The 67537-nt window shown below is 43.0% G+C and overlaps 1 protein-coding gene across 1 annotated transcript; it reads left to right on the top strand.

Annotated features, from left to right (window-relative positions):
- The first annotated feature begins 6847 nt into the window (after window positions 1-6847).
- LOC106567506 (gamma-aminobutyric acid receptor subunit alpha-6) lies at window positions 6848-50645 on the top strand. The gene is made up of 10 exons (XM_014136817.2): window positions 6848-7147; window positions 7288-7418; window positions 7904-7971; window positions 9305-9525; window positions 9831-9913; window positions 10011-10154; window positions 10528-10680; window positions 15519-15772; window positions 17326-17579; window positions 46685-50645. The coding sequence occupies exons 1-10, from the start codon at window positions 7113-7115 to the stop codon at window positions 46695-46697; spliced, it is 1356 nt and encodes a 451-aa protein (XP_013992292.1). The 5' UTR covers window positions 6848-7112; the 3' UTR covers window positions 46698-50645.
- Window positions 50646-67537: the final 16892 nt, after the last annotated feature.

Genomic DNA, 67537 nt, shown 5'->3' with positions numbered 1-67537 from the left:
ATAGAGGTGTGTTTGTTATGGGTATTGTGGGAGGTTGTTTGTGCACTGCTATGTTTAGCCTGCATTACTGTTTAGCTGTTGTTCGTTTTTTCGTTTTGTTGTTTTTGTATAGTGTGCGACATAAAATAAAGATGAGCATTCACGTACACGCTGCATTTTCCTTCCTACGACGGCCGTTACACATATTTTTCTGAATTTCCGAATTAATATATATATACTGCTCAAAAAAATAAAGGGAACACTTAAACAACACAATGTAACTCCAAGTCAATCACACTTCTGTGAAATCAAACTGTCCACTTAGGAAGCAACACTGATTGACAATACATTTCACATGCTGTTGTGCAAATGGAATAGACAACAGGTGGAAATTATAGGCAATTAGCAAGACACCCCCAATAAAGGAGTGGTTCTGCAGGTGGGGACCACAGACCACTTCTCAGTTCCTATGCTTCCAGGCTGATGTTTTGCTCTCTTTTGAATGCTGGCGGTGCTTTCACTCTAGTGGTAGCATGAGACGGAGTCTACAGCCCACACAAGTGGCTCAGGTAGTGCAGCTCATCCAGGATGGCACATCAATGCGAGCTGTGGAAAGAAGGTTTGCTGTGTCTGTCAGCGTAGTGTCCAGAGCATGGAGGTGCTACCAGGAGACAGGCCAGTACATCAGGAGACGTGGAGGAGGCCAACAACCCAGCAGCAGGACCGCTACCTCCGCCTTTGTGCAAGGAGGAGCAGGAGGAGCACTGCCAGAGCCCTGCAAAATGACCTCCAGCAGGCCACAAATGTGCATGTGTCTGCTCAAACGGTCAGAAACAGACTCCATGAGGGTGGTATGAGGGCCCGACGTCCACAGGTGGGGGTTGTGCTTACAGCCCAACACCGTGCAGGACGTTTGGCATTTGCCAGAGAACACCAAGATTGGCATATTCGCCACTGGCGCCCTGTGCTCTTCACAGATGAAAGCAGGTTCACACTGAGCACATGTGACAGACGTGACAGAGTCTGGAGACGCCGTGGAGAACGTTCTGCTGCCTGCAACATCCTCCAGCATGACCGGTTTGGCGGTGGGTCAGTCATGGTGTGGGGTGGCATTTCTTTGGGGGCCGCACAGCCCTCCATGTGCTCGCCAGAGGTATCCTGACTGCCATTAGGTACCGAGATGAGATCCTCAGACCCCTTGTGAGACCATATGCTGGTCTGGTTGGCCCTGGGTTCCTCCTAATGCAAGACAATGCTAGACCTCATGTGGCTGGAGTGTGTCAGCAGTTCCTGCAAGAGGAAGGCATTGATGCTATGGACTGGCCCGCCCGTTCCCCAGACCTGAATCCAATTGAGCACATCTGGGACATCATGTCTCGCTCCATCCACCAACGCCACGTTGCACCACAGACTGTCCAGGAGTTGGCGGATGCTTTAGTCCAGGTCTGGGAGGAGATCCCTCAGGAGACCATCCGCCACCTCATCAGGAGCATGCCCAGGCGTTGTACTGAGGTCATACAGGCACTTGGAGGCCACACACACTACTGAGCCTCATTTTGACTTGTTTTAAGGACATTACATCAAAGTTGGATCAGCCTGTAGTGTGGTTTTCCACTTTAATTTTTAGTGTGACTCCAAATCCAGACCTCCATGGGTTGATAAATTGGATTTCCATTGATTATTTTTGTGTGATTTTGTTGTCAGCACATTCAACTATGTAAAGAAAAAAGTATTTAATAAGATTATTTAATTCATTCAGATCTATGATGTGTTATTTTAGTGTTCCCTTTATTTTTTTGAGCAGTGTATATATATTTTATTGATGACAATTGGGTGTTTCTATGTCAAACAGTTTTGTTATATTTCAGTCTTCTGTGGTGTGTATATAAAGTGTAATATTGTGATGCAAACTCAAAATGGAATACATTTCAACTCTATATCGGACATGGGACAGGTGTTTTCTTTTTTGTTGTTGTCCATAACCATGTGTGTGAGGTATATACTTTTGTTTCAAAGTATATTACTTTAAGACTACCAAGAATCACTCTGTTTGACCTTGATTTAGTCTTTTGCAGTAAAAGGTTACATAGAGGATCACAATTAAACGGCCCTAAAAGGTACATTTTAATGATGCCTCTCTTGACAAGATGTTTTGTCATAGTAGTCTTATAATGATGAAATAAAAGAGCTTTGCCAATTAAAACAGATAATCAAAGCATAAAAACTCAAAAGGACATCTGGTACTCGAAGGACCGATCATAGCTGACTCATTGAACAAAGTCTGATTTCCAAAGCAAGCTGTATTTCAACATGAACTTTGATGTTTCTCAGAACTGTTTCTCAAGCCAAAAGATACACTGCATAGAGTAGCATATACTGTATATACATTTACGTGCTGTTTCTAAAGTTGTTGTGAAACCATTTGAAGAACTTAAGTTATTGACATCAAAAGTTTTTGATATCTATAATGTACATACAATACGTCATAGCTGCTCCAAAATGGAAATTATAACGCCAATCTTTACATTTGTTTATGTTCTTCAGCAGCTATGTGGTTTCCCCCCACTGTGACACCAGGTTGCTTAGGCGATGACTATCAACAGTTTCCTTGCCAATGTCAGGAGTGAGCTACGTTTTGAAACTGTAGATAACCAGTAAAAACGGAGACCATCAGCCATCCTCTATGCCTCATTAACTGCCACCAACAGGAGGAGGCGCCACCTGCTGTTTCTCAAGGTCACAGCGCCCTTTACGCTACACGACAATGGACACCATCGCCAAATCTGGGGTGAGCGTCTTGGGGTGAGTGTCAGCTTTCAGCCACAGTTGGGAAGAATATCCGAGTGACCTTGCCAAACAGTGCCTTTTGGTGTCTTGGCTTCAAATATTGAGATTGCAACGGAGTAGCTGGAGCTCTTCCACCAGCAGACCTCCCACGTGAGACCCTCATGTCAACATCTGCTCCTCACTCCTCCTATGTCCCCTCTTTTGCCCCCTTCTTTTCCCCCTCACAGAAGAGCCCTGCTAGGCTTGCCTCAGAACAACCACTGCCCACCCACACCACCTCTGCAGGCTCTCTGACTTTGACTTGACTCACTGAGTTTCTTTTTTTGTAACAGCGAGCTGTTACCATAGATACTGTATAATAAAGCAGAATTGCCACATCCACTGTTGGCGGTATGTTAAATATAACACAGCACCACAGAATTGCTTCAGATTTTGATAAGTATTAAACACATACACTTTATACATTTGGACTAAGATGTCATTGAATACAAACTTGGATTAAAAGTAGACATTGATCTAGTCGAATTAGAGAAAGGATGTAATCTGGTGTTTACCCGGAGTTGATGTTAATAATTAAAGAGGTTATGCATTAAACAGGGGATATAATTAGTATTGAAAGAGACTGACACTCAATGACAACAACATGTCCCCGATTAGCTGGCTGTAAAATATGACATTCACTGGGTCACAAGATGGTTTCTGTATTTTAATGGAGGGCCTGCTCCTCAGCCTGATCTTTTACTAGCTTTTTTTAAAATCATAAAACGCTTTGACTGCCTCTTAGTGCACCACAGCGTTAGCTAACCTTCTGCTACTGTCCATGGTGCTGAAGTTTTAAGACTGCCTTACCTAGGTCTGGTAGAATTATGCCACAGTCCATAGAGCTGAAGTTTCAATTGCAGTTGGTTGCCTTACAAGGATCTATTGGGAGTTGTGTTGCTGACCATGCTGTTGAAATGTACACTACTAAAGTTGGTGGGATGAATAAAGTTAACTTTCCTTCATTCCATGTCAATGCACAATTATGAACAATAACATTTCATTGCATAAATAATATGTGCTTTTTTTCTGCTGGAGATGCTGAGTATGCCCAGAAGTTGTTGTACTGACCAAAACAAAGTACCAAATGTTCTATTTTCCCAGGCAATTTGGCAAAGGTCTCTTTTACAAAGGTTAGGGAGTTAGAAAAAGGTTTCTGTGAAGCAAGTAACTGAAAGGCACTGAGAAAGCTGCTTGATTTGAATTAAAATACAATAAAAATCAAGAGTTGTGTGCGAACACTCGGACGTCAACAGAGGCTTAATCAAGTTCAGTTTGTCATCTCTGGAGTGACTCAGTTATGACACAAGTCATGTAAAATAGTTGTATCTTACAAAAAATGGAATGGAAAACCCTCACCTTTCTACCGTTGATGTGTGTGATATCCTGGCTCAAAATGTCTACAGTGCAGAAATAAACATTGGTGATGAGTGTAGTTAGCCCTCAAGTTACCCCTGTGCAATATGAAGTGCTTTGAGAGCTGTATAATGCACAATGTTAATATAATCCATTACTATCATTATTAACATGTACGCAGTTCAACTCTTAAGATTCAAGTGATCTGTTCAACGATCCAGAGATACCTTTAATTCAAACACTGCATATTGAATGTAATGAACCAGAATGAATGCTTTCCAGAGTAGGATATGTTGTATCTGGACAATTAGCAATTAGGCTCCACTTGTGGGCCAAAATGCCTTTCAGCGGCACTATCTCTGACCATTTGGCACTTTATGACATAGATGATGCTCCAAAGAACAGCAAAGCTTAAAAATCACCATATCTATCTCTGTGTCAGTGCACTCTGGGACACCATCATGGATTTGTGTGTGTGTGTGTGTGTGTCAGCCAGGGAGCACGCCTCGGCCGCTTCAACAGAGATATGATGGTCATGGTTCTACCTCTTCTTAATGATCTGTGGTTGAAGCCCCTGCTGTATTGCCTACTGAACGGACCCCTAGTCCCATAATGGATGGCACGGCTCATGTTATGAATAATGCTGTGCCCATTGCACGGTGCTTAAACCTCACTGCCATGGAGGTGGATTAGGGTAATGGCCCTGTGTCATTTCAATGGTGGCATTACATAGCATGCCAAGCAGACTCACACCAGTGAAATCTGAAATAAGCTCCCTTCCTAAAGGGCATCTTGGCTCAGAGCATGGCTTCCATTAATGCTAAATGAATCATATTACACAGTAATGTTTACTATAATGTTAATTCAACCACTGCCCTTGCTACCATCATTTTTGCAGACGTTGTCATCCAGAGCAATTTACAGTAGTGCATCAATTTTCATACTGCCAGCCCCCTATGGGATACGAACCCACAACCGTGGCATTGGAAGCGTCATGCTCTAACAACTGAGCTACACAGAACCGCCATCATTATCACTACCATCGCTATCAGTGCTTCTGCTGCTATCACCAGGGCCAGGAGTTTTTGCTGACCATGTGACCTTCCTAGGGTCAAACTCAGGTCTCCTGCAGGCCACAACACTGTGCTAGCCTGTGGTGTACAAAACATTAGGAACACCTGCTCTTTCCATGACATAGACTGAATCCAGGTGAAGCTATGTATGATCCATTATTGATGTCACCTGTTAAATCCACTTCAATCAGTGTAGATGAAGGGGAGGAGACAAGTTAAAGAAGGATTGTTTAGCCTTGAGACAATAGAGACATGGATTGTGCATGACTGCATTTCAGATTGTGAATGGCCAAGACAAATTAAGTGCCTTTGAACGGGGTATGGTGGTAGGTGCCAGGCGCACCAGTTTGAGTGTGTCAAGAATTGCAACACCGCTGGGTTTTTCACGCTTTACAGTTTCTCATGTCAAGTATCAAGAATGGTCCACCAGCCAACTGGAACAACTGTGGGAATCATTGGAGTCAACATGGGCCAGCATCCCTGTGTAATGCTATTGACACCTTGTAGTCCATGCCCCGACGAATTGAGGCTGTTCTGAGGGCAAAGGGGGGGTGCAACTCAATATTAGGAAGATGTTCCTAATGTTTTGTACACTCAGTGTATATTATCATGACTATTCCCTTGACCGCCTACATTTAACACATTTGCTAATACGTAGACACAGCATTACCCACTGCACCACATCTTGAAGGAGATGAGGTGGGTGTACACCATTCAAAGTGCATTTATAACATTATATAACTTACATATTGAGTACAATAATACTATGATTGTGGGATTTCATTGCATAAATCATTTAGAACACTTTTCATGCTTTTTTTTTAGAAAACATGTATCTCCGTCAGATGAATTATAAATATGGTGAAAATGTTATACCCTTACTTTAAAGGATATGTAAAAGTTACAGTTAAAAGTTGTCTACCATGTTTTGTACAGACTAACACAGTAGAAGATAAGCACAAAATATGAATCAAATATTAACCGAAAATCAAAGTAGAGATTGTGGCAGAGAACTTATTTGAACTAAATAGCATATAATATTTGACTGCACAAAGCACTTTGCTCTCATATTTGTCTTTGCGCTGTATTAAATATTCCCCTATATCCTATTTGAAATAGATCAGTTGTTACTGTACTTGTCCATACAACTATGATTCTATCGAAGTGGTATAACACAAGTAATACTTTTTTTGTAATAGTCAAATTTGAAATTTGGACAATGTCACTCCAGGTCAGTGAGAGTTGAGTGAGCCTGCAAACCTCCTACTCCTACTCCTGCCTTGCCACCACCACCACCACCACAATCACATACACCATCCTAGGTTTTTCTGCTTTATTTGTATTTGTTAACCCATGCAGAAGATTTGAACAAGCATAAACAGACTGTCACAGCTAATGGAAAAAAGATGTTTGACATGTCCAAGGTCAACAGGCAATGAGTATTGATGCTTTATCTCCTCAACTTTGTTATGAATTAACATCTGTAGAATGCTCTCCACCACAAACATTTAAACCATCTCTGGTGTAATCTCTGGCAGCAGGACATTTGAGCCTTTTCCAAATCTCCAAACCGGTCCTTGCTAATTCCCCGCCAAAACTATCAGTTGATTTCTTCCTTCTAATGTCCCATAATGCCTTATTCGATTATTTTCAATGCCCTCCGTCCCTGCTCTTCAGTCTCTTAAAACTCTTTAGTTTTTCAACTGAGCGAGTCAGATGAGGCGCAACCGCACTGGAGAAGAAGAGCAGGACTGGCGCAAATGCCCTCGCTTTTTACACCAAGCCGTGTGATCGGTGTTTTATAATGGTTTTAAATGATGGAATATGCAAATTATAACAGTTGACCAGGGCTTTTAGGCTGTGAAGTGTTTATGAGGCATGGCTTTCGTTTTCACTTTCTTTTTTCTGTCCTGGTGAGTACAAGTTAACTATTCTTCTCCGACTTTACGCATGTTAGGATGTTGATCGATGTAAATTATGCAACTTTGATGCAGTAACAAGTTGTACCGAGGAGAATAAGGCGACAGATAATGAAGATGTACTTTGTTTACAGTGTGAGCAATGTTTGGGGAAATAATCCGAAATCGACAGAGATTGATGGGAATATCTATTTGGATAACATTACGCGTATATTGGATAGATTACTAGATGGATATGACAACAGACTGCGACCTGGATTTGGAGGTACAGTAATGCATATTTTAGAATTCTAACAGGTTGTTTTTAAAGGTGTTAAATTCCAGTCTTCTCACTCTGTAGATAAAGTTGTACTTTTCACTGTGCTGAGGCACTTATGTTCGGATATACCCTAATTCTTGGTAACTGTCCGATCGTTGGAAGCTGCTTTTGGTGCACTTACTATAACTCAAATCTGTGCCCTCGAGTGTCCAGGCAATTTATTTACCCACTTAGGGTCTCTTTCTCACAAAGGCCAATCCTACTAAGGAATGTTATTGTGCTGACTTGTGAGAGGAATATCCCACACTTCTACAGGTCTAGTAACTGTAAACTGGCAATGGGATATCATTAACAATAACATCGTTTTTATCTTGTCGATATCTTACATGCTTCCATTTGTTTTTAGATGTACATGCTTCCGTTTGTTTTTAGATTGAAGAGTTATGTTTATTTAGCTATGTCTCATGCCAAACCAACACTTATCTTTGTAGGTCCCGTTACTGAGGTCAAAACAGACATCTTTGTAACCAGCTTTGGTCCAGTGTCAGATGTTGAGATGGTATGTGGCCGCATTACTACTTTATCCAGTCCACTTCTATAACACAAAACTCCAGAGTATTGGCATTTATGGATATTTTAATACACACTTGTGTTATTGCAGACAGATAATTGCTTGTTGCTCTCAGTCCTAGAATGTTCCTCCACAGTCTCAAGTCATGTTCCTACCAGCCATATTATTCTGGCATTTGGGCAGAATGTCATTAGTGCAGCTTAGGGATTTTAATCTGGTTGACAATCTCTGTCAGTGAGGGTCCCGAGCCTGCTGATCGTTTTATTTCCTTTACCCACTATACCATGTGATACATTAGTAGCCATCCAACAAGCAGTATAGATAAGACCCTTCAGAGCAGTAAAGCCATCCATTTTATCTAAAAGCATTCCCGGATTGAAAAAGCCATATCCATGGTTACCGTTTGGATCTTCAGTCATTTCCTTTCATGAAGAGGAGTTGAGAAATATGGATATGCACAGTAATTAAACAGATCACAAACAACACAGAGGGGATACTTTAAAATATGACGTTTTTTCCCAAAACACTATATATCCATTTTCTGAAATGTTGGTAAATTAACTTTTATTGTTTAAAGAACTTATGAAAGACATTGGTTTTGTTTTTCCACTATCTAATCATGGCATGGGGTTGTTCAATGACAGACATCTATTTGTTTAAAATCTATCACTTGATGGTTTCATTTCAGAGACAAATAATTTTGCAAATATATATATATATATATATATATATCTGCCTCACTCTCAGATAAATAAGTAGTACTGCTAGGTTTTACACAGTCAAATGTAACAAACAACTACATTTTTAATAAAGAACTGTACAAATCATAGATTTATATATATAAAATGAATCAATGCTGTAATATGAGATCTGTATGTAAAACAATTACATTTGGCATTTTAGTCATTTAGCAGATGCTCTTATAAAAGTGACTAGTCCATTCATCTTTAGATAGCTAGGTGAATACATATCACAGTCAAATATGCAGTATATGAACATTCCATTCCAGCTAAACAATGGATATATATCGTTTTCAAAAAATGCACATTTTAATGCACATCTAAAATCTATTAATTAAAAATCTGAAAACAGTAATATTTAAACACATGAAGGTATCCATAAGCAATAATTTCTGGAGAAAAAAATGCAAACGTGAAAAATATACTCCTCATTTGCATAAATGAAATAAATTGACTTATTACTGACAATTTGATAAAAAAATTAAATGAGGTCACTGATATGCTGTACGTACTGTACAGTACATGCCATCATTTGCGTACAAATTGATTGCTGATTTGATTTCTAAACCACCATGTTGTAGGAGTACACCATGGATGTATTTTTCCGTCAAACGTGGATTGACGAGAGGTTGAAATTCGAGGGCCCCATCGAGATTCTGCGGCTCAACAACCTCATGGTCAGCAAGATCTGGACGCCAGACACGTTCTTCCGGAATGGCAAGAGGTCCATCTCTCACAACATGACCACTCCCAACAAGCTGTTCCGCATCATGCAGAACGGAACTATCCTCTACACCATGAGGTACTAATGAGTCACACAGCCATCCAGGTCCAGGATAGACCTACGTAGTACTTACTCTGTGTTCTACTGGCCAGGATATTTAAAAAAAAGTTGTATCAAAAAAGTATATAAAAAAAAAATCATGGGTATGGTTGAGCTATTTGTGAAATACGCATACTTAACCAGGCGCATTTCTATGTGTATTGCTTTGTTTTCAAAATATGGTACTACCCACTGTATGCTGGTGTGATTTAGTTATATATGATCATAGGTGAGCATTACTACTGTACATACAGTGTGTCCAATACTCTGCCATTCCATTGCAGATTGACTATAAACGCGGAGTGTCCCATGCGACTGATGAACTTCCCCATGGACGGCCATGCCTGTCCTCTCAAGTTTGGTAGTTGTAAGTTGTCTTGATAAGCCTTAGTCAGACAGATGGTTCCACCAGAAGAGCTGGTTGATTACATACTGACTACAGAATCTTTATTTCTGCTGTCCAGATGCTTACCCCATGAGTGAAATTGTGTACACATGGAAAAAAGGACCACTGTTTTCCGTGGAAGTACCAGAGGAGTCCTCCAGCTTGCTACAGTACGATCTAATAGGGCAGACAGTGTCCAGTGAGAGGTTAAAATCCAACACAGGTAAGAATGTATTCATTCACTCTATGCTAAAGTAATGCTTACAGAAATAGGCCTAAAAAGATACCTATTCTAACTAACTGTATGCATCCTGTATGCATATGGCTTTGCAGGATTTCAATCTAAAGACATGAGTAAATTCTAAATGGAATTTTCATCTGAATCTTTGCTTGTTTGGTACACATTCAATGTGGGGTATTTGACATGTGCTACAGTACGCATGTACTGTATGCATGATGTCTCCCCCGTGATGCTCACTGTCTGATCTGTTATCTGTAACACAAATCAGTATTGTGCCATGTGAATTTCTGATTTAACAATGTTGCCTGTTAGAAACTCTGCGCCACAGACAGAAATTCCATTTGTTTTCTGACAGGTGAATATGTAATCATGACTGTTCACTTCCACCTGCAAAGGAAGATGGGCTTCTTCTTGATTCAGACATACATTCCCTGTATCATGACGGTGATCCTGGCTCAGGTCTCCTTTTGGATCAATAAGGAATCTGTTCCTGCTCGAACTGTATTTGGTAGGCCTCCTCCTGATCTCCACCATTACTCCCTCCATGTCTCCATTGGGTTGTATACCATGCTTACATGTTGCAAGGTTACCCCTGAAGGTCCCATTATAAGTTGGAGTTCCTTTGGAGTGATATAATAGAGCCACTTTAACATAGCAAAAGAACAAAGGTGGATTATACCAATTCTCCACTCATTACATGATCCATTCTGTATCCTTTTATGTAGATTAGGTGAGGATATAGTATTGTAATGTTCTTTCTTGGCAGAACTTGGTAATGGTTTGCATTCTATGGAGTGCTTCACTTAGTGGAGTGGTGCTAGAGATAAAAGGTAGCACAGTCACATGGTAGCTCTCAGACCTTCTACCTCATTATATTTATTTCCTCCAAAGTGGTGGAGCTGAATTAATAGTAAATAACTCCTACTTTGAAATTGGTCATACCGAGAGGGTTGGGGGGGTGATGCTGTTTACTTGGACTCGTTCCGAGGACTTGCAGATTCCGCTTGTTCACATTACATCATGCTACACTTGTTTCAGCCTCTAGCCTCAGGAGCATCGAGCTCCTAAGTTTAATTTGCCATACTTTGGATTTTCTATTTTAATTTCCTCAGTTACATTTTCATGAGCAGGAGTAGCGGCTACTGGCCTTTGTAGATTATGGCTCTTTTTGGAAGCTCGTCAGCATTTTGAAAAGCCCACACAGAAGTGAAAGATACCAATCATTAGTACGCGTTCAAGTTGGGCCCCACGTGAAACGCACATATTCGGAAAGTCATTAACCTCCCACATCCCACTGCTTTCATTTCACACAGTTGCGGGGGAGCGCTGTGAAGATATTGGAGTGTTTTTAGTGTGAACATGGTGTGTCCTTTAGGAGGCTGTTGCATAAAACATATTGGATTTTCCCCAAACCCAAGAATGACAGGCTTTATCTTCACGGTTTACACTGTTTGTTTTTGCGTTCCGAAATGCTACGATTAAGAGACTGTAAATTGCTTCTGTAAATCCAATGTATTTGAATGCTTTGGTGACACAACAACATGACAACCATAATATGTGGCACAGCAAGAAGCCACACAAAAGAAAATGCTGGGTTGTTTGGATGACCCAACTGCTGGGTTGCAGGTATTGCGTCACTTAGTTGGGTTGTTTTCTATAAAAAGAGCAAAGTTGGGTTGTTGATGCTGGGTTATTGATGCGTGGAATTGAGATATGACCCAGTGGGTCAGATCAGAAGACTGGAGGCGTGGCTTAGCAGGGGTGTGACTTTCAGGAAGTTATTTTGGGCTGCCCGTGAGTGTAAATGTCATTCCGGTTCATCTGTTCTGTTTTATTGTCATCAAATGTTAAGGTTGAACACTGACACTTTTGTAGCTTTAATGAGGCTTACACAAGTGTTCTTTAGGAGCCTATGGATTACATTAAAAAAGACTCAGCTGCTGGGTCAACCCAGCATGAAAGTGAATAAAAACCCAAATGATGCTTAAATTAACCCCTTTGTTTGGGTAATCCAAACAACCCAACATGTTAGGTTATCCACGCAACCCGAATGGCTGGGTCACAATAACCCAACGTGTGTTCTGTCCAATATTTACCCAGCGCTGGGTTACCAAATAACCAAAATTGGGTTGTTTTTAACCCAGAATTTTTTTAGCGTGCAGTAGCTAAATAGGTTGTGGTAATGTACTGACAGGTGCAGAAGGAGAAAGAGAGAGATAGAGAGCTACGCAGAAGCACTCCATCAGGGCTAAAGCACATTAGCCATTGTTGTTGTGACTCTCTAAGAGCTGAAAGTCCCCAGAGCTGAAGTCTCACAGACTTAATTGAGTGGGCCTAATTTGTACCTTGCTTTTAGCCTTTAAAAGCGCACGGATGCCTCAAGCTCCTCATTTCTTTCTCCTGTCTTTATCCTTCATTTTCTTCCTCCTCCTCTTCTTCCCTCTCTCTCTCTTTCTCTGTCCTCCTCTGCTTTTTTTACTGACACGATTTCTCCCATATCCCTCTTCCTCAGTGTGATCATTACCAAGTGCATGAGTTTGACAGGCAGTGTTGGCCATTGGTGGGGTTTTTATAGAGAGTTGGTACTGGAGCTAACTTAATCAAGAGTTCTATACTGGCTTTCAGCGCTAACGCAGTGCTTAAATGCAGTGAAACATGATTACATCCACTTAAATGCTCTCTACCTGTCCCCCCTGTGCAAATGAACTGTGTAAATATGTAATTGTTAAGAGCATAGCAGGGCAGTGGCCAATGGACCTTTTTTTGTTGTTGTTGACAGTTTTAGCTTAATCTCTGCTAAATTATAGCTGTACCCTGTTAATGGACCGGTATAGAGCATGTCCCTTATGTGAATGAATAATGACTTGTAAGGCCCTCGATAGTGTGAGGCCAGCGATTCAAAACTCCCTTTGAATAAATGTGATGAGATTTATTACCCTGAACACATATTGTATCCATGGATCTGTTTGCATTTTGTGAATCTCCGCGGTGTTATTCATTGCTCAGATATCTGTTGCCGCGTTAAATGCAACGGATTGAGGCACAACTGCTTTGCCTGTTGTTGCTGTTGTTGTTGTTATTGTCACCAAGATCCAATTTGTGAATAGAAATAAATGCAGCCAACCAATTTCCATAGTAGCCCTGCCTCAGATGAGGTGCCTGACCATAATATTATTTAACACTCTCAATCAATGGCAATTTATTTGTACTCCCTTGAAACGTAACTTGCAGTGAACCACTTCAAATAAGCAACTCCATTCTGACAAAGGTTGTACAGATTGAAATTCGCAATCAATTTATCTTGATATACAGGTTAAGTAGTTGATTCAAACTTTGGTAGTCTATGAATATGTTCAGTCTCTTCCCAATGTTATGAGGAGACAAGAGTGTGAATTCCTGCAAGTCTAGATAGTCCTGTCGGTGAAGTCACTTGGCAGTCCAATGAACCTTATCCAATACCAGTAGAAAGTATTTCAGAAGACATTTATGCGTACTGTATAACACAGTAAATTGCTTCATATAATCTGTGGACAGGACAGCCTTTCTACGCTCTCTTCATTATCCAGGATTGGGACTGCTATTGCTCTTTTTCCCTGTAAACTTGTTCCATGTAAGCCTTCATCAATTCATCTGTGTCCCATCCTTCTCATCATCATTACTCTCCTGCTCCTCCAGGCCTGCTTGCAGCTCAGTCATCCATTGTCTCCCTGAGATGAAACTACACTTCCCTGGCATCTCATTCCAACCCGCATCCGATTGATCACCATGTGTCTAACTCTAACCCAAGGAAGTTGTGCTGCTCTGGAACTATCATCATCATCACTAAAAACAGGCCATCCCATGAACAGTAAACACTGTGGCTGGTATGACAAACTTCACCTACCCCGACTCTCCTCTGCTTTTAGAACGACGTAAGAAATACCCTGCTGTGATTTCAAATGGATTTATGTCCAAGACATAACAGGAATACTAAAAGTTGCCCCAAATGAAAAGTTTATATAGATAAATAGAAAGTCATCTATTGATCCTGAGAGTCAGCAACCAAAGACATGGCTTAGTTTCCTCAGCTTAAGCTTAGTGTTAGCATAGTTGCGTGCACTAATCGAGTCCTGTGATACCATGTTTCCAAAGAGCATGCCTAAATGACCTGACTTAAAGTTGATTTAGGCATGCTGTTACCGTAGGAACATACTGTATTACCACAGGCCCTACCACTCCTGTGTTTGCACGCAATGATGTTAGGCTAAGCTGTGGGTGAGTAAACTAAGCCATGTTTTTGGTTGCTGCCTCTCAGAATCAATAGATCATGCTGAGAGTACACAGTGTTACTTTGAAAACCCTAACGTTGGTGAATTTGTTACCCCCGTATGACTCGCTATTGGTAAAGTGAATACGTTTGACATTATGGGTGAACTATTGATTTTCTTAAAGTAAGAAAGATTGGGCTTTTTATATTTCGCTGGCCACTTGTTTACTCAAGTCTCCAGCCTGAATATTTTATAGTGCTACAGGTATCATTACTTATCAACAATACCAGAGCACATTGGTATCTGACAGATAGACATTATAATCAACTTGGTGTAAAAAACTATTGTGACCCTCCATCCAAAGGACAGTAAAGACAAAGTGTACTGTTTAGCATTGAATTTGGACACAAATGCACTTCTGAATGTAGGAGCAAGGTTAGTGGTTGAGTAGTGTGAACTTGTGTGAAAATGAGGCTAGAGATTAAACATCATGCCCACAAATTCACCCTCTGGCGAAGTAGGGCATCAATTACCATCTAAATTATGAATGGCTCTGAGGATTTTATGCACTGTAATGCAATACTAATCTTCATTTTGTAGGTTGCTATTGATGAAGTTGCAGTATCTTCAGTTATTATTAACGAGACAGCCTAATCTGATGAACTCAAGACCTATTTTTGCTCAAAATGTTCAGAGATGTTAGATCAGTGTCGTGAGAATTACGGCGGAAATAATTTCATTCTCTGAAAATATATGATAAGATTTGATCTATTGGGTTCATAGAAAGAACCATTTTCAGGCCAAATGACATGCTTGAATAGACTCAACCATTTCCCCTTAAGCTATTTCATTGCATGTAAGCTCATGTGTGTTCACATTAAACTGCTTTAACGCAAACCACTGGATGGTTGCTTGTCAGACCCCCCCAACCCTCTTCACTCCATTCCATGCCCTGACAATCCCCACTCAACAAGATGATGGGCCTGGTACCCTGGAAGCCCAGCCAGTCAACCCTGGGGCTCTGGGAGATAGACAACAAAATGTATCCTCGATCCAGTATCTCTGTCTAAAATCTCTCTATTTGCCCCGTGTATCCCAGGCATTACCACTGTGCTAACCATGACCACACTCAGCATCAGCGCCCGCCACTCTTTGCCCAAAGTTTCCTACGCCACGGCCATGGACTGGTTTATTGCCGTATGTTTCGCCTTCGTTTTCTCAGCCCTCATCGAGTTTGCAGCAGTCAACTACTTCTCCACGCTGCAGGCCAACCGGGAGCTCCGCAAGGTGGCCGCCATCAAGGCAGCCCAGGAGGCTGCAGAGGCCGGGAGGAGTGACGGGGAGTCCTCTTCGGTAATCCACCCCCCTCCTCCCTCCTTCCCACCTCGTTTTACACTCCTCCCTCCCTTTCCCTTTCCTCCCATCTCTATGTCCCTCTCAACCCCTGCTCCTAGTCTCTGATAACAAGAGCATTTGACGAGAAGAGACAGCCAGTGGCTTCATGAACGCGGTTGTTGCAGATTATGTAAGAGGGATAGATGAAGGAAATATCCATGCAGATCATTACAGGCTCACAAGAAACCTTCATGCTGGAGGGGAAAGGCAAGCCCAATGCTTTGTGCTTCTGTGGGAGAGATACTATTATTAGGTGACTGCACCAAATACATGAAGGCCTACATGTAGGTTTTCACATAACAAAATGACTAAATAGTCAAACGGAGAGGAGCTCTATCGGACCATCTGTCACTATTTTAAATTGCTATCTCTTTAAATTATTCTAAAAGGCAGCCAAATCTAAATGACCTGGATAAGATGTTGACTGTTTATGACTGGTTGACTGGTTTTTGACTGGATAAGATGTTGTTGACTGAGTCTACCAGCTCTTCCTTAGCTGAACACTAAGGAATGTTTATATTATACACTGATTTAGATTAAAGAGAGGACACTTGGGATGACTTCCAAACAAGCCAAATTGATATAAGCTGTGTATTATGTTGCACTATTAATCCTGCATTTTTCATCTCATGAAAACAAGACAATGTCACGCAGTATTTACATTTCATGAGGTATTCCGTCAAGCTAGTAACCGAAAGGTTGCAAGTTCAAATCCCCGAGCTGACAAGGTACAAATCTGTCGTTCTGCCCCTGAACAAGGCAGTTAACCCATTGTTCCTAGGCCGTCATTGAAAATAAGAATTTGTTCTTAACTGACTTGCCTAGTTAAATAAAGGTAAAATAAAATGTCAAAAAAGCTCAAGCGATATTATTTCAGTATGCAAAACAATGTTATATAGTATATCTACTGTATAAGAATTTGCTCTGATCATTGTGGGATTTGAGCCTGAGAGCCAGCAGAGAATTCAAGCCTGTTGTCATTTCAGAAATAGCTGCAATATTAAAGCAGTGCGAACTGCATGCTCCCTGCCTGATTTCTCACCTCCGTCGGACTCGCACAGCATCCAGCAGCTGACATTTGCAGCTCCAACCTGCTCTGTGATGGAAGCCAGTTAAACCCGTGCCAGCGTCCCCGCTCTACCCCACACCACCCCTCACAACCCTGCCTCAGTTCCTGCTCCCCACTCCCCACCGCCCAACTGTGCCTCAGTCCCTGCTCCATTCATTCTGCAGCACCACAGTAGCCAAATACTATTAAATACCAAATGTTGTATTGATGAATGAATCAATGACAATATCGTTTATGACTTTGTGCATATGGCATACGCCTCCGTGTTGTTATAGGAAATGGATTCAATTAAAACTGCGTTATGCCAAAATAAAACCCAATTGATTTCCTATTTTAATCTTAATTGCCGATGACTTACTGATGTGCTGGTCATAGATTTACTGTGCAGACCTGTTCTTTCACTCACCCCTTCCACCCACCTTTGTGTTTGTGCGCCATACAGGACGCCAGCAGTATGCTGAAGAAGAGGATGAACTCTACGCCTCACTTTGAGAGGCCAGTTGAGGTGTTCCCTAACCCTCCAGTGAATGCCCAGGCCTTCCTCCAGCAAGGCTCAGCCGTGCCGTCCAACAACTTACTGACAGGCACCAGCATCATAGACAAGTACTCACGCATCCTCTTCCCTCTGTCGTTCGGGGCCTTCAACCTAGTCTACTGGATCGTCTATCTTACCAAGGACACCATGGAGATGACAAGGTAGAGGTGATACATTTTCTAGTGGCTACTGTAAATGTTTGGAAGCTTGCTACAAATGATGGGGAAAAAGAAGCAATTTCATGTAGACGGTATGTTCAGGTAGGCCAATTTGATGTAAGAAGTACAGTAGAATCTATTATAGCAGGATGATCTGTAGCTAGTCATATTAGCTGTTCTGGAGCCCTCTCATTGTGAAATGCATGCAGAGTCCATGTGCTAATAGTTTCAGTTTTATATCATATTATTGGAACTGGGGAAGGACCACTGTTAAAATGTCCTATTATATTATATAAAAATAGAGAAGCCAGGAAGACAGGGCCACATGATGAAGAGGGGCAATTTTATGATAAAGGAATTACGCTGAGACTTTTCACTTTAGCATGTATCCTAAACAAAAACTATTGATTACAAAGTTTAGCAAACCATTCAAATCTATGCATAAGAACTACTTTTAACAATTTACACAGAACATTTCACAAAACACATTTACTGGAAGAACTGTGCAGATGCTATGTTTGGTAAGAGAATTATGGTAAAATCTCTCTCAGTTTATGTGACCACGTTTTCCAAAAACTTAAATATCTGCTTCGAATTAAGATTCAAAGATGTCAAATTTGCATTCTTTAAGATAAAATATTCGGGGACCACCCGAGTGGTGCAGTGGTCTCGGGCACTGCATCGCAGTGCTAGCTGTGCCACTAGAGATTCTGGGTTCGAGTCCAGGCTCTGTCGCAGCCGGCCGCGACTGGGAGACCCATGGGGCGGTGCACAATTGGCCCAGCGTCGTCCGGGTTAGGGGAGGGTTTGGCCAGCAGGGATATCCTGTCCCATCGCGCACTAGTGACTCCTGTGGTGGGCCGGGCGCAGTGCACGCTGACATGGTCACCAGGTGTACGGACCGTCCGACACGTTGGTGCGGCTGGCTTCCGGGTTAAGTGGGCATTGTGTCAAGAAGCAGTGCGTCTTGGTTGGGTTGTGCTTCGGAGGATGCACAGCTCTCAACCTTCGCCTCTCCCGAGTCCATACGGGAGTTGCAGCGATGAGACAAGACTGTAACTACCAAAATGATACAACAAAATTGGGGAGAAAAAGGGAGAAAAAAATTAATTTAAAATAATGGTTAAAAGCTTGGGCAAAAGACTCACTGGCACGAAAATAGGAATGGATGATCAGTTTCCGAAGGAAAATTCCAGGAGGGCACAAAATTCTGTACCCACTCTTCAAGGTGAATAAACTTAAAGGGAAACGTGTAGCTCTCGTCAGGGGTGCAACTTTGGTTTTAGAATAAAAAAATATATATATTACACCACCGTTCACAAGTTTGGGGTCACTTAGAAATGTCCTTGTTTTTGAAAGAAAAGCACATTTTTGGTCCATTAAAATAACATCAAATTGATCAGAAATACAGTGTAGACATTGTTAATGTTGTAAATTACTATTGTAGCTGGAAACGGCAGATTTTTTATGGAATATCTACATAGGCATACAGAGGCCCATTATCAGCAACCATCACTCCTGTGTTCCAATGGCACGTTGTGTTAGCTAATCCAAGTTGATCATTTTATATGGCTAATTGATCATTAGAAAACCCTTTTGCAATTATGTTAGCACAGCTGAAAACTGTTCTGATTAAAGTAGCATTAAAACTGGCCTTCTTTAGACTAGTTGAGTATCTGGAGCATCAGCATTTGTGGGTTCGATTACAGGCTCAAAATGGCCAGAAACAAATAACTTTCTTCTGAAACTCGTCAGTCTATTCTTGTTCTGAGAAACAAAGGCTATTCCATGCGAGAAATTGTCAAGAAACTGAAGATATCGTACAACGTTGTGTACTACTCCCTTCACAGAACAGCGCAAACTGTCTCTAACCAGAATAAAATGAGGAGTGGGAGGCCCCAGTGCACATCTGAGCAAGAGAACAAGTACATTAGAGTGTCTAGTTTGAGAAACAGATGCCTCACAAGTCCTCAACTGGCAGATTCATTAAATAGTACCCGCAAAACACCAGTGTCAACTTCAACAGTAAGAGGCGACACCGGGATGCTGGCCTTCTAGGCAGAGTTCCTCTATCCAGTGTCTGTGCTCTTTTGCCAATCTTAATCGTTTCTTTTTATTGGCCAGTCTGAGATATGACTTTTTCTTTGCAACTTTTACCAAGACACACCTGTTAATTGAAATGCATTCCAGGTGACTACCTCATGAAGCTGGTTGAGAGAATGCCAAGAGTGTGCAAAGCTGTCATCAAGGCAAAGGGTGGCTACTTTGAAGAATCTCAAATCTAAAATATATTTTGATTTGTTTAACAATTTTTGGTTACTACATGATTCCATTTGTGTTATTTCATAGTTTTGATGTCTTCACTATTATTCTACAATGTAGAACATAGTAAAATAAATAAAAACCCTTGAATAAGTATGTGTGTCCAAACTTTTGGTTGGTACTGTGTACCAAATAATTTTTGATTCACAGCCTCAAAGATGATATATATACACTTTTTCTAACCTTTCTGGATTACAACCAAATAACAATAAGTGTACTATATTACGTATTGAATCACTAAATTATACAACTTTTACATTACTGTGTAGTTTACCAATAAAATGGTCTGACGGTGAAGTGGACAAACCCGGTGTTCATATCATAAAAGAAAGAAATTATCTCACTGCAGTGCATTTTAAAAGAAAGTTGGCAAAAATAGTTGAGATCTTGCTACCGTGGAAAGGAAAATACCTGTCTATTTGTGGAATAATCACTCTGATTATTTTATTTACATTTTGTTTAACCTTTATTTAACTAGGCAAGTCTGTTAAGAACAAATTCTTATTTACAATGATGGCATACCAAAAGGCAAAAGGCCTCCTGTGGGGACGGGGGCTGGGATTAAACATTTAAATATAGGACAAAACACACATCACGACAAGAGGGACACCACAACACTACATAAAGAGAAACCTAAGACAACAACACAGCATGGTAGCAACACCACATGACAACAACATGGTAGCACACAACATGGCATCAGCACAACATGGTAGCAGCACAAAACATGGTGCAAACATTGTTGGGCACAGACAACAGCACAAAGGCAAGAAGGTAGAAACAACAATACATCAAGCGAAGCAGCCACAACTGTCAGTAAGATCTAGCCGCTTGAGAGCACCCTTACCTGCTGATCTATAAATTACGTCTCCATCATCTAGCATGGGTAGGATGGTCATCTGAATCAGGGTTAGTTTGGCAGCTGGGGTGAAAGAGGAGTGATTAAGATAGAGGAAACCATGTCTATATTTAACTGTAGCCTGCAGCTTTGATATGTGCTGAGAGTAGGACAGTGTACCATCTAGCCATACTCTCAAGTACTTGTATGAGGTGACTACCTCAAGCTCTAAGCCCTCAGAGGTACAGTAGTAATCACACCTGTGGGGAGAGGGGCATTCTTCTTACGAAAACACATTACATTTGTTTTGGAGGTGTTCAGAACAAGGTTAAGGGCAGAGAAAGCTTGTTGGATACTAAGAAAGCTTTGTTGTAGAGCATTTAACACATAATCCCGGGAGGGGCCAGTTGAGTATAAGACTGTATAGAAATGGATGAGAGAGCTTTCTACTGCCTGAGCTATGTTGTTGATGTAAATTGAGAAGAGCGTGGGGCCTAGGATCGAGCCTTGGGGTACTCCCTTGGTGACAGGCCGTGGCTGAGACAGCAGATGTTCTGACTTTATATACTGCACTCTTTGAGAGTCCGTTGTCGGTCGGTGCTCAGTGGGTGTGGATGCTGGATACAATAAATGGAAAGAGAGGAGGCTCATGGGTCGGTGTCAGTGGGAGCCGGGAGAGGTAACATTAACTGGAGGGAGAGAAGGGAGAGGCAGAGAGCGAGAGAGAGAGAGAGAGAGAGAGGAGGCTTGTCCAGATTGTTTTCACACTCTTGCTTTGACCACCAGAAGACAGAAAGAGATAGAAAACAGTTATGATCTGAGCATAACAGTATGCCAGTGGAAGGGAGGACAGTAGGAGGTGGTTTGTGACTACTATGATTTCCCATTGTATCCAATTAATTTGCAGTAATTCTGATTTGGTGAAAGAAGGACGAGTTTTAATCACAACAAACACCTCCTACTGTAAAAACAATATAACTAATTGGTAGGTCTACATTTAGTTGTTACTTTTGTGAATGTTCATTATCCTCCCTTTTGAGGAAGAGAAATTAGAAAATACAGTATCTTAAAGATATGTGGGTTTTTGGTAACTGAATTACCAGGCACAAGGCAGTGTTTCTTAAACTTAGGGATGGATTGAAATGTACAGCCATTTACCTGGATGGAAATGGGGGATGGTCATGCTTTTTCAAATCTAGTCCAGGGGAGGGTCATGTAATTTGTATTTGATGAAATGTCAGTATTTCTCAGTTTTAGAAATAGTTGCTTATAAGGCTATGTATCGATGTGTGCCCAATGACGCCCCTCATCTCTGATTCTCCGCTGGGTGTGCAATATCAATTGTGCCTATAGGCTATTTAGTGTGATCTCAATCAAATTGTCCATAGCCTATAGACTATAGGCTACGAAGAGCATGCTCGGAGAAGCACAGATCAAAGTTATATTTCTAAGATAGCTGCTGGGATAGTGTAAATAAAACTAGGCTGCATTACACACTGCAATGGATATTCCATCCCTGAGCCCTGGCGTGCTTTGCTCTGCTCTTGCTGATCCAAAAAATGGTTTAAGGCTGCTTAACCAATGTCTATGCTGTGTAGGGCTAAGTGTAAGTTCAGGAGGAAAGTCTTCCAAAAATCATTTTTGATTAGGCCTAGTCCAAAAAATGCTTGCGCACAGATGAGCCTGTAACCTATGCTCTGTTCAGTTTGAGAAGGTGAGTGCGAAGATGAGAAGGTCAACTTTGATAGATTGCCATTACTATAATTGATTTTTATTAAAAACAATATGTTTCTTGCCCATTATGTATTTATCAGAGCTATTGACCTCACAACTTACATTGTGGTGCTAAAACTTGAAGCAGCAGCCGTGGCACAATCAATCGGAATTGGACAGCTCATGGTGCTGAAAGTAGGCACATTCGAGTAGGTATAATTCATTTCAACAGTCTTCATTTTAATTTGACTTTACTAACAACAAGAGTGCTTTGTGTTGGAGTCTATTTCTTCCTATTTAAGAAGTAAGAGGTAGGCCTACCTGTTTGATAGATGAAATTAAGCTATAGGCAGTTGCTATATCCATATATTTGTTGGTGAATTCCTTCATCCTACCTTGTTGTAGCCTACCTCTGTGTCAGTGAAGGGTTGTTAAGTTAAAAAACTCAATTTAAGGGGGTATGAGAGGGTATACCATAGGCCTACTTTTTAATTAAATAAAATCCCCAAATGACATTGTTAGATTGTTAATATGGCTTGGGGGCAGTATTTCAATGTCTGGATGAGAGGCATGCCCAACGTAAACTGCCTGTTACTCAGGCCGAGAAGCTAGGATATGCATATAATGTCTGTGAGTATAACAGAACTGATATGGCAGGTGAAAACCTGAGGAAAATCCATCCAGGAAGTGGGATTTTTTTGATGTGGGTAGTTTTCAACTGAATGCCTATAGAGTATCTAATGGGTTAGGACCCAGATTGCAGTTCCTATGGCTTCCACTAGATGTCAACAGTCTTTAGACAATGTTTCAGGCTTGTTTCTGAAACATTAAGAAGAATGAGACCTTTCCGTCAGTGGACTGTAGAATCATGCAGTGCTGGTTTGCGCGCGTGACCAAGAGCGTGCCCTACATTGTTTTTCCTTTCTATTGAATACGCTATTGTCCGGTTGAAATATTATCGATTATTTAGGCAAATGACAACCTGAGGATTAATTATAAACATTGTTTGACATGTTTCGACGAACTTTACCAGTACTATTAGGATGTATTCGTCTGCATGTTTTGACCGCCTTTGAGCCAGTGGATTACTGAACAAAACGCTCCAACAAAAGTTTTTGGGATATAAAGAGGGACTTTATCGAACAAAACAAACATTTATTGTGTAGCTGGGACTCTTGTGACTGCAACCAGATGAAGATTTTCAAAGTTAAGTGATTAATTTTATCGCTATTTCTGACTTTCGTGACTCCTCTACTTGGTTGGAAAATGTTTGTATGCTTTTGTAAGCGGGGCGCTGTCCTCAGATAATCGCATGGTATGCTTTCGCCGTAAAGCCTTTTTGAAATCTGACAAAGCAGCTGGATTAACCTCTTACATCTAGACGTTCCGCTAGCGGAACACCTGCTCCAATATCCAATGATAGGCGTGGCGCGAATTACAAATTCCTCAAAAATACAAAAACTTCAATTTTTCAAACATATGACTATTTTACAGCATTTTAAAGACAAGACTCTCCTTTATCTAACCACACTGTCCGATTTCAAAAAGGCTTTACAGCCGAAAGCAAAACATTAGATTATGTCAGCAGAGTACCCAGCCAGAAATAATCAGACACCCATTTTTCAAGCTAGCATATAATGTCACAAAAAACAAAACCACAGCTAAATGCAGCACTAACCTTTGATGATCTTCATCAGATGACAACCCTAGGACATTATGTTATACAATACATGCATGTTTTGTTCAATCAAGTTCATATTTATATCAAAAACCAGCTTTTTACATTAGCATGTGACGTTCAGAACTAGCATTCCCACCGAACACTTCCGGTGAATTTACTAAATTACTCACGATAAACGTTCACAAAAAACATAACAATTATTTTAAGAATTATAGATACAGAACTCCTTTGTGCAATCGAGGTGTCTGATTTTAAAATAGCTTTTCGGTGAAAGCACATTTTGCAATATTCTGAGTACATAGCCCGGCATCACAGGGCTAGCTATTTAGACACCCAGCAAGTTTAGCCTTCACCAAACTCCGATTTACTATTAGAAAAGTTTGATTACCTTTGGTGTTCTTCATCAGAATGCACTCCCAGGACTGCTACTTCAATAACAAATGTTGGTTTGGTTCAAAATAATCCATTGTTATATCCAAATAGCGGCATTTTGTTCGTGCGTTCAAGACACTATCCGAAGTGTAAATAAGGGTCACGCGCACGACGCATTTTGTGACTAAAAAATTCTAAATATTCCATTACCGTACTTCGAAGCATGTCAACCGCTGTTTAAAATCAATTTTTATGCCATTTTTCTCGTAAAAAAGCGATAATATTCCGACCGGGAGTGGTGGTTTTCGTTCAAAGAGAGAGAAAATAAACAATGGAGTCGACTCGTGCACGCGCCTCAGTTTCATAGTACTGTGACTGGCCACTATCCAAACGCGCTAATGTTTTTCAGCCAGAGCCTGCAAAGCCACGATTCAGGTTTTTGCCGCCTTCTGAGAGCCCATGGGAGCCGTAGGAAGTGTCACGTAAGAGCAGAGATCCCCTGTAATGCATAGAGATAATCAAGAAGGCCAAGAAATTGTCAGACAGGGCACTTCCTGCATGGAATCTTCTCAGGTTTTGGCCTGCCAAATGAGTTCTGTTATACTCACAGTCACCATTCAAACAGTTTTAGAAACTTTGGAGTGTTTTGGGCAGGAGTTTCTGGGCAGGAGTAATAATCAGATTAAATCGGGTACGTTTTTTATCCGGCTGTGAAAATACTGCCCCCTAGCCATAACAGGTTAACAAGAAGTTAATATTTAAACCGATGTATAACACTTGTATTTCTATGAATGTTTATTTTGACTATTTCTGTATTTTGATTTTGACGCTCTGCAATTTAACCGGATGTTGCCGAGGTGAGTCGCTAGCGGAACGCCTGCGCCAGAAAGGTTAAGAAAATAAAAGGGATATAAAGGGATCTATGACTGCACTTTGGTCCGCGATGCTTCATGCAAGCTGTAAAATACCTGGGAAAGATGTGACTCCGATGCATCTGGGAATATCATTGTTTTGTTTCTTCAGAGTCTGACTTTGCTTGGGAGGTAATCTTATTCTGTCACAGTCAATTGATTAAAGCACTTCACTTTCTGCACAATAGAAGATGTTTAAACTCAAGCAGCTTTTAGGGAAACACTTGTGACCTTCTCATTGGGTTAAGCCACGGAAGAAGAGTAGCTAGCAGTTAAACCTGACATTTTTCTGCGTCGGAAGGCCTACTCTATCTGGGGTGAAAAGGTAAGCCCAACTTCTGAAAGTACCATGCTCAGGTTCCTAATTATTTGCAAACAGGGATAGTTTTGATGCAAACAAGTCAGACTGATTTGGCATAGGAGAAATGATAAGATGAACACATAGCCCTATCTCTCTGTCCATTCTTAGCCGGTAATTTTGGTTATTTAAGTGGTATTAAAAACAGATTCCACCAATATGTAAGATGACGTAGAATTGCATGAAATGCTTATAAAAGGCAATTTTTCCTTGGACCTGCAAATATGATGTTTTTCATATAAAGGAGATCTTTCCAGCCCTACTCTTGTCCACGGTGGTCTGCGAACCCACAACCTTCTGGCCTGTGCTCTATAAAAATTCCCACGTAGCAATGTAATGCTTGCAGGACGAAGAAGTGCACTATCAAAATTTTCACATAGCCATGTAATGCTTACAGGATAAAGAAGTGCGCTCCATGTGACCCTTATTATAAATAACGTTCACTCCCTTACAGTAGGCAAATATAGTTGGTAGGGGTTTTTAAAATACAGTGAGGGAAAAAAGTATTTGATCCCCTGCTGATTTTGTATGTTTGCCCACTGACAAAGTAATTATCAGTCTATAATTTTAATGGTAGGTTTATTTGAACATTGAGAGACAGAATAACAACAAAAAAATCCAGAAAACGCATGTCAAAAATGTTATAAATTGATTTGCATTTTAATGAGGGAAATAAGTATTTGAACCCCTCTCCATCAGAAAGATTTCTGGCTCCCAGATGTATTTTATACAGGTAACAAGCTGAGATTAGGAGCACACTCTTAAAGGGAGTGCTCCTAATCTCAGCTTGTTACCTGTATAAAAGACACCTGTCCACAGAAGCAATCAATTAATCAGATTCCAAACTCTCCACCATGGCCAAGACCAAAGAGCTCTCCAAGGATGTCAGGGACAAGATTGTAGACCTACATAAGGCTGGAATGGGCTACAAGACCATCGCCAAGCAGCTTGGTGAGAAGGTGACAACAGTTGGTGCGATTATTCGCAAATGGAAGAAACACAAAAGAACTGTCAATCTCCCTCAGCCTGGGGCTCCATGCAAGGTCTGACCTCGTGGAGTTGCAATGATCATAAGAACGGTGAGGAATCAGCCCAGACCTACACGGGAGGATCTTGTCAATGATCTCAAGGCAGCTGGGACCATAGTCACCAAGAAAACAATTGGTAACACACTACACCGTGAAGGACTGAAATCCTGCAGCGCCCGCAAGGTCCCCCTGCTCAAGAAAGCACATATACATGCCCGTCTGAAGTTTGCCAATGAACATCTGAATGATTCAGAGGACAACTGGGTGAAAGTGTTGTGGTCAGATGAGACCAAAATGGAGCTCTTTGGTATCAACTCAACTTGCCGTGTTTGGAGGAGGAGGAATGCTGCCTATGATCCCAAGAACACCATCCCCACCGTCAAACATGGAGGGGGAAACTATGCTTTGGGGGTGTTTTTCTGCTAAGGGGACAGGACAACTTCACTGCATCAAAGGGACGATGGACAGGGCCATGTACCGTCAAATCTTTGGTGAGAACCTCCTTCCCTCAGCCAGGGCATTGAAAATGGGTCGTGGATGTGTATTCCAGCATGACAATGACCCAAAACACAAGGCCAAGGCAACAAAGGAGTGGCTCAAGAAGAAGTACATTAAGGTCCTGGAGTGGCCTAGCCAGTCTCCAGACCTTAATCCCATAGACAATCTGTGGAGGGAGCTGAAGGTTCGCGTTGCCAAACGTCAGCCTCGAAACCTTAATGACTTGGAGAAGATCTGCAAAGAGGAGTGGGACAAAATCCCTCCTGAGATGTGTGCAAACCTGTTGGCCAACTACAAGAAACGTCTGCCAACACAGGTTTTGCCACCAAGTACTAAGTCATGTTTTGCAGAGGGGTCAAATACTTATTTCCCTCATTAAAATGCTAATAATTTTATAACATTTCTGACATGCGTTTTTCTGGATGTTTTTATTGGTGTTCTGTCTCTCACTGTTCAAATAAACCTGCCATTAAAATTATAGACTGATCATTTCTTTGTCAGTGGGCAAATGTACAAAATCAGCAGGGGATCAAATACTTTTTTCCCCTCACTGTACATCTACATCATTGTGATTTGATACATTTCTTATACCTTTTAAGACTTTTTCTGGTAGATTTTTTCTAAGACGCCTTTTCCATCTGTTTGACTTGAATCAAAGCCATTACGTATGCCATTTTCTAAAATGGAAAATGGTTGAAAATTGCATCCATGCCTTAATTTCCCCAAAATATTTACTCTTAGTGTAATGGTCGTCGTAGGAAGTGGACCAAGGCGCAGCAGGTTGAGTGCTCATTATAACTTTATGAGAACACTTACTAAACAAAACAAGGGCAAACCGACCGGACGACAAACACTAATGCAGGCTACACACAGCTATGCAAAAACAACCTCCCACAATTCCCATAACAAACACACCCCTATACATAGGACCTTCAATCAGAGGCAACGAGGAACAGCTGCCTCCAATTGAAGGCCCAATCCCAATTAACTAAACATAGAAATAGATAGACTAGACTGAACATAGAAATACACTAACATAGAACATAGACCAAAACCCCGGAATACCCTAAACAAACACCCCTCTACATAAACAATTATATCAACAACCCCAAACCACATAAAGCAAACACCCCCCTGCCACGTCCTAACCAAACTACAATAACAAATAACCCCTTTACTGGTCAGAACGTGACACTTAGCTTTCATTTGACATGCTCCAATGAACTTCACGTGTTGGTGTTCATGGGACCTTTTTATATGGAAATGACAAGAGCATAATGAAAGAGGGCACAATTTGACACGTGAACCGCTGCAGTGATAATGTCCTCTCGGCTTGACACGTCTTTCAAATCAATCAAATGTTATTGCTTCGTGAACAACAGGTGTGGATTAACAGTGAAATGCTTACCTACGGGCCCTTCCCAACAATGCAGAGAGAAAGAAAATATAGAAATAATAGAAAAGTAAAACACGTAATAATGAAAGTAGTAATAAAAACACAATGAGTAACGATAACTTGGCTATATACACGGGGTACCAGTACCGAGTCGATGTGCAGAGGTATGAGGTAATTGAGGTAGATATGTACATATAACTAGGAATAAAGTGACAGATAGTAAACAGTAGCGTATGTGATAAGTCAAAAAAGTTAGTGCAAAAAGGGTCAATTCAGATAGTAGTTATTTGGTTACCTATTTAACTAACTATTTAGCAGTATTGTGGCCTCCCTATAGGCTGTCTCATCGCCGTCGGTGATCAGGCCTACCACCGCTGTGTTGTTAGCAAACTTATTGATGGTGTTGGAGTCATGCACAGCCACGCAGTCGTGGGTGAACAGGGAGTACAGGAGGGGACTAAGCACACACCCCTGAGGGGCCCCCATGTTGAAGGTCAGTGTGGCGGATGTGTTGTTGCCTACCCTCACCAATTGGGGGCGTCCCGTCAGGACGTCCAGGATCCAGTTGCAGAAGGAGGTGTTCAGTCCCAGGGTCCTTAACTTAGTGATGAGCTTGGAGATTACTATGGTGTTGAACACTGATCTGTAGTCAGTGAACAGCATTCTCACATAGGTGTTCCTTTTGTCCAAGTGGGAAATGGCGTGTAGAGTGCAATAGAGATCGCCTCATCTGTGGATCTGTTGGGGTGGTATGCAAATTGGAGTGGGTCCAGGGTGTCTGGGATGATGGTGTTGATGTGAGCCACGACCAGCCTCTCAAAGCATTTCATGGCTACAGATGTGTGCCCAGGGTGGGATAGTCATTTAGACAGGTTACCTTGGTGTTCTTGGGCACAGTGACTATGGTGGTCTGCTTGAAACATGTAGGCATTACAGACTGAGTCTGGGAGAGGTTGAAAATGTCAAAGAAGATACTTGCCAGCTGGTCAGCGCATGCTCTGAGAGCGCATCCTGGTAATCTGTCTTGCCCCGCAGCCTTGTGTATGTCAACCTGTTTAAAGGTCTTACGTCGGCTACGGAGAGCGTGATCACACAGTTGTCCAGAACAGCTGATGCTCTCATGCATGCCTCAGTGTTGCTTGCCTCGAAGCGAGCATAGAAGTGAATTTGCTCATCTGGTAGGCTCGTGTCACTGGGCAGCTCGTGGCTTTATTTCCCTTTGTAATTCGTTGATAGTTTGAAAGACCTGCCACATCTGATGAGCGTGAGAGCTAGTGTAGTAGGATTCGATCTCAGTACTGTAATGATGCTTTGCCTGTTTGTTGGTTCATCGGAGGGATCATCGGAGGGTAGCGGGATGTCTTATAAGCATCCGGATTAGTGTCCCGCTCTTTGAAAGTAGCAGCTCTAGCCTTTAGCTCTATGCGGATGTTGCCTGTAATCCATGGCTTCTGGTTGGGATTTGTACGTACGGTCACTGTGGGGATGACATCGTCGATACACTTATTAATGAACCCACCACATTCATCATAGCACACTATGAGCAAGCGCTTCAAATAACTATGTAGCGCTGTGTGTAACATAAGAAGAAAATAACACACCATGAATGGCATCACGTTTAACCAAGAGGAAGTTGGTCATTCTCACCCTCAATGGCCGATGGGAGATCATAAGTTATGGAAGTGTGACACAAACCTGGTGTAGGTTCTGGCGTAATTAATATCTGCGGTTCTCTCTGCACCATCAAAGTTGAAATATGACTGCAAGAGTGTGCATCGGGGTATATTGACATACAGCCATACAGCTGTCTTACATCCCCTCAAGGCTTCATTGGCTAGACCTTACCTGATTCATGGTCATGAGTAGTATAATTTTGCACTATACGCAGTCAATATGCTGCAGTAGTATTTTTCTTTACTTGTTGTATACACTCAAACAGATACATGCATACACAGATGGTACTCATGCATGGACAATACGTACAGACACTCTCACTTCTTATATGACACCTGAAGCTTTCAGCCACAACACTGTGAATTTCTGTATGGAGTGATATTAGAATCACATATAACCCAACCACCGCATGGCTTCTGAGAATGGTGTCAAACACATTCCCGTGTCAGAGATTGCTTTTCTACTAGAGTAGGAAGCTTTAAGACATTTTACCCTCTTCTCCCCTTTCACCTAACAGCATACAATTGATCCTTGAATGCTAAACTCGACACGCTGCCATGGTAAAGTGCTGCTTTAAAGACAACAGTTGCCTCATGTCAAGGGAAGTGGATCGAAATGAATATGCGCTTTTGCGTTCATGAATAATACTGTACATTCACATTGAAGAATGTCCAATGTCTGTGTTCTTTCCCTTTACAACTTTGCCTAGAAGGCCAGCATCCCGGAGTCGCCTCTTCACTGTTGATGTTGAGACTGGTGTTTTGCGGGTACTATTTAATGAAGCTGTCAGTTGAGGACTTGTGAGGCATCTGTTTCTCAAACTAGACACTATAATGTACTTGTCCTCTTGCTCAGTTGTGCACCGGGGCCTCCCACTCATCTTTCTATTCTAGTTAGAGACAGTTTGTGCTGTTCTGTGAAGGGAGTAGAACACAGCGTTGTACAAGATCTTCAGTTTCTTGACAATTTCTCGCATGGAATAGCCTTCATTTCTCAGAACAAGAATAGACTGACGAGTTTCAGAAGAAAGTTATTTGTTTCTGGCCATTTTGAGCCTGTAATCTAAGCCACAAATGTTGATGCTCCAGATACTCAACTAGTCTAAAGAAGGCCAGTTTTATTGCTTCTTTAATCAGGAAAATGGTTTTCAGCTGTGCTAACATAATTGCAAAAGGGTTTTCTAATGATCAATTAGCCTTTTAAAATGATACACTTGGAATAGCTAACACAACGTGCCATTGGAACATAGAAGTTATGGTTGCTGATAATGGGCCTTTGTACGCTTATGTAGATACAATAGTCATTTACAACATTAACAATGTCTACATTGTATTTCTGATCAATTTTATGTTATTTTAATGGACATAAAATGTGCTTTTCTTTCAAAAAACAAGGACATTGCTAAGTGACCCCAAACTTTTGAAATGTAGTGTATGTATGTTTTTCTACAGGGAGAAATAAGAAGCAATAATGATAGTATGGAGGGTGGCAGATAGCCTAGTGGTAAGAGCGTTGGGCCAGTAGTCAAAAGGTTGCTAGTTTGAATCCCAGAGGTGAAAAATCTGTCAATCTGCCCTTGAGCAAGGCACATAACCCTAATTGCTCCAGGGTTCCTTTGAATAATGACTGATCCCTGGCTGGGACCCCACTCTCAGGGGGAGTGGGATATGCAAAAAACACATTTCCATTTCACATCACAAACTTGTACATGTGTAAAACAGGACAAATATAAGCGACACTTGTTTTTTTGTTTTTTTTTACATGAATACATAATTAGGTTATCAAATGCTGTAATATTAATACTTTGCAATATGAATATACAGTTATTAAACATATCAATAGCAATATGCAATATACAAAATGCATACATGATTAAGCTATGCAAATATAGCAATATGATAACAATATTAATGGTCAAAAGTAGAACACAATAACATGTGGTGTGGTAGGCCAATGCTAGAGCAGGCTAAATTGGCAGTAGCATATAACATGTGGATCATACATAAAACAACAGATAAAGCTCATAAAGTTAGCAGGCAAACAAGCCAGTACTATTAACTAAAAAGCAAGCCTTAATTTAAAACAAGTGCATGAAAGGTGCTAACAATGCATGTGGCAATTAACAACTACATGTAGCATCATAAACTGTTTAAGGAATCAAAATGGCTGTTTGACTTGGACTATTAGCGTTAGCGGCCGAAATGGTACACACATTTTTTTTAATTATTGAGTGAATTCCTTTTCTGTTTCTTTCCTCAATGTCATAACGTTTTGTACCCACTTTTTCATTGACAAATAATTTATTGGATTGGTTTGGAGAGTTTCATCTGAGCGTTTGGTGTGCTCTTACCTGTCTGAGTTTGTGAAGGACCCAAATAATAGTTATGTTACGTTTCATACCGGAGCTCCAAAGCATGTGTTGAAATCGTTAAGCAGTTTACTTCAAAGCAGTGTGCCGATGCCTGTATAACTTTATCAGAAGTACGTGATCAATGACGTCCGAAGCTTAGTTTGGTCACCTGATTGGTTTGGTATTGGTTTCAGTAGAAGACAAAAAGCCTACGCGCGCATGCAATATGGCACTTGGGACGTCATCTATAATAATTTGGTTTCCCTAAAGTATTTTGACCACCAGGTGCCACTGGTGTACACTGTGTTGATCGAAGCCTTGAGTAATGAACCTACTTTCGACACAATTGGCTGGAAAGCCTCAATGCTTAAGAAAGATGTGTTTCCCCGTCACAACCGAATACAGGGGATATGCCCGCAAACTTGTTTTTTTTACTCAGCCATAGAGTTTGCTAGAGGGCACACCTGCCACGAATGCCCTCTCTCCACCTCCATGCCTCAGACTGGGGGAATTCTGAACAGTACAGCAGCACAATGTTCACATTTTGGCTTTAATCAAAACATTTGTCTTCTGATTATGGGGGCCTAAGTTTCTCATACGGTACCTGGCTGTGTGGTTGAGTGGGTCCTTCAATTCCTGCTTCAACCTATCCAACTTTCAAATCAAATCAGTTTATCTGTAACGTGCGCCCGAATATAACAAGTATGCTTACAGTGAAATGCTTACTTACAGGCTATAACCAATAGTGCAAAAAATAAAACAACAGTAAAAAGACAGTTGAAAATAACAGTAACGAGGCTATATACAGACACCGGTTAGTCAGGCTGATTGAGGTAGTATGTGCATGAAGATATGGTTAAAGTGACTATGCATATATGATGAACAGAGAGTAGCAGTAGCGTAAAAGAGGGGTTGGTGGGTGGTGGGTGGCGGGACACAATGCAGATAGCCCGGTTAGCCAATGTGCGGGAGCACTGGTTGGTCGGGCCAATTGAGGTAGTATGTAAATGAATGTATAGTTAAAGTGACTATGCATATATGATAAACAGAGAGTAGCAGCAGCGTAAAAGAGGGGTTGGGGGGGCACACAATGCAAATAGTCCAGGTAGCCATTTGATTGCCTGTTCAGGAGTCTTATGGCTTGGGGGTAAAAACTGTTGAGAAGCCTTTTTGTCCTAGACTTGGCACTCCGGTACTGCTTGCCATGCGGTGGAGAGAGAACAGTCTATGACTGGGGTGGCTGGGGTCTTTGACAATTTTTAGGGCCTTCCTCTGACACCGCCTGGTGTAGATGTCCTGGTTGGCAGGCAGCTTAGCCCCAGTGATGTTCTGGGCTGTACGCACTACCCTCGGTCAGAGGCAGTGATGCAACCAGTCAGGATGCTCTCGATGTTGCAGCTGTAGAACCTTTTGAGGATCTCAGGACCCATTCCAAATCTTTTTAGTTTCCTGTGGGGGAATAGGCTTTGTCGTGCCCTCTTCACGACTGTGTTGGTGTGTTTGGACCATTCTAGTTTGTTGTTGATGTGGACACCAAGGAACTTGAAGCTCTCAACCTGCTCCACTACAGCCCCGTCGATGAGAATGGGGGCTTGCTCGGCCCTCCTTTTCCTGTAGTCCACAATCCTCTCCTTAGTCTTGGTTATGTTGAGGAATAGGTTGTTATTCTGGCACCACCAGGCCAGGTCTCTGACCTCCTCCCTATAGGCTGTCTCATCGTTGTTGGTGATCAGGCCTACCACTGTTGTGTCATCTGCAAACTTAATGAATGGTGTTGGAGTCGTACCTGGCCATGCAGTCGTGGGTGAACAGGGAGTGTAGGAGGGGACTGAGCACTCACCCCTGGGGAGCTACAGTGTTGAGGATCAGCGTGGCAGATGTGTTGCTACCTACCCTCACCACCTGGGGGCGGCCCGTCAGGAAGTCCAGGATCCAGTTGCAGAGGGAGGTGTTTAGTCCCAGGATTCTTAGCTTAGTGATGAGCTTTGAGGGTACTATGGTGTTGAACGCTGAGCTGTAGTCAATGAATAGCATTCTCACATAAGTGTTCCTTTTGTCCAGGTGGGAAAGGGCAGTGTGGAGTTCAATAGAGATTGCATCATCTGTGGATCTGTTTGGGCGGTATGAAAATTGGAGTGGGTCTAGGGTTTCTGGGATAATGGTGTTGATGTAAGCCATTACCAGCCTTTCAAAGCACTTCATGGTTATGGACATGATTGCTACGGGTCTGTAGTCATTTAGGCAGGTTGCCGTTGTGTTCTTTGGCATTACAGACTCAATCAGGGACATGTTGAAAATGTCAGTGAAGACACCTGCCAGTTGGTCAGCACATGCCCGGAGCACACGTCCTGGTAATGCGTCTGGCCCCACAGCCTTGTGTATGTTGACCTGTTTAAAGGTCTTACTCACGTCTGCTACGGAGAGCGTGATCACACAGTTGTCCAGAACAGCTAATGCGCTCATGCATGCCTCAGTGTTGCTTGCCTCGAAGCGAGCATAGAAGTGATTTAGCTCGTCTGGTAGGCTCGTGTCACTGGGCAGCTCGTAGCTGTGCTTCCCTTTGTAGTCTGTAATAGTTTGCAAGCCCTGCCACATAAGACGAGCGTAGGAGCCAGTATAGTATGATTCAATCTTAGCCCTGTATTGACGCTTTGCCTGTTTGATGCTTTATCGCAGGGCATAGCAGGATTTCTTGTAAGCTTCCGGGTTATAGTCCCGCACCTTGAAAGCGTCAGCTCTACCCTTTAGCTCAGTGCTAATGTTGCCTGCAATCCATGGCTTCTGGTTGGGGTATGTACGTACTGTCACTGTGGGGACGACGTCCTCGATGCACTTATTGATAAAGCCAGTGACTGATGTGGTGTACTCCTCAATGTCATCGGAAGAATCCCGGAACATGTTCCAGTCTGTGATAGCAAAACAGTCCTGTAGTTTAGCATCCGCTTCATTTGAACACTTTTTTATAGACCGAGTCACTGGTGATTCCTGCTTTAATGTTTGCTTGTAAGCACGAATCAGGAGGATAGAGTTGTGGTCGGATTTACCAAATGGAAGGCGAGGGAGAGCTTTGTACACGTCTTTTTGTGTGGAGTACAGCTGATCTAGAATCATTTTCCCTCTGGTTGCACATTTAACATGTTGATAGAATTTTGGTAGAACTTATTTAATTTTCCTGCATTAAAGTTTCCGGCCACTAGGAGTGCCGCCTCTGGGTGAGTCGTTTCCTGTTTGATTATTTACTTATACAGCTGACTGAGTGCGGTCTTAGTGCCACGTGTCTGTGGTGGTAAATAAACAGCCACGAAAAGTATAGCTGAAAACTCTCTAGGCAAGTAGTGTGGCCTTCAATTTATCACAATATTCTCTACTTCAGGCGAGCAAAATCTAGAGACTTCGTGCACCAGCTGTTGTTTACAAATATGCACAGACCGCCCCCCTCCCTTGTCTTAACGGAGTGTGCTGTTCTCTCTTGCCAGTGCAGCGTATTTCCCGCTAGCTGAATATCCATGTCGTCATTCAGCCATGATTCCGTGAAACATAGGATATTACAGTTTTTGTTGTCCCGTTGGTAGGATATTCGTGATCGTACCTCGTCTAATTTATTGTCTAATGATTGCACGTTGGCGAGTAGTATTGACGATAACGGCAGCTTTCCCACTCGCCTTCTGAGGGTCCTGACGAGGCATCCGGCTCTTTGTCCTCTGTACCTGCGTCACTTCCTCTTGCAAATAACGGGGATGTCGGCCCTGCTGGGTGTTTGGAGAATGTCCTGTGCGTCTTGCTTGTTGTAGAAAAAATCTTTGTCTAATCCGAGGTGAGTGATCGCTGTCCTGATATCCAGAAGCTCTTTTCTGCCATAAGATATGGTTGCAGAAACATTATATACAAAATATGTTACAAATAACGCGAAAATAAAACACATAATAGCACAATTGGTTGGGCACTCGTAAAACTGCTGCCATTTCTGCCGGCGCCACTCCATAATAAAGGTGGAATTTCACGACACATATTCGCCCTAGGCCCTATCCAGACTTGAGATAAGTTGATTTAACATGACTTAAGTCTACATTTTATTGATTCCATGTTATGTTTATTTATCTCAAGTCTGAATTGGTCACTATTTGTATGTTTTGATGCTGCCTTTTACATGCACTGAAACACCAAAAAGGTCCAGCACTCTCCAATTACACACCTCACCATTGCAGGACAGAACATCCCTCTCTCGCTTTTAGCTTGACCACCCCCAGCCTCTGGAATGCCCTCCTGGTCCACCTGAATGCACCACAGACTCTGGGCTCCTTTAAAACAGGCCTAAAGACCTTTCTCTTTAGGAAGGCTTTCTGTTGATAGTTGTGCTCCTTGGTGTCCTTGTCCCTTGTAGCGTCAGCTGTGTTCTTTGTGTCAGTTGCTCTAGTTGTGTCCATTTTTATGTTTTTTCTATTTGGTTTGTATTTTTTTATTTTATGCACTTTGATGTTATTTTGTATAAATGTAATAGATTATTATTATTTCTTATTATTATTACATTCAAATACCCTCCAAAAACAGATCTCCGCATAGGTGCACTACTTTTCATGGTTTTACTACACAATGATGGTGTTTGATTATTTCTTATTTAACAATGCACTGTTACACAATATACAGAGAGCTTTAGAACCACCAGTGGCTCGACACCAGCCATTAACCTGGGTGTTCTCTTGCTTTACTGAGAGCATGCCTGTATGTATAGCGTGTTTTTTCTCACTGAATATAAATGTAAGGTGCCTCAGGCCTTGTGAGAGAAGTCAGATTTCTTGACAGTGATGAGAGGTGTCAAGAGCTGACTAGGGTTTCTGACATTTCCTTAACTGTTGCTATTGATTGATATAATGTGGACTGTAAGCGACCAAGCAGTTAGCGCATACTGTACGCAGCAGGCAGCGTTGTGAAAGCCTAGGGGACTCGAAAGCACCGTGATCAAAAATAGAACAACAACCAGTGGAGGAGCCATTGAAGTCAGGCTCTCAGGATGTGTGAATAGTGTGTGCATGGTTCATTCCCCAAGTGCCAGCCACTGTAAGCTTTCATCTCTCTTTTTTCTAAATCTGTATTACACTGTATGGTTTTCCACGTGCTACCACCCACCAACCTAACCTTTGGCACTGGGTGCTGTACATTCATCCTAACCCACATTTCTTTCTCATCTCTTGAAAGCCGCCTTTTTAATTTATGGGAAATAAATAGCTTTTTTTGTAGATGCCTGCTTCCAAGTTGAATGCAGAAATATTTTATGACAAAAGTCCTGCTGAAGAGGAGCAGGAAGAAAGACCCTTTAGAGGAGCAGAACCACAGGTCAAAGTGGTATACTGTGCCTTCAGTGTTAAAACCCATTGATTTATCTTCAGAGTTTGTACTGTTAGGTGACCTAAACTGGGATATGCTTAACACCCCGGCCGTCCTACAATCTAAGCTAGATGCCCTCAATCTCACAAAAATTATCAAGGAACCTACCAGGTACAACCCTAAATCCGTAAACACGGGTTCCCTCATAGATATCATCCTGTCCAACCTGCCCTCTAAATACACCTCTGCTGTCTTAAATCAGGATCTCAGCGATCACTGCCTCATTGCCTGCGTCCGTAATGGGTCCGCGGTCAAACGACCACCCCTCATCACTGTCAAACGCTCCCTAAAACACTTCAGCGAGCAGGCCTTTCTAATCGACCTGGCCCAGGTATCCTGGAAGGATATTGACCTCATCCCGTCAGTAGAGGATACCTGGTTATTCTTTAAAGGTGCTTTACTCACCATCTTAAATAAGCATGCCCCATTAAAAAAATGGAGAACTAAGAACAGATATAGCCCTTGGTTCACTCCAGCCACCATCCTGTGGCGTACTGCATTAGCATCGAATAGACCCCGCGACATGCAACCTTTCAGGGAAGTTAGGAACCAATATACACAGTCAGTTAGGAAAGCAAAGGCTAGCTTTTTCAAACAGAAATGTGCATCCTGTAGCACAAATTCCCAAAAGTTTTGGGACAGTGTAAAGTCCATGGAGAATAAGAGCACCTCCTGCCAGCTGCCCATTGTACTGATGCTAGGAAACACTGTCACCACCGATAATCGAGAATTTCAATTTAGCATTTTTCTGTGGCTGGCCATCCTTTCCACCTGGCTACCCCTACCCCGGCCAACAGCTCTGCACCCCCTGCAGCAACTTGCCCCCCCCTCCCCCCCGCTTTTCCTTCAAATCCAGATAGCTGATGTTCTGAAAGAGCTGCAAAATCTGGACCCCTACAAATCAACTGGGCTAGACAACCCTCTCTTTCTAAAATTATCCGCCACAATTGTTGCAACCCCTATTACTAGCCTGTTCAACCTCTCTTTCGTATCGTCTGAGATCCCTAAAGACTGGAAAGCTGCCGTGGTTATCCCCCTCTTCAAAGGGGGAGACACTCTAGACCCAAACTGTTAGAGACCTATATCCATCCTGCCGTGCCTTTCTAAAGTCTTCGAAAGCCAAGTTAACAAACAGATTACTGACCATTTCAAATCTCACCGTACCTTCTCCGCTATGCAATCTGATTTCTGAGCTGGTCATGGGTGCAGCTCAGCCACGATCAAGGTCCTAAACGATATCATAACCGCCATCAATAAAAGACAGTACTGTGCAGTCGTCTTCATCGACCTGGCCAAGGCTTTCGACTCTGTCAATCACCGCATTCTTATTGGCAGAGTCAACAGCCTTGGTTTCTCAAATGACTGCCTCGCCTGGTTCACCAACTACTTCTCAGACAGAGTTCAATGTGTCAAATCGGAGGGCCTGTTGTCCGGACCTCTGACAGTCTCTATGGGGGTGCCAAAGGGTTCAATTCTCGGGCAGACTCTTTTATCTGTATATATCAATGATGTCGCTCTTGCTGCCGGTGATTCTCTGATCCACCTCTACGCAGACGACACCATTCTGTATACTTCTGGCCCTTCTTTGGACACTGTGTAAACAAACCTCCAGACGAGCTTCAATGCCATACAACACTCCTTCCGTGGCCTCCAACTGCTCTTAAATGCTAGTAAAACTAAGTGCATGCTCTTCAACCGATCGCTCCCTGCACCCGCCCGCCCAACTAGCGTCACTACTCTGGACGGTTCTGACTTAGAATATGTGGACAACTACAAATACCTAGGTGTCTGGTTAGACTGTAAACTCTACTTCCAGGCTCACATTAAGCATGTCCAATCAAAAATTAAATCTAGAATCGGCTTCCTATTTTGCAACAAAGCCTCCCTCACTCATGCTGCTCAACATACCCTCGTAAAACTGACTATCCTACCGATCCTTGACTTTGGCGATGTCATTTACAAAATATCCTCCAACACTTTACTCAGCAAATTAGATGTAGTCTATCACAGTGCCATCCATTTTATCAACAAAGCCCCATATACTACCCACCACTGCGACCTATATGCTCTCGTTGGCTGGCCCTCGCTTCATATTCGCTGGCTCCAGGTCATCTATAAATCTTTGCTAGGTAAAGCCCCGCCTTTTCTCAGCTCACTGGTCACCATAGCAGCACCCACCCGTAGCACGCGTTCCAGCAGGTATATTTCACTGGTCATCCCCTAAGCCAACTCCTCCTCTGGCCGCCTTTCCTTCCAGTTCTCTGCTGCCAATGACTGGAACGAATTGCAAAAATCACTGAAGCTGGAGACTTATGTCTCCTTCTACAACTTTAAGCATCAGCTGACAAAGCAGCTTACTGATCACTGCACCTGTACACAGCCCATCTTTAAATAGCCCATCCAACTACCTCATCCCCATATTGTTATTTATTTTTGCTCTTTTGCACCACAGTATCTCTACTTGCACATCATCATCTGCACATCTATCACTCCAGTGTTAATGCTAAATTGTAATTATTTCACCACTATGGCCTTACCTCCTTACTTCATTTGCACACACTGTATACAGATATTTCTATTGTGTTATTGACTGTACGTTTGTTTGTCCCATGTGTAACTCTGTGTTGTTTTTGTCGCAATGCTTGGCTTTTTCTTGGCCAGATTGTAGTTGTACCCTATGTTAAATAAAGGTGAAATTAATAAAAAATATAAATAAAAATGGACTTATTCCAAAACTTTTTGTGTTATTTAAAATTGATTACATTTTTGTGTCACTGATCAACACAATACTCCATAATGTCAAAGTAGAATTATGTTTTTAGAAATGTTTACAAATTAATAAAAACTGAAATGTCTTCAGGCAATAAGTATTCAACCATTTTGTTGTCGCAGGCCTAAATACATTCACGATTAAAAATGTGCTTAACAAGTCACATAATAAGTTGCTTGGACTCACTCTGTGTTTTTGACATGAATTTTAAATGACTACCCCATCTCTGTACCCCACACACACAATTATCTGTAAGGTCCCTCAGTCGAGCAGTGAATTTCAAACACAAATTCAACCAAAAAGACCCGGGATGTTTTCCAGTGGTTCGCAAAGAAGGGCACCTATTAGTAGATGGGTAAAAAAAGACATTGAATATCCCTTTGAGCATGGTGCATTTATTAATTACACTTTGGATAGTGTTTCAATACACCCAGTCGCTACAAAGATACAGACGCCCTTCCTAACTCAGATTTCCAGAGATGAAGGAAACCACTCAGGGATTTCACCATGAGGCCAATGGTGATATTAAAACAGTTACAGAGTTTAAAACCTCTTAGATGTAAAGTCACCTGTATAGGGGACCTGCGTGGTTCTGGTACTGGTTCCGAACAAGTTTTTTGCTTGTAGATCTGTGGACACCAGAGATTTAAATGGCTTGCGTTGAGCAATATCCCTGGTTCCCACGTGACGTAGGACGTGAAATCTGAAACCACATGAAGCTGGGATGTCCCTTCTACCATTTAATTTGCTCTTCTGATTGTCCATCAACTCCTGGCTGAACCCTACATCACAGGCACTGACAAACCACATGCCTGCATTCATTACATTGTAAAGCAGCAGGAGAGAGTGGTTTCATCACTATAGCACATTCAGAGATCGATTAGCTGTTAATCTAAAATAATTCATAGATTTTAAATAAAAAACACTCTGTTTGTCATAGACGGACAACAGTAATATGAGATGAAATGCAAGTTCCTAATGAGTTCAAGAACCCAAGCAATAGCTCTGTGAGACGATCACATTGATGGGGTCAGATGTTTTGATCAAGAGACCTTTAGAAAATAGGCACATTTTCTCTAACACTAAACATACAAATGTGTATTTTACAGTTATTAGAAAGGTGAAATCTTATATGCTTTATAAATTTAGTATAATCAAATTATAACACAACTATGTTCATTAATGTGATGACAATTATTTTATCAAATCAATAAACTATGTTTAATTATTACGATGATTAAATTAATCCTGTAACAATTAACTCATTAGCAATCTTGGGGCACAACGGAAAAAGTTTATTTAACAAGTTGAACTCTTAAAGATAAAAAGATCTCTTATGTTTCAGTCATCAATCAGTCATTATTTAATTATTTACCTTCAGTCTCATTCTGAATCTCGCAAAATCCTTGGATATCTGCACGAACCCTAGCATAAATGATGAATCAGCGATATACAAATTTGCTTAATTATTTATTTACTAACTAACTAACTAAATAATCACACAGAATTACATGAACACACAAACAGAATAGCTTCCACATTGATTGCTACATAAGGCAATGAAAAATCCCTTATGAACTAACCCGATATGATGGCTTGGTAGACAATGGAAACGGTGGGGACAGATAAAGATCAGGAAAGACAGAATGGACTCACTACATACAGTTGATATCTATGCTCATGGAAATGCTAATGCTTTGCACATACATTGCAATGTACATATTTACGCTTGTATGTCTTGTCGTCTCTCTCTGTTTAAAGTCCATTTTCTGTGGAGAGTAATTCATCAGAAGTCTCTGGTTGTGTTCCCCAGAAGTCACAATGTCTTTTGTAGCTGGAGCTTCTCAGATTTCTCGGAGTGTCAGTTATTATGGATACGTCAGACATACCAATGTTCGTTTGTTAGGGATATGTTCTTCTCTCGTCTTTGGTCGAGTTTCCTAGATATTTTACATATACAGCTGCAGACTGTGGATGTGTAGTCTTTAGTTTTGTAGTTTTCTTAACCATTTCTTAACCAATAACATATTTAGTTGGCGCTGCACGTAACTGGTCTATAGAGTGGTAGCCACTTAAATTGCCAACCATTTCAACATGTAGCTACAGCTCCATGCTCTTTGGTCTATAGAGATTTTCTTCTTCTTTGTTGAAAGTTTCAGAGTGTCTAACCATTTTGTACCTTCCAGTTTACACTGTCGGTCCCGCTGGTCTATAGAGTGGTAGCTATTTCAACGTGGGGACTCCCATCCTACCGTTTTCTGGACTAATGTTAATTTCGCTAGAAGTGGGTTTCATGTACTCTGGGAAAAGGGGGTGTTGCATGATGCCGACATAATGTCTGTGCTCACGTGGGTGTGGTCACTGACTGGTTCAGACTTTATATGAATATATATATCAACCTTTATATATCAACCTTTGATGTTACCGTACTGAAACATCTCTCTGTGGTAACAAAGGGATTTAACTTCCATATCTGAAGGAGTGGGAGAGAGAGTTTTCCTGCAGGTATTTACTGTGGTGGGAGAGAGAGCGATAGAGAAGGGGATGGGATGGGGGGGATCTGGTGCCTATGATCCTCACCCAAAAGGGCAAGTCATGACAACTAACTATAAGTCATTTTAAGCCGTATTCATACAGTTTGTTGAGTATGGAATACATTGTATAAAATATTTCATATTTTCATATTTGTATCATATTTCTACTGTGTACTTGAGCTTGTGTCCTCAAACGGGGCTACACCTCAGTAATTTGTATTTTTTTCCAAAAAGGGTAGATTTTTACCTTTTCTCAGAGTATGCAGCATTACAAGTTATTGTTTATGGCCCTCTCATGATAAATCATTTATTTTGGGGATTACATAGATTACATTTTAGATTGTATTTTTTTTACATTTAACTGGTTTTAGTGGCTGGGATAGGAGATAACTGCGGATGGATCAACAATATTGTAGTTACTCCACAGTACTAACATAAATGACAAAGTGAAACAACTTATTATGTGAATTGTAAAGCAAATTTTTACTCCTGACCCTATTTAGGCTTGCTATAACAAAGGGGTTGAATACTTATTGACTAACGACGTTTCAGCTTTTCATTTTAATATATTTCTTAAAATTTAGAAAAACATAATTCCACTTTGACATTCTGGGGTATTGTGTGTAGGCCAGTGACACACAATCTCAATTTAATCTATTTTAAACTCAGGCTGTAACACAACAACAGGTGGAGAAAGTCAAGGGGTGTGAATTCTTTCTGAAGGCACTGTATGTATTTATATTTCGGACTGACATTGCTCGTTCTGATATTGCTTAATTCCTTTCTTTTTATTTTGGGGATTTTTGTGTATTGTTTTGTATTGTTAGTTATTACCGCACTGTTGGAGCTAGACACATGAGCATTTCGCTGCACCTGCAATAACATCTGCAAAATATGTGTAAGCGACCAATACAATTTGATTTGATTTGTTTGCAACAAGGCACTAAAGTAAAACTGCAAACAATGTGGCAAAGGAAATTCTCTTTTTGTCCGGAACACAACACATTATGTTTGGGGCAGATCCAACCCAACACATCATTGAGTTCCATTTTTCGTATTTTAAAACATGTTGGGTATGCTTGTCATCAGCAAGGGAGTTTTTTGGGATAAAAATAAATGGAATAGAGCTAAGCACAGGCAAAATCCTAGAGGCAAAGGTTCCGTCTGCTTTCCAACAGACACTGGGAGACAAATTCACCTTTCAGCAAGACAATTACCTAAAACACAAGACCAAATATTCACTCCAGTTCCTAGGAGTGACCTAGGTACAGTTTTGTCTTATATTGGCTTGAACATATATGGTAAGACTGTCTAGCAATGCTCAAAATGGCTGTCTAGCAATGATCAACCAAATTGACAGAGCTTGAAGAATGTTTTAAAACATAATGGGCAAATATTGTACAATCCCGGTGTGCAAAGCTCCGAGAGACTTACCCAGAACGACTCACAGCTGTAATCGCTACCAAATTGAGCTTGAGGATAACAGAGGAGTTGATCCTGATTCGATAACCCTCACAGCTATTGTCCAGTCACAACGATTAATGAAATATTGGCACACTTTTTTTTCTCCACAGAACAAGTTGGTATAGGGTTGATAAGCAACCATTTTAGTTTTTTCCAGATGAAACCAGTCTGTCAAAATTTGCTAACGCCAATCTAAATTATCAAACTATATACATACTGCAATTCCAACCACAAAACCTCTGCTTTGATTTTTGGCATCAAAATACAACCATTTCCCTTGCTTACAGCAAAATATTAATGTTATTTCCAACAACCAATGAGCAACTCCGCCGTAAATCCCGCTGCATATTGAATGTTGAGGAGCTTTGGCAATGACATGGAGTGACAAGGAGTGGAATGTTAGCTAAAAAGACTGGTACCCAGACTAGGCACTACCTGCCTTGTGTGGCTTTTTAATGAATAGGGCCATCTAGGCCAGACATCAAGGAAACACATTTGCTGCAAAGGGCTTCTGTGAGCCCAGTTCTCACTGCTCATCTCTGTGGAAGCTAAAGCTAACTATAGGCAATAAACTCTCTTTATGCCAGACTTGAAAAATAGCTCTTTCCTGGTCTCTCATAAAGCAAAACCACAAAATCTAATTTCTAACTAAATTCCTATTTTCTAGCACAGGCCTTTGCTATAGCTTAGTTTAATGATCATTAAATTACTGCATCTCAGGCAGATAATATAAGGGGCCAGTAAAACTGTAATCCTCATTTTACATATTTGTCTTTATAGCCTCAGGGGAAAGTATTGACCCTACGTGTGTGTGTGTGTGTGTGTGTGTGTGTGTGTGTGTGTGTGTGTGTGTCCGTCCGTCCGTCCGTCCGTCCGTCCGTGCGTACGTGTGTGAGAGAGAGTGTGTGTGTGTATGTGTGTATTTACGTGCATGATACATGTGTGTGTATGTGTGTGTTTACATGCATGTCTGTGTGTTTTATTCAGGCAGAGAAGTATGAACATTTATAGATCCATGTACGTTAGCAAATAGTTTGCCATGACTGCTCACTGTGAAAGTCTTCAGGGTTATCAGGGTGAATTCCATTTCCCATCTCTTTTATGTTGAGATTTTTTTTTAAAGACATCGTGCATGGCACAGCATCCTCCTATCTTGATTAGTCAGTGGTTTCCCAAAAAAGTTATCTAAGACAATATAAAGGGATCTATTCCTTCGTAGTGCTGTTGCCCACACAGATCAATAGAGTTGTGGTTCTGATTACATTTCACAGACACACACACCCATAGGAAACCGGAAACAGGCATTCTTCATAACACCAAATGCAGTACTACACGGTTGAGGATGGCTGAGCGCTCGCTCCGAATAATCCCTTGGTTTGACACATAGACAGAGGAGGCGTAGGTGTGAAATACCTGGCAGACTTTCCCAGGAAAGGAATGAAAGAGGTGGACTAGTTTCGCAAGGTCTTTGTCGACAGCCCATGAGCAAGGGATTGATTCAAATAATAAGGGCCCTGCATGCCAAACCTGGGAGGGAATGAAATTAGAACACCTTCAGTATGGCGGTTCACACTGCTGGCTCGCTGCTGGGCCGTTTGTGTGTGCTAATACACACTCCATCTCCCTCCTGCGTTCACAAGATGACAGCAGAGCTTTATTTATTTTCAAAATATGTCACATGTTGCCCACAAGCATTCTCCAACCCCCTCAGTACACCCTCTACTACACACACACACAGCAATGTCTCTGTTAACTGGACTGTAGTTATAACTGCACGTTTCTGGGTTCTTATTTTCTCTCCTTTTTCTTTGTTACAGAGACAGCGTGTGAGCCCTGTCCTGGAGTGAGCCCCCTCACTGATCTCACACGGATGCACACGTGCACACACACACATACACACACAAACACAAGGACACTTGCCGTTTGGATAGATGACAGAGAAGCTTGCCAAGGTTTTCTTTTTGATGCTGCCTCTGTACATTGTGTTTTTTGTTTTTTACATTCAGTGTGTGACTGATTTGAAGGGCTCTGCCAACTGTTGACCTGGGAGCTCAAGTTTTAGTATAGCTTATGGGCCAGGGCTATCAGTCTATTTCAAACAGGTACTCAATCTCTTTCTCTCTCACACATCCCTCTGCGTCTTCCCCCTGAAGAGAAACAATGTGAATTGGCACTTCTCTTTCAAGTGTAATGCCCTTTCCCGGTCTCTGTCTGAAACAGAGGGACTTTCCTAAAAGTAGGGAGTGTCTGCCACAGGACTGGAGGCAGTGGAGTCAATTCGTCTGTGTGAAACAATACACGGCCTGGCTGCGTCTACCCTGGACAGTACTGGAAAACACACCCGAGGGGAGTACTGTGCACTGCCTCCACTCTGACTGACTCTCTCCCCCAGATTTCAACTTTGCAATCCCTTTTGGTTTTCGGTTCATTGGCTCATTTTCACTCCTCTCATGAAACATTTCTTTGATGAGGCCAAATCGTCAAAGAGTTGTTCTTGGTTCCTCACATACATTGTAATATTCAGAATTACTCCAAAGACACACATACAGACACACACCCAAAGACACACACACATTCACAGGGACAATCTTGTAAGACAGTCAAATCCAAATAAATGCGAGGATCATCGGTCTCTCCACGCAGGTCAAAGATCAATCACAAGGCCTGTATTTGTTGGCATCCACCAACTCAAACTGAACCCTGGACTTTAATGAATTCACAATATTCTCTCCTTGCTAACTTTACTTGGCTATGTTTGGCGTATCAGAGAATACAAATATAGTTCCCTGGCAACAGCCCGCCTCTCATTCAATGGATATATTATTTAATGTCAGTGTTGTTGTTTGTTTTAATGTTTTCTATTTTTGCACTTTTATGTAATTCTATCTGTCGTTATTGGACATGAAAGGATGCTAAGGTGGTTTGTGGTTGGCAATTATTCATTAAATGACAGACTTACATTTAATTTAGAACTGCATCTTCTCACAAAAAATTATGCATCATGCCAAATGCATTCATTAGCTTCAGTCTGGATTTACATATAATTATGCACTATTTCCAATTAAAAGAAAGAGGTAAATGATTAAATCCACAGAGTAGCGCCATCTAAATATATCCAACATTCATATGTGTGTGTGTGTTTATTGGTTATTCATGACTGTCTTTCCACTGGCTGCCTCTCTCTGCAGCACATATTGCAGCTTATCAACACACGTATCAACACCATCAAGCATCTGTTTCACTTTTTTATAAAGTCCATTAATATTCCTCCAGTTGTTGTTACCTTTCTACATTTCTTTCCAGGTTCCCCCAGATATTGTAGTGATATTTTGCTAAGGAAAACTAGATGGACTGCCTGCAAATTGAACCTTCATCTCTGCTTTTGATGTGGAGTCTGAGGACACAGAACATTTCAGCTCTGACTACACTGGCAGGCCCTGGAAGGGACCTCTTGACAGTTGTCTCTGAATAAGACTGGCTGAACCTAAAGAAAGAGGCAGAGGAGTGACTGATGTATAGCCCTGACTGTATAGCCCTATTGAGGTGGTTATTTAGTTGAATTAAATGGAAAAGGAAGATGGAGGGGCTGTATTGGTGACCTTATTGATTTTGTCCAACCTCAACCTGCCTGCTTATGGCAAACTTACTGGTCTCTATGGGGGACAAGCACTAGCATGACCTGTGACCCTTCAGTGTCCTTGTTAGGGGTTTGGAGTGTTGGGGTTTTGTGTATCAAAGGCCATGACATCTACCGCCCCCTCAACATCGTATTTCGCTACAGGCATGAGTCACATTGATTCCTAACCACTGTTATTCGCTAGCTTTTATTCACAGGCTAAGCAAATGTGAAGTGGGAAAATGAAGCAGCATTATGGTAACACATTGGTCTTTGTGCATATGTGAATATTTCATGATTACTGTAGTTATAGATTTATATTTTTATTTCTGTCTTAAAAATCCTGCTTGATGTATGGCTATTATGTTAATTATTTGTACTGATCTGAAATGTATTGCAGCTTTTGTATATACAGTGCCTTGCAAAAGCATTCAGACCCATTGGATTTCTTCACATTGTATTGTGTTACAAAGTGGGATTCAAATTGGTTTAATTATACTTTTTTTGTCAGCAATCTGTACAAAATACTCTGTAATGTCAAAGTGAAAGAAAAATTCTAGATTAATAAATATTAAATAACTAAAATATAGTCGTTGCAGAAGCATTCAGGTCCCTGAGTAAATAATTGTTAGAAAAACCTTTGGCATCGACTCATCTTGGGTAAGTCTATAAGGGCTTTACACACCTGGATTGTGCAATATTTTCCCATTATTATTTAATACATTCTTCAAGCTCTGTCAAGATGTTGGGGATCATGGTTAGACAGCAATTTTCCAGTTTTGCCATAGATTTTCAAGCAGATTTAAGTCAAAACTGTAACTTGGCCACTCAGGAACATTAACTGTCTTCTTGGTAAGCAACTACAGGGTAGCTTTGGCCTTTTGTTGTAGGTTATTGTCCTGCTGAAAGGTTGAATTCCTTTCCCAGTCTGGTGTAAAGCAGACTGAAACAGGAGGATTTTCCTCTAGATTTTGCCTGTGCTTATTTCCCTCCTATTTCTTTTTCTCATGATAAACTCCCCAGTATTTGCTGATACCAAAATAAGGAGGCAGTTACTCAATGATGTGTTGTGTTGGATTTGCCCCAAACATAAGGCTTTGAATTTAGACCAAAAAAGTATTCCTTTGCTGTGTTTTTTTTTCTTCAGTATTACTTTAGTGCCTTGTTACATACGACAGGTAGCCTGGCGTGTAGGAGCGTTGGGCCAGTAACCAACAGATTGCTGGATCAAATCCCCAAGCTGACAAGGTAAAAATCTGTCATTCTGCAAGCCACTTAACCCACTGTTCCCTGGGTGCCCATGATGTGGATGTTGATTAAGGCAGCCCCCCCTCTCCACCTCTCTGATTCAGATGGGTTGGGTTAAATGCGGAAGACACAATTTAGTTGAATGCATTCAGTTGTACAACTGACTAGGTATCCCCCTTTCACATACACGTTTTGTTTGCATGTTTTGTACTCTTCTTTTCACTTTGTCATTTAGGTAATTATTGTGGAGTCACTACAATGTTGTAGATCCATCCTCAGTTTTCTCCCATCACAGCCATTGAACTCTGTAGCTGTTGTAAAATCACCAATGGCCTCATGGTAACTTTCCTGAGCAGTTTCATTCCTATCCTGGAGCTCAATTCAGAAGGACGACTGTATCTTTGATGTGTCTGGGTGGTTTAATACATAATCCACAGCATAATTATTAACTTGACCATGCTTAAAGAGATATTCAATGTCTGATTTGTTATTGTTACCCATCTACAAATCACTGCCCTTCTTTATGAGGCTTTCAAAAAGCTCCCTGGTCTTTGTAGTTGAATCTGTGCTTGACATTTTTGTTTTATCTTAATAAATAAAATGTAAATGTTCTTCCACTATGACATTACAGGGTATTTAGTATAGATTTTTGACAAAAAAATGACAATTTAATGCATTTTTAATCCCACTTTGTAAAATGTGAAGTAATCCAAAGGGTTTGAACACTTTTGCAAGGCATTATTTATCATTATATTCTCTATTTAGCACATTAAAATCCATTTGTTTTTATTGCCATAGAAAACAATATTTTGGTGTTTAGGCATTCTGTCGTTTTACTAACAAACTCCTCATCAATACTTTCCCTCAGGATTGTGTGTAAATGATCATGTTGAATAAAGTCTAATTATGTTTGAGTGTTTCTTTCCTTGTCAAACGCACAACCCACATCGCAAAACATGATGTATGACATGATGAAACATCCCTTTCAACCAATCAGATAGAAATGTATTGTACAGTTGTTTATGGGATGGGTAATGTGGCAAGCCACGAATATGTCCCTTCAGCCCTTTTAGTAGGAAAAGAACAAAGTAACCGAACTGGAGATTGAGAAAAGAGATGAACATAAACCGGTGTAGTACCTCTCAGGCGTATGTATTTTTCATTCATGAAGGTATTGACGGGGCTGTTCTAACTGTAAAAGAAGCCCCCGTCTCCTTCTATCTCCTCTATCCCAATATCCTGAAAGAAGCCGCAGGACAGAGGAGTGTGAGCGAGTACGAGAGAGAGATTTCCTAATTTCACTTGTCCTCTGGTCCAGACCACAGGATGCCCATGCGCTCCAAAGCACTGGGTCACCCTCCTCTCTGGTCAAAAAAAGGGTAGAGTGCCACCTATTGGTGCACTGCCTGCATCCTCCTACTACACCTCTGCTCTGCACAGGCTCACCATATCCCTTACACACACACAGGTCTTCTCGTAGGCACTACATATGCAGGCGGGTGAGGGAATGTCGTTTTTGTGTCTACTTCCTGTTTTTGAGGTGAACTTTTGCTAAAGTCGGGGAACTTTTAGTTGTAAGGAGTGCTGCTGTGCCTTCTGGAGCCACACTGATATGTGTAGGTGGATACAGAGCAAAGAGAGAAGACATTATCATCCCTGACTCTGACCCCCAAAAATCCCCCCCCCCTCCCCCACACACACCGTCAGGCACAGAGGCATAATCAGCGGTGTGGATGGGAGGCAGACCGCTGTTGTGTCTCAGGCTCCATCGCACAGTATTCTGATGATTTCCACAGGCTGGTCAGAGGCCACCATATTAGGCCCATCATATTCACTCGTGTGTCAGACTGTCACATGCAGTTGGGTCCATCAACATCCCTGACACTGTCAGAGCTAGAGGGAAAGTGGGAGGGTGAGCCAGCGGGAGAAATAGAGAGAACGATAGGTAGAAAGAGAAGGATGAATAAATAAAAGAAGCATAGATGCAGAACTCCAGCTCTCTCGTGCCTGAAATGCCAAGCCAGTGCTTGAAAAACATGACCGCAAACCTGCTCAATCCGGCGACATCAAGTGTCTCATACATGGCTACACATAGCCCAAAGTTGCTTTCACAATGACAGAGCTAAATAATTAACACCAATAACGTGTGGAGCCTTTGAGACAGATTTTGACACGATTTTATTTCAGTCTATTCCAATATATGAAGGAATTACCACTGTATCGTCTGTGGATGGATCAACAATTCAATTTCTGCTCAGAGATGCTCAACCTCATGGGTTAATGTCTGCGAAGCTAAATTCTGGCTCCTGTGTCTTTGTTGAAACTGAACTTCCACACACTAAGAGTTGGAGTCAGTGTTGATGTATGTCATCCTAAATCACACCTTTTAAATAGGCCAGCCGTGTTCATCACATTGCTGTATGTGCTCTTGCTAAGCTATCAACAATTATAGTCCCGCACGACTTCCGTTTGATAAGACAAATAATTCCTGTTTTAATGTATTATAAAATAGCATGTTCTGATTAAAACTCTCACGAGGCACAGTCGAAAATCAACTCAAATCAGTGACGAATGGGCTCTATTGCTTCACACTCCCTTACAGTTATGATGGTAAGAGAAGGGGGAAATTCAGCTGCGGATTGAAGAGGCTGGTGTTCCCGCACAGTGATGTCTGCTATTAACCCCCAATTACTTTATAGTGAGGTTAGATAAGCTCTGGGGATAAGTCATGCTGTATGCAGAAGACTAGAGGTCCTGTAGAATGAATAGCCTCTGCACCTCTGAACCCACTGAACCTACCTACAGTATTAGCTACATTGGCCTTATCCTCATTGAGAAATCCTCCCTGTTTTGATGTGAGAACCAAAATAACCTGGTGGGTGTGTATTTTGGCCTAATTGAAAGTAAACAAAGCCGAGAGAGAGTGTACTGTATCGTAGCCATTGCTCTAAGAAGTATTCTCAGGTAAATGCCTGTAAATCCACGAGGGGGCAATTAACCTGGCAGGGTAGAGGTGAGGTACAAGGTGACTCTCCCCCGAGATCTGTCTGTTGTCTCTCGTTGAGGTAATGGGGCTACCATTTTCATAATTGCCTAGCACTTAATACTTGCATAATAAGTGACTGACTATATTAGCTGGCTAAGTTATTATATATTTTCATGAACAATCAAATCCCTGTTAGTCAGCAATCAATGTGTCATATGCATGCCTAATGGTCTACCATGTGACCGCTGTTGCTCCAGGACTCTAGGATCCTGCACTGCCATGGGACCGGTGGAGCGTAGCTCACAGCAGTACCCAGTGGGGTTGGACGCCACACGGCCCCACAAGCTAGACGGTTAGCATTTAGCGCCACGTGGCCCTGCAAGCATAGATGGTTAATGTTTAGCATGGAACCACTGTATGTGTGAGGCACTCATCCACACATGGTGGGAGGCCTTGCTTTCCAGCTTATGATTAAAAGCTCTTCTCATGCCATGGCAACAGTTTTTCTTTTCTGGGATCCAGAGAGAGAGCTGGATCCAACCAGATGGCAGTATGCTGCGTTGCCACTCAGATCTTCTCCCCTACGCTGTAGTTAAAGAGCAGAAGGGGTGCTTTATGCATCTGGGCCCCCAGACTCCCTTTAGCATGTGGAGATAATCAAGGGATGGCTTGAAGTGATTGGTATTGATGACTCACCGCCAAACCAGGTGTCTTGGCCGGGGGCCTGTGACGAGTATTGGGGGCAACCAGTGTTCTGCAGCAACGAGGGCTCATTAAAAGCAGATCATTTTATTGATTGCCAGAGCGATCTGATTCGCTGCTGTCCATTCAAGAGGCCTTATCCCTTTTAGGGTCTGTGTTTCCAGGCGGCGATTAAATACAATGAGAGTGCAGTTAATATTGTAGATATACACTGAGTGGGCAAAAGGAACACCTGCGCTTTCCATGACGTAGACTAACCAGGTGAATCCAGGTGAAAGCTATGATCCCTTATTGATGTAAATTGTTAAATCCACTTCAATCAGCGTAGATGAAGAGGAAGAGACGGGTTAAAAAATGATTTTTAAGCCTTGAGACAATTGAGACTTGGAATGTGTATGTGTGCCATTCAGAGGGTGAATGGGCAAGACAAAGATTTAAGTGCCTTTGAACGGGGTATGGCAGTAGGTGCCAGGTTCCCCGGTTTGAGTGTTTTCAAGAACTGCAACGCTGCTGTTTTTTTGAAGCTCAACAGTTTCCTGTGTGTTTCAAGAATGGTCCACCATCCAAAGGACATCCAGCCTACTTGACACAACTGTGGGAAGCATTGAAGTCAACATGGGCCAGCATCCCTGTGGAACGCTTTCAACACCTTGTCAAGTCCATGCCCCAACGAATTGAGGCTGTTCTGAGTGCAAAAGAGAAGGTGGTCCTAATGTTTTATACAGTCAGTGTATATGGAAAGTGAAGGTGAAGAAAACCATCATGTTAAGACCTCCTACCATACATCTAAACTGTAGGATTATTGGGTCATCCGTGACCCAGTGAAAATGGTCTAGTGCTGCACCTTTTGTTTTGATCCAGCCTCAAACCTTTACGCTTCATTCACATCTCTCCTCTGACACCATAACTGGACAGTGAAGTAAAAACAAGGAGAGCTCCCTCTCTCTGAAGATAAAAAGATGGCCTAGGAGGTTAGTAGGGGTAATAGGAAAGTCAAAGGCTTGTGCAATATCCACAAGCAAGCAGATTACTGGCCCACACGGCACAGATTATGACTGTATGGCTGCATTCCACGAGTAATCACTCAAACGTAACAAAAACTGACGGAGGAGGGTAGAATAGAGTTAATGATGTACTGTAGGTCCAAACAGTATGGAACATGACAGATGGTAGATTGTAGTAGTAGATTACAATAAACATTACATAATTCATGTGGCCACTGGGAGGGTAGATAGATGCTGCACACAGATCCAGACAGCAAAGAGTGGTTGACTTGCTTAGATTTTTTTGTTGCTTCCCTTTTGCATATCTTAAGTGGAAGATTGATGACAGTTTGAACAGTCTGGACAGAGCCTATACTAATGAGAAGTGCAGGAGCGTCCCCTTGGGTTCAAGGCATGAGTTGGGTGCGTGGCTAAAGTGTTTGGCGTCTATATGCTAACTGAACGTTTTATGGGCAATTTCTCGCTGCAAAAGCACCTGATTGCTTTGTGCAGCCCAGTGACGATAATGGAGTGCTTACATAAAGTCTTCCCTGTTTCACTGTTAGGATGTCCGAGGAAGGTCAGTGGAGCGCATGCATAGATTGACCGTGGTGTGGAGAAGGCCGAATGGAAGTAAACTGAAACTGAATCCAGCCCTGCAAGCCCCTTTTCCTTGTTGAATAAAATACATTCAATCCCTCAGTTAAGTTTGTGCAGTGCATATGAAAAATATCTTCGATATTTATGCATATTACATATTCGAATATAATATTTATAATATTAACATTGCTGATTACATATACAGTGAATTCAGAAAGTACTCACACTGCTTGAATTTTTTCACAAAAAAAGCAGGCATTGAATATCCCTTTGAGCATTGTGAAGTTATTAAGTACCCTTTGGATGGTGTATCAATACACCCAGTCACTACAATGATACAGTTGTCCTTCCTAACTCAGTTGCTGGAGAGGAAAGAAACCGCTCAGGGATTTTACCATGAGGCCATTGTTGACTTTAAAAGAGTTAGACAGTTTAACGGCTGTGATAGGAGAAAACTGAGGGTGGATCAACAACATTGTAGTTATTCCACAATACTAACCTAAATGACAGCATGAAAAGAAGGAAGCCTGTACAGAATAAAAATATTCCAAAACATGTATCCTGTTTGCAATAAGGCACTAAAGTAAAACTGCAAATTAGCTTTATGTCCCGAATACAAAGTGTTATGTTTGGGGCAAATCCAACACAAGATATCACTGAGTACCACTCTTCACATTTACAAGCATGGTAGTGGCGTCATCATGTTATGAGTATGCTTGTCATCAGCAAGGACTAGGGAGTTTTTTGGGGTGGGATAAAAATAAAGGGAATAGAGCTAAGGACAGGCAAAATCCTAGAGGAAAACGTGGTTCAGTCTGCTTTCCAACTGACACTGGGAGACAAATTCACTTTTCAGCAGGAAAATAACCTAAAACATAAGGCCATATCGTCACTGGAGTTGCTCGCCAAGACAACATTGAATGTTCCTGGGTGTCCTAGTTACAGTTTTGACCTAAATCAGCTTGAAAATCGATGACAATACTTGAAAATGGCTATCAGAGCTTGAAGAATAAAAAAAATAGTAATGTGTAAATATTATATATTTCAGGTGTTCAAAGCTCTTAGAGACTTACCCAGAAAGACTCACAGCTATAATCGCTGCCAAAGGGGATTCTAACATGTATTGACTCAGGGGTGTGAATACTTATGTAAATGAGATATTTCTTCATGTCATTTTCAATACATTTTCAAACATTTATAAAAACATGTTTCACATTATGGGGTATTGTGTGTTTAGATGGGTGAGAATTATTTTTTTTAATCCATTTTGAGTTCAGGCTGTAACACAACAAAATGTGAAGTGAGTTCCGCCGAAGTTGGTCCCTCTCCTTGTTCGGGCGGCATTCGGCGGGCGAAGTCACCGACCTTCTAGCCATCGCTGATCCACTTTTCATTTTCCATTGGTTTTGTCTTGTCTTCCATCACACCTGGTTCCAATTCCATCAATTCCATTTTGTGTATTTAACCCTCTGTTCCCCCTTATGTCCTTGTCGGTAATTGTTTCTTGTAGTGATTATGCACGGTATGCTGGTATTTACCGGGTTTTGTTTGACCCATTTATTATATTGTTATGTTGACGGTGGTTTATGGATATTAAACGACACCGATGTAAATCAGTTTTTGCTCTCCTGCGCCTGAGTTCTCTGCCGCCAGTACGCATTGCACTACAGAATTACCGACCAAACTATAGAGTCAGCAGGAGCAGGTACCCTGGGTATAGGGGTGGAGGAGCACGTCCGGGAGCACGCAGCAATGCTCCACCATCTTGGCAACTTCATGGACTGCGTTGTCCAGACAATGGACCGCTGGGAGAGAGAGGGAGTTCTTCCAGCGCCTCCACCAGCACAACCGGGGTCTCCCCTGAGTGCCCCTCTTCCTCCTGGTCCCAGTGGGATTCGTCTCTCCCTGCCCCAGGAATACGATGGAAAGGCTGCGAACTGCCAGGGGTTCTTTTACAACTGGACCTATACCTGACCACCGTCCACCCGGCTCCGTCGGGCCGTGAGAGGGTGTCCGCCCTCGTCTCGTGCCTCACCGGGAAAGCCCTGGAGTGGGCCAACGCCGTCTGGAGCGAGGGAGATGCGACGTTGGACCAGTTTGAGGAGTTCACCCGCCGTTTCTGGGCAGTCTTCGACCACCTGCCCGAGGGTAGAGCGGTGGGTGAACGCCTCTTCCATCTGAGGCAGGAGACGAGGAGAGCCCAGGAGTTCGCCCTGGAGTTTAGGACCCTGGCTGCCGGCGCGGGATGGAACGACAGGGCCCTGATCGACCATTACTGCTGCAGTCTGCGCGGGGACGTCCGTCGGGAGTTGGCCTGCAGAGACACCTCCCTCTTGTTCGACCAGCTGGTGGATCTGTCCATCCGGCTGGACAACCTGCTGGCTACCCGCGGACGTTCTGATCGGGGTCTGGTGGTTCCATCCTCCCGCACCCCCTCTCCTATACCCCTGGAGCTGGGAGGGGTGGTGCACAGGGAGAGCGGAGGGGGTTGCAGCTCGTGCACCATCTGTGGCTGCAGAGGTCACACTGCCGGTCGGTGCCGGGTTGGTTCCTCTGGGGATTGAGTCAGCAGGCAGGGCGCTCTTGTGTCACCCCAGGTGAGCCGGGACCATTCTCACCCAGAGCCTTCTGTTGCACATATGTTTGTGTGTGTCACTTTCCCTGAGTTTTCCCCGCATTCCCAGCATAAGGCGCTCGTCGATTCAGGCACGGCTGGAAATATTATTGAGAGAGCGTTAGCCCATAGTTTAGGGATCCCCATTGTTCCCGTGGCCGTGCCCTTCCCCGTTCATGCCTTAGATAGTCGACCATTAGGGTCAGGGTTGATTAGGGAGGTCACCGCTCCTTTGGGCATGGTGACGCAGGGGGGTCACAAGGAGAGAATTAGTCTCTTCCTTATTGACTCTCCTGCGTTTCCCGTGGTGCTGGGCCTACCCTGGTTAGCTTGTCATAACCCCACTGTTTCTTGGCCACAGAGGGCTCTCACAGGGTGGTCACGAGAGTACTCAGGTAGGTGTTTAGGGGTTTCCATTGGTGCTATTACGGTGGAGAGTCCAGACCAGGTCTCCACCGTGCGCATTCCCCCTGAATATGCCGATTTGGCTCTCGCCTTCTCCAAAAAGAAGGCGACTCAATTACCACCCCATCGACTGGGCGATTGTGTTATAAATCTCCTGGTAGACGCTGCACTCCCCAGGAGTCACGTGTATCCCCTCTCACAAGCTGAGACGGAGGCTATGGAAACATATGTCTCCAAATCCCTGCGTCAGGGGTACATTCGGTCCTCCACTTCACCCACCTCCTCAAGTTTCTTTTTTGTGAGGAAGAAGGAGGGAGGTCTGCACCCGTGTATTGACTATCGGGCCCTGAATCAGATCACTGTGAGGTATAGTTACCCGCTACCACTCATAGCCACAGCAATTAAGTCAATGCACGGTGCGCGCTTCTTCACCAAACTAGATCTCAGGAGCGCTTACAACCTGGTGTGTATCCGGGAGGGAGACGAGTGGAAGATGGCTTTCAGTACCACCTCAGGGCACTATGAGTACCTCGTCATGCCGTATGGGTTGATGAATGCGCCATCAGTTTTCCAAGCCTTTGTAGACGAGATCTTCAGGGATCTGCACAGGCAGGGTGAATTGGTGTATATTGATGACATTTTGATATACTCCGCTACACGCGCCGAGCATGTGTCCCTGGTGTGCAGGGTGCTTGGTCGCCTGTTGGAACATGACCTGTACGTCAAGGCTGAGAAATGCCTGTTCTTCCAACAGTCCGTCTCCTTCCTAGGGTATCGCATTTCCACCTCAGGGGTGGAGATGGAGAGTGACCACATTTCAGCCGTGCGTAATTGGCAGACTCCCTCCACGGTAAAGGAGGTGCAGCGGTTCTTAGGGTTTGCCAACTACTACCGAAGGTTTATCCGGGGTTTTGGTCAGGTAGCGGCTCCCATTACCTCACTGCTGAAGTGGGGCCCGGTGTGCTTGCAGTGGTCAGCTGAGGCGGACAGGGCTTACTGGTGTTCTTCCATGCCGTCCATGGGAGGGGTGCGTCACTTGAGTGGGTTGAGTCACTGACGTGGTCTTCCTGTCTGGGTTGGCGCCCCCCCCTTGGGTTGTGCCTTGGCGGAGATCGTTGTGGGCTATACTCGGCCTTGTCTTAGGACAATAAGTTGGTGGTTGGAGACATCCCTCTAGTGGTGTGGGGGCTGTGCTTTGGCAAAGTGGGTGGGGTTATATCCTGCCTGTTTGGCCCTGTCCGGGGGTATCATCGGATGGGGCCACAGTGTCTTCTGATCCCTCCTGTCTCAGCCTCCAGTATTTATGCAGCAGTAGTTTATGTGTCGGGGGGCTAGGGTCAGTCTGTTACATCTGGAGTATTTCTCTTGTCTTATCCGGTGTCCTGTGTGAATTTAAATATGCTCTCTCTAATTCTCTCTTTCTCTCTTTCTGTCTTTCTCTCGGAGGACCTGAGCCCTAGGACCATGCCTCAGGACTACCTGGTATGATGACTCCTTGCTGTCCCCAGTCCACCTGGCCGTGCTGCTGCTCCAGTTTCAACTGTTCTGCCTGCGGCTATGGAACCCTGACCTGTTCACCGGACGTGCTTGTTGCACCCTCGACAACTACTATGATTATTATTATTTGACCATGCTGGTCATTTATGAACATTTTAACATCTTGACCATGTTCTGTTATAATATCCACCCTGCACAGCCAGAAGAGGACTGGCCACCCCTCATAGCCTGGTTCCTCTCTAGGTTTCTTCCTAGGTTTTTGGCCTTTCTAGGGAGTTTTTCCTAGGGAGTTTTTCCTAGCCACCGTGCTTCTTTCACATGCATTGCTTGCTGTTTGGGGTTTTAGGCTGGGTTTCTGTACAGCACTTTGAGATATCAGCTGATGTACGAAGGGCTATATAAATAAATTTGATTAGATTTGATTTGATTTTAGTCACCTGAGGGCTCTGTTTACCTCGGCTCCCGTGCTGGCCCATCCGGATCCCTCTTTGGTGTTCATAGTGGAGGTGGACACGTCCGAAGCTAGGATAGGAGCTGTGCTCTCTCTCAGCGCTCGGGTACGCCACCGAAGCTCCGCCCCTGTGCCTTCTTCCCGAAGAAGCTCAGCCCGGCAGAGTGAAACTATGACGTGGGGGACCGGGAGCTGTTGGCTGTTGTCAAGGCCTTGAAGGCGTGGAGACATTGGCTTGATGGGGCTAGACACCCTTTTCTCATTTGGACTGACCACCGCAATCTGGAGTACATCCGGGCAGCGAGGAGACTGAACCCTCGCCAGGCAAGGTGGGCCATGTTTTTCACCCGTTTTGTGTTTACCCTTTCCTACAGACCAGGCTCCCAGAACGTGATGGCAGACGCATTGTCCCGGCTGTATGACACAGAGGAGCGGCCCATGGATCCCACTCCCATACTCCCCGCCTCCTGCCTGGTGGCGCCGGTAGTGTGGGAGCTGGACACGGACATTGAGCAGGCGTTACATGCAGAGCCCGCTCCCGTCCAGTGTCCAGCTGGGCGTCTCTACGTCCCGTCTGCTGTTCGTGACCGGTTGATCTATTGGGCCCACACGTCACCCTCCTCTGGTCATCCTGGGATGGGTCGGACAGTGTGCTGTTTGAGCGGGAGGTACTGGTGGCCTACCTTGGCTAAGGATGTGAGGGTTTATGTTTCCTCCTGCTCGGTGTGTGCCCAGTGTAAGGCTCCTAGGCACCTGCCCAGAGGTAAGCTACACCCCTTACCCGTTCCACAGCGGCCTTGATCGCACCTGTCGGTGGATTTTCTGACTGATCTTCCACCCTCACAGGATAACACCGTGATCCTGGTCGTTGTGGATCGTTTCTCTAAGTCCTGTCGTCTCCTCCCTCTGCCCGGTCTCCCTACGGCCCTACAGACTGCAGAGGCCTTGTTTACACACGCCTTCCAGCACTATGGGGTACCTGAGGATATAGTGTCCAATCGGGGTCCCCAGTTCACGTCTAGGGTCTGGAAGGCGTTCATGGAATGTCTGGGGGTCTTGATCAGCCTTACTTCAGGGTTTCACCCCGAGAGTAATGGGCAGGTGGAGAGAGTGAACCAGGATTTGGGCAGGTTTCTGCGGTCCTATTGCCAGGACCCAGCCGGGGGAGTGGGCGGTGTTCGTGCCCTGGGGCGAGATGGCACAGAACTCACTTCGCTTCTCCTCCACTAGCCTCTCTCCCTTCCAGTGCGTACTGGGGTACCAGCCGGTTCTGGCGCCTTGGCATCAGAGTCAGACCGAGGTTCCTGCGGTGGACGACAGATTCAGGCACGCGAAGGAGACATGGGAAGCTGTCCGTGTTCACCTTCAGCAGGCCGTGATGCAGCAAAAGGAGAACGCAGATCGCCACCGCAGTGAGGCCGGGTCTGGCTCTCGACCCGAAACCTGCCCCTCCGCCTGCTCTGCCGGAAGCTGGGTCCGCGGTTTGTGGGGCCATTTAAAGTCCTGAGGAGAGTGAACAAGGTTTGTTATAGGTTACAGCTTCCACCCGATTACTGTATTAACACCTCGTTCCATGTGTCTCTCCTCAGGCCGGTGGTGGCTGCCCGGCTCCAGGAGTCTGAGGTGCGAGAGGTTCCTCCACCCCCTCTAGACATCGTGGGGCCCCGGCGTACTCCGTTCGCTCCATACTGGATTCGACGCGTCGGGCGAGGGGCCTTCAGTATCTCGTGGAGTGGGAGGGGTACGGTCCGGAGGAGAGGTGCTGGGTTCCGGTGGAGGACGTGTTGGACCCTTCAATGCTGCAGGAGTTCCACCGTCTTCGCCCGGATTGCCCTGCGCCTCGTCCTCCAGTGTCGGCTGGAGCCGCGCGTCAAGGGGGGGTACTGTCACAACTTCCGCCGAAGTTGGTCCCTCTCCTTGTTCGGGCGGCGTTTGGCGGAAGATGTCACCGACCATCTAGCCATCGCTGATCCGCTTTTCATTTTCCATTGGTTTTGTCTTGTCTTCCATCACACCTGGTTCAAATTCCATCTATTACATTTTGTGTATTTAACCCTCTATTCCCCCTCATGTACTTGTCGGTAATTGTTTCTTGTAGTGATTATGCACGGTATGCTGGTATTTACCGGGTTTTGTTTGATCCATTTATTATATTGTTCTGTTGACGGTGGTTTATGGATATTAAACGACACCATTGTAAATCAGTTTTTGCTCTCCTGCGCTTGACTTCTCTGCCGCCAGTACGCATTGCACTACAGTATGAATACTTTCTGAAGGTACTGCAGTAACAAAGTGGTAACTATTCCAACCTTGGGATATGCATAGGTTTTTGAGAAACTCATACACCTCTGTTAGCCTCATTGAAGCTACAAAACTTTTAGATTTTAAACTTAAGGTGTTACGACAATACAACAGAACAAATGAAGAGGAATGACAATTACTCTAATGGAGGGCAAAGGTCGCCCTGGGGGCCGTATGCGGCCAACGACTTGATTTAATTCGGCCCTCGGAATCATACTCAGATCACATAAAGAATTTACGATAGTATTTCTTATTCAAATTAAAGCCCAGTGAATACTCGCCTTTGTAGTGATTTAAGTCACACCGGACATTTATTTTGAAGGCACATATAAATAACAACTGCATGAGGACAGACAGTGACTGACAGGTTGAGACACACATCACAGTTACAAATAGTAGCTAGTTAAAAGTTGCGCAAAAATGAGTTTTTCAAAGATTTTAAAGAAAAGGAAAGTAGACAATGAATGTAGAGTGTTCCAGAAAGACTGGACATCGAAATATTTTTTATTGAGGTATCAGAAAAAGCTACAACTTGTCCCGACACATCCAGACGAAGCATGCAGAGAAATATAGGAATACGTTTTATGAGCAGAGGGCAAATGCACCAAAATAGTTGCTTTCTCTGTTGCAAAAGCAGCAAGGACTTTTCACAAAACTGCATTCAGCAAATGACGGAATTGCGAGAGCTAGCTATGTTCTGTCTCACAAAATTGCTAAACATATTAAGCCGTTCGCTGAGGGCGAATTCATTAAAGAATGTTTAATTGACTCTGCAGCAATACTTTGCCCCAACAAGAAAGAACTGTTTGAAAGTGTTTCCCTGTCAAGATGAACAGTGACATGGCGTGTTGAGGACATTGCAGAGAATATGGAACAACCGTTGAAAGACAGGGTAAAGCATTTCACCTATTTTTCCATGGCCCTGGATGAGAGCAGTGATGCACGTGACACAGCACAGTTGTTGATATTCTTAAAAGGCATAACCCTAGACTTTAAAATTACAGAGAAGCTTGCTTCAGTGCAATCAATTAAGAGCACAATCACAGGAAGATATTTATTGGAGGAAGTTAATAAGCGTGTGGCAAAGCTGGGACTGAGTTTTGAAAAGTTATCCAGTGTGACCACTGATGGGTGCCGAAACTTGACAGGAAAAAACATTGGCCTTTTGAAAAGGAAACAAGATCAAGTAGCTGAGCTGAATCCAGATCAGAAAAGTATTTTCCTGCATTGAAAAATTCATTAGAAGGTGCTCTGTAAATGTGTTATAGAAAATGAGCCATGACAAGAGCATTGATGTATACGCTGATTCGGTGAGCGAGTTTATTTGCAAGTGCATCGGTGATGTTGTACCCACGGTGTCACAACGTCCTCAGGAGGTGGCGCCTCTCCCCGTTCGGGCGGCGCTCGGCAGTCGTCGTCGCCGGCCTACTAGCTGCCACCGATCCCCTTTTCTGTTTCGTTTGGTGATGTCTGTTTAGGTTGCACCTGTTTTGGGTTAGGTCATTTGTGGGGTTATTTAGTCTGTCTGTTTTTGGTTTGGGGTTGTGCAGGATTCATTTTGTTTCGTCCTACGTAAGTTGGGTATTTGATTATGCTCCACTGTACTGTATTTTAGGCATGAGGGTCTGCTGGGCTGCGTCCCAAATCATTTTGGATTTTATTCCTATTGTTTTGAGTTTTGTACCCTGCCTTGGAATTTTGGACTAATTACATTAAACGTGTGTTTCACGTAGTTCTGTCTCCTGTGCCTGACTTCACCCCTCCTACACATTAGAGACGGTTTCTGACAGAATCCCGCACCACATATGGAGTCAGCAGGAGCAGGAGCGCCAATCCCATCCATGGAGGAACGAGTGACCCAGCACTCCAACATCCTCCATCGCCTGGGTACGGCGATGGAACAGGTATTGGCACGTATGGAAGGTTGGCAGAGAAGCGCTCCTCTACACACGCCAGCTGCTGATCAACACACTACGCCCCTACCAGCGCCGACGGAGTCCAGCCACTGTGGGATTCGGATTGCACCCCCCAGGGAGTTCGATGGGATGGCCGCTGGGTGTAAGGGGTTTCTACTCCAGCTGGAGTTATACCTAGCAACCATCTGCCCCACTCCCTCAGACGAGGAGAGGGTTAGTGTCCTCATCTCCTGCCTCACGGGTAGAGCCCTAGAATGGGCCAACGCCATCTGGGAGGGTCCAGCTAGGGACAACTACCCTGAGTTCATCCGCCACTTCCGGGCGGTATTCGATCATCCCCCGGAGGGCAAGGCGGCGGGTGAGCACTTGTTTCATCTGAGACAGGAGATGAGGAGCGCCCAGGACTTCGTGTTGGAGTTCCGGACCCTAGCCGCTGGAGCGGGGTGGAACGAAAGGGCCCTGATTGATCGCTACCGTTGTAGTCTGCGAGAGGACGTCTGCCGGGACACTACCATCACCCTGGATCAGCTTATCGATCTGTCCATTGGCAAGGCGACCGGAAACATGACAGAATACAAACAGTGTAGCAACTCCCTCTGCAAGGCAATCAAACAAGCTAAGCGTCAGTATAGAGACAAAGTAGTCGCAATTCAACTGCTCATACACGAGACGTATGTGGCAGGGTAAATAGTCAATCATGGATTACAAAAAGAAAACCAGCCCCGTCGCAGACACTGATGTCTTGCTCTCAGACAAACTAAACAACTTCTTTGCTTGCTTTGAGGACAATACAGTGCCACGGACACGGCCCGCTACCAAAACCTGCGGGCTCTCCTTCACCGCAGCCAATGTGAGTAAAACATTTAAACGTGTTAACCCTCGCAAGGCTGCCGGCCCAGACGGCATCCCTAGTCGCATCCTCAGAGCATGCGCAGACACAATCGAGAGCATTCTGTCAGGCTGTATCACTGCCTGGTCCGCCCACAACAGTAAGGCGCTCCAGAGGGTAGTGAGGTCTGCACAACACATCACTGGAGGCAAACTACCTGCCCTCCAGGACACCTACACTACCCGATGTCACAGGAAGGCCAAAAAGATCATCAAGGACAACAACACCCGAGCCACTGCCTGTTAACCCAGCTTTCATCCAGAAGGCGAGGTCAGTACAGGCACATCAAAGCTGGGACCGAGAGACTGAAAAACAGCTTCTATCTCAAGGCCATCAGACTGTTAAACAGCATTTCACTAACATTGAGTGGCTGCTGGCAACACACTGTCTCAATACTCTATCCACTTTAATAATTAAACATTGGATGTAATAAATGTATCACCAGTCACTTTAAACAATGCCACTTTATATAATGTTTACATACCTTACATTACTCATCTCATATATATATACTGTACTCTATACCCTCTACTGCACCTTGCCGATGCCGTTCGGGCATCGCTCATCGATATATTTATATGTACATATTTTTATTCATTCCTTTATACTTGTGTGTATAACATAGTTGTTGTGAAATTGTTAGATTATGTGTTAGATTTTACTGCACGGTCGGAACTAGAAACACAAGCATTTCGCTACACTCACATTAACATCTGCTAACCATGTGTATGTGACCAATACATTTGATTTGATTTGATTTGTTGTGGATACAGTCACTAAAGTGGTAAACGTCATAAGAGCAAAGTCTTTAAATCACAGGCAGTTTGTCTCACTGTTGGAAGAGACAGAGTCGGGTCATGCAGATCTCCCCTACCACACAAACATGAGATGGCTGAGTTTGGGGAAGATGCTTAAAAGGGTGTGGGACCTGAAGTCGGAGATTGCTGAGTTTTTGCAAATGAAAGGAAAATATGTGGATTTCCCTCAACTGCAAGATAAAGAATGGTTGGCTGATTTTGCCTTCACCGTGGACATCATGGCCCTCATGAACTGAATTCCAAACTACAAGGGAAGGGACTTTTTGCACATCAGATGTACAGCCTTGTCAAAGCCTTCAAGGGAAAATGACTCCCCCTGACCCGCCAAGTAGAAGCCAACAATCTCACCCACCTTCCCGCACTACTAGTCTGTTCCCTATCAGATGACCAGCGAGAGAAGTATACATCGCTGCTGCGTACTTTGAACATTGAGTTTTCTCGTCATTTTGAGGATTTAAAAGTGTTGGAAAATGACAAGCTGTTGGTTTCCTCTCCTTTCACCTTCAATGTGGATAACGCTCCCACTGACCTGCAACTTGAGCTTATCGATCTTCAGTCTGATGCAGTGATTAGAGAACTATTCAAAACAATGTCACTGAAGAGGTTCTACGCATCTCTCGATGAACAACATTTTCCAAAGATTAGGAGTCATGCTCAGAAGATGTTTGTGAATGTGCTCAGTGATAAGCTTGATGCTCCTTTCCAATAAACATTGAGGGTCTTATCCTGGTTACATGATGATCAATGCTTGGCTGCCGTTTGACAAATACAAATAATCTCCATAATAATATCAGAATTTAGTTAACTTACCCACACTGTATCTGCGAGCTGTTGGCTAGAGCACATGTGCCAAGACCAGAGTGAGCACATTTGCTAAATAACGCAACAATTATTTTTTTGCCAAACCATCAGCAGAGTTGAAAATGGGAAAGAAACCCATTTAACTTGTATTTTTTTAACTGCAAAAAGTTATTTTCATGTGCACTACGTCATCACGCACAGCCTTTTATCAATTTGATGGAAACACATCTCTAATTGGAAACCTAATGGATGGAAATCTAACTATTGACTAATGCAAATGTAGAGGGCCAGATGCTTACTCGAGTATGATCGTTGAAGCAAATGATGCTCCAAAAACAGACATTTATTTCTCATAGTCAAGATACGGTTTGTTGGTTGACATAATTTACTGCCTGGTCCCCTTCAGGTCCTCCGGACCCTTTGTCGGTGTTGTCTGTTTGGACAGTAGATGGTAGAAACCAGTGTCTGCAATTGTCACTAAGGTTGTCTATGACTGGTAGCACAGAGAACCTATGAACTGTGACATTTGATCAGGGCCATATTGCACAGAATTGCTTTTTGTACCACCCACTGATGGATCCCGGTAAACATTGCAGAAAATGCTGTGCTTTTAACTACAAATACAAAAGCAATTTATTTTCCTGTAAGCTCACACTTAACACATGGAATACTGATACAATATGGCATGGAGGTTAGCTGAATCAATAATTCTGGAGATTCAGAGGACAATATGTCATTGTGTTGCATATGGATCTTATGTAACATACACACATTATACTAGTGGGTGGAAAAGTACTTCATACATGATATTCTGAAAAAAAAGATGAACTATGAATGTGAAAG

This window comes from Salmo salar, chromosome ssa13 (assembly GCF_905237065.1).
Source record: "Salmo salar chromosome ssa13, Ssal_v3.1, whole genome shotgun sequence".
NCBI lineage: Eukaryota > Metazoa > Chordata > Actinopteri > Salmoniformes > Salmonidae > Salmo > Salmo salar.
This window is presented reverse-complemented; position numbering and strand designations above follow the sequence as displayed.

What these genes read in the sequence shown, in the direction of transcription:
- LOC106567506 (XM_014136817.2), top strand. Translation starts at nt 7,113, where the DNA reads ATGGCTTTCGTTTTCACTTTCTTTTTTCTGTCCTG. An exon ending in ACTTTCTTTTTTCTGTCCTG is followed by an intron (nt 7,148 to 7,287) that starts GTGAGTACAAGT and finishes CTTTGTTTACAG; the next exon opens with TGTGAGCAATGTTTGGGGAA. An exon ending in GAGGTTAAAATCCAACACAG is followed by an intron (nt 10,155 to 10,527) that starts GTAAGAATGTAT and finishes GTTTTCTGACAG; the next exon opens with GTGAATATGTAATCATGACT.